Raw genomic sequence first — 70,549 nt, forward strand, 5'->3', positions numbered from 1 at the left:
TAGGAAAAACAGACTATAATAATAAATATATCACACTGATGTAATTATTATCGAAAATTAACCTTTGAATATAAAAATTAAAATTTGGTTAGCAAATTTCTGTAATGACTCCAAATATAAATGCGTTCAACCGTCCCGATAACAAAAGATCTTATTACAAACTTTACGTTCAAATCATTATATTGTAAGAAAAAAAAAATCATCAATACCGTAAAATTTAACTTGATTGAGGGAGTCATAGAAGCTAAATATGGCAATATAACGCTCAGGTTAGCTAACCTAACGGCTAGAGGTAAAATAACTGTGAACGCACTGTACTTGTCTTAAATAGTAAACAAATATGGAGTACAGAGAACCAGTTCCTACCAAGAGATAATTCATAGAGATGGGGATCATCGAACGAATGATTGACTGAACACAGAAATAATGGATTTTATTATTATATACCTAAAAAATGCATATAAGCGATCGGGATATTTCGTCAGGAGTGAAAATCGTTATTCCAATATAATAAAGTGTTCAGTACTATACGGAATGAGAATAATTACACTATCAAAATACTAAATAAAAAATACGTGTAAGCTTATCAAAAGTATTTAACCTATACCAAAGAATTACCAACCCAGTTATGAGTTGCTACTTTGTATTTTTAAAAAGCTCGTTTAGTGTATTATTACTTGTAAGCTGTCATTTTGTAATTGTATTAGTAAACATTCATTCTCAGAAATTACTACAATATATTCATCCTGATCATTATTAATAAAAAAAAGAAGAAGTAATTGAAAATCTTCTACATTTTTATTGTTCTAGGTTTCCTGTTATTCATAGCTATCAAACGTTCTTTGCGATATTTCATTACATCACAAGACCGTGAAATAGAGTTTTAAACAGCAATTTTTCGGAGTCGATTCCTTTTTCCGTTCCCATTTCTTGGGATGTGTATTGCGAGAAGCGCTGCACCTTTCGTAGGCCTACCCAAACCTTCTTAAAAAAATGAATATTTTTTAAATTACTATAAAAAGCAATTAAATGTTATAGTTTACCTGATATAGTCTAGAAAATTCCTACCGTAGTTTACAGAACAACTTATTGCAGACACAAAATATTTAGATTTAAAAACTACGTCTAAACCGACTTCAAAAACTAAATACCTAGTATAAGATAACGTCTTTAATATTAATAAAATAATATTTTTTTAACTGCTACCCATAGGCTTAAAGTCCTAACAGAATAAAAGTTCAGTTTTCATTCCCGATAATTCATTTTAAATGTATCTCTATAGCCAAACGTCAAAATATTATGTTTGTATGCTAAGTATGGAAGTTAGCTCTGTTACTTTTCAATTTTAGCAAAAATAATGTATTTAAAACAAAAAATATTAGCTTTTATTAGTGTAATTCATTGCGTGTGATTTCCTGAAATAGTTTTAAATGATGAAAACAAATGTAAAAAGTGTGTTTAACCGAAAATAAATGAATTTCATGTGTTTGTTTACTATTTAAAACAAGTAAGAAACTTAAAGAAGTTACTTAAAGGAAAAAAATAAGAATAGGATAGAAAAGGTAGGAAGGTAATAGAGTTAAAAAACATAATTCTTTGATAGGTTAGGTAGTTAGGTACATAATGTTATACAATCATGTTCGACTTAAAGGTCTTAGTTACCGTGTCTGAGATTAAAAAAAAGAATAAAAGTCAAGACATATTTCAAATGGCACTATTATTTAATATTTAATAAATTCAAAGAGAATAAATTTAAATACATATTATGTAGTTAAAATAATTAAGAGATAATAGTAATAAATACTGTAATTATAAAAGATATTGTTAGGGCTGGTTAGGCAACGCAAAGGTTAGCATGTTGTTAATATAATAATACTGTAATAAATTTCTACATGTTTTTACGCATCGGGATCATTGTCACAGCTGATCAATCAGCTGATTTGCATCCGCATCCGTTGGATACAGTAATGATTTTATTGGATATACATTTTTAGATGCCTGGAGAACATAGATATGTATGGAGAATCGCTTTCAAGAATTTTATTGATTCATTAAAACCAAGACCGATCCAAGGAAACAAAATAGGTTGGTGGTAAAAATGCAATAATGTTTGACTTTTGTAATAAATAAACAAGCATAATAACTTATCCTGTGTATTTTAAGGTAAAGATTATATTGGAAATAAATACTATGAAATACCAGCTGACCCTAGTAGAGGAAAAAGGAGAGCTACAAGGTGGTATGATCCAGCAAAGGGTTTGGATTTTCAGGATAAAATTCCTTCCGAGTGGGAAGCATGGCTTAGAATGAGAAGGTTGTTAATAATTATTGTCAGTGTTATATGAATAAGAAAAATAGACAAGCACATTTTTTTTTTAGAGGAAGCATAGCAAGCTATAGCATTAAATAACAATAAAAAATTAGTACTGCCACTCAATAAAGGTAGCAATTGTAAAGTCATTGGAATTTGTTATATATAATCTATATATATAAAAATGAATTGCTGTTAGTCTCGCTAAAACTCGAGAACGGCTGGACCGATTTGGCTAATTTTGGTCTTGAATTATTTGTGGAAGTCCAGAGAAGGTTTAAAAGGTGAATAAATAGGAAAATGCTGCTAAATTACATAAAAACAACAAATTTGTTTTTCCTTTGATGTGTCCATGCATAATTTCTATGAGAGAAATTTTTATTGACACATAGTTTGACAGTTCTGCTGTGAAACAATTTCATTACAACAGCAGGGTGCATATTTTATGAAGTAATTGTTATGATATATTATTGACAAATTGATATAAAAACATTATTTTATTTATTATATACAGAACAACGTCTGTCGGGTCAGCTAGTATTAAGTATATAAATTATTCAAAACTGAGGCCCATTTAGGTAGCAGCTATTGAGTAAACTGAACTGCAAAGCCTTTAAATAAACTTGTTATATCAATGGATGATGTGGTGTCACTTGAAGGTATGTTGACTTGATTGATCCATCATGCCAATGAAGTGTGACTGATTCAGGCTGGGGATTGACCCTTGAGGAATTGAGTGGAGTTAGATGACCTCTCTCACACAAGTTTACCATAGTTTTAAATCAGAATTAGAAGCATTTTTAATTTATTTTCAGCATAATACAATTTTCTTTACAAAAATAACAATACTATGTCATGTTAAATAGTATTGGTAAACAGTTAATAATTTTTCATACAATTTTTATCTAGTTTGAATAATTAGCAAGGATCCAACTGTAAGAGTTAGGAGTAGTTTGGCATTTGTTTTTCGCAATGTCTATCAATGATAAAAATGTAAAGAAGAAATTTAGTTGTTTCTCATATTCCATAGACATATAATTATTGTTTTGTTTAAATAAAAGCTTTATATAAACTAAGAAATGGTTTAAATTTTGCGATGATTTCTTGGCCTTAAGTTGTTTTTTATGGAATAAGCACATTACCTTAAGTGGCAGCCACATTAAAAAATGATTTGTCAGTTTTCCTTTGAAACTCCTGCTGACACACACATTTAATTTGGCATTGGCAGAACCTCTCAGTTTAATTCAGCATTCATAGGCCAAACACTACATAGCACACCACCATCATGTTGATGTCAAAATGATAAATTGCATTATATTATAATGGTTCAGGCAATGTTTGTTGGATACTAGTGACAATGTATTGAAGACAAAAAATATTTTATGTTAACAGGTTGAATTGCTATTAGAGCAGGGGTGCTCAAACTTGAACTGCTGGCGATCTACCTCAATATTTTTAGACAATCGACTCTGAGAGGCTGCAAGTATGTGTGATGCAGGGTTGTCGTACATACATGATACACCCTACCTACCTACCTAGGTAGGGTGTACCGTAGCATATATACATATTAGCTTTCTGCACAATATACATTATTTTAGTCAAGGTTTGGGTTAGGTTTAGTTAGGTTCTTCTCTACATCTTTTATTTCAGAAAATGCAGACTTGCACAAGTAAGTTGACCCAAACATTGCCGTCAGTTGAAGGGCGATTTGACTTATAATCGTATATTTATCTTCAGAATTAAAACATCAGAAATTTGTATCAGATGCTGTAGCTTTGAGATGTATATCTGATATAATCTGCACCAACTCATTTTCAACAGAACATGAGTTCATATTAAACTTGACTTGCTATTTCAGTAGCTAATTCCTCAATGTTTTTACATGAAAAAGGATAACTCATAAATGATGCTATATTTGATAATTTACTGCAATCATAAAAACGCATTTCGAATTGTCCCAAAATATTTGATAATTCAGCCTCATACGTATCATAATTCAATTGAGGAATCCATGCTTTCAAAGACGGAAAATGTTTCAGATCCTTTCTTTTCAGTTGATCTATCATAAGTTGCAATTTACTTTTGAATGCGTTAACTGCGCTAATCATCTTAATAATAGTTTTTCCTTTACCTTGAAGCTCCAAGTTAATGGTATTTAAGTGCATTGTGATGTCAGTCAAAAATGCCAGATCAGTCAGCCATTTTTCGTTTTTCAACATCTGAGTGTCATCACCTCTTTCGTCTAGAAAAGCTGTTTATTTCGGGCAATAATTCTTGAAACCTTTCTAGGAATTTTCCGCGAATCAACCACCTGACGTCCGTGTGAAGAACTAAATCAGTGTGTTCAGCTGACTCTCTATCTTCCAACTGCATCTTAAAGAGCCGCCGTTGCAGTATAATGCAATGGAATGAAAAAAATGAAGAGAAATCTTCATTACCTCGACACAATGTCACAAAACCGTTTTTGTTTCCAGTCATTGCTGGTGCTGCATCGGTTGTAATGCACACTAATTTATATATTGGTAGCTTGTAGTTTTTTACAAAATTGAAGAAAACGTCATATATATCTTCGCCACGGGTCTTCCCCTTCAGAGGAATGATTGTCAAAAATTCTTCCTTAGCCAACATGTCATTGAATGCCATCCGAATAAAAATACACAGCTGGGCAGTGTCTGTCATATCGGTGGATTCGTCATACTGTAAAGAAAAGTATGTACATTCCATGATATCATGTTTTAGTTTGTCTGCCATGTCCTGACTCATGCCTTCAATACGCCTTGTGACAGTAGGGCGAGATAACTGAAGTTCTCTAATTGCAGACATGATTTCTGTTTTATTTTTAAAATCTCCAAATAAAGTCTCACCCGGTTCAATAAATGTTTCCTTCACAACCGATCCATCTTCGAATGGTTTCTTGTGTTTCGCCAATAAATGAGCTATTTTAAATGACTCGATCGTAGCAGCTTTTGATTGTTTGGCTGGTCTTGTGAACATGGTTTGTTCTTTTTTCAAACAAGATATCAAATCACGTACTTTTCGTTTTCTTAATTTACTCTGAGGCGAAAAATCCTTTTCATAGTTTTTATGAACCGTTTTATGATGTCTCTCTAAGTTACCACGCTTAGGTATTGCAGCTGACGCACGACAAATAAGACAAATATTGAATTCAAATATTAATAAATCATATAATTCCAGGACTGAACCACCAACTGAGGAAGAAATAAGTAAAAATCTTGCAATAGCACAAATGAAGAAAGAAAATGCAGCAAAACTTGAAGCTAAGAGATTAGAAGAGTCTCCATTAGATTTGCCAGTGCCCATAGAGAGAGGCCCACAGCCATTTCCAAAATATAAAGATTTTCCAGCGGGTGACATAGAAGATATATACAAAAATAAATATTAGGAGTGAATTGTTTTAGATTTTAGTTTAATTACTGCTTTGTGAGATTTATGAAGTATATTTTAAGAGGTTACTACTTTTTTTTCATCTTTTCCAAATTAATTGATTTTTAATATTTTTATTATTTGAATATCATCATCAGCCAAAACACGTCCGCTGCCGAACAAAGGTCTCCCCCAAAGATCTCCACGACGATTGGTCGATCCAGCGCTTCCCTCATCCAAAGTGGAATACTTTGTGGAGATCTTGACGGAGGTCCATTATTATTTGTACTTTAATGATAATTTTTTGAATGATAAAAATAATTTTGCAACCTGAATTTGGCAAAACCTTGAATGGGTGGATTTAGGTATAGGTATTTATGGTCCTACTTACGCCTTTGCGATTGGGGGATGTTATTATATTATTTGCAAAGAACGCAGATTTGAAAGACTTAAACAAAATGGTGAAATGATGCGGAGGGTCTTTATTTACCTAATAATAAGATGTAGTGACACCAGATAGTGCTCATCATCATCATCAGCCGGAAGACGTCCATTGCTGGACAAAGGTCTCCTCCAAAGATTTCCACGACGATCAGTCCTGCGCTGCTCTCATCCAGACAGACACTGAGGAGGCTTCTTTGCACAGGATGCCGGCTAGATAATGGGTACCAACGGTGCCTATTTCTGCCATGAAGCAGGAATATGTAAGCATTACTGTGTTTCGGTCTGAGGGGCGCCGTAGCTAGTGAAATTACTGGGCAAATGAGGCTTAACATCTTATGGGCAGGGCGTATCAATTACCATCAGCTGAACTCCTGCACGTCTCGTCCCTTATTTTCATTAAAAAAATGTTTTTTTTGGATTTCAAACTCGACTTATCCAAGTAGTAGGTATAACAAGTTCCTGGTGTTAACATTATGATTACCACAGTTTCAAGAAAATTCGCCTATGTACATACCTACATAACATTATCAAGAAAATATTGAGAGGCAACAGTTTACATGTACAATGATTCTTCATAACCTAGGTCCTACCTAGGTTATAAATCTCAAATTATTTAATACTAGCTGACCCGACAGACACTGTCAATAGAAAAAAAATTATGCAAACAGTTGACTAACGGCCGTTCCCAATATTCAGTCTATCTCTTACTTGAGATAAAAATCTAACTATCGTTGACTTTTCTGTCCCAATACCTCACCTTATCCGTGCACGCTGTCTGTCAATGGGACGACGAGAAGCTATCCAGCGATATAAAGTTTGTATGGAAATTGCAATTCAATATAAGACATATTGGGACGCGTGAATTGAAGGATAAGAATGATTTATGGGGTATATTGAGAAGCTTTAGATTGTTGACGCTAATTACTGACATTAGAAGGTAGTAATTAATCTCTATCTGTAGATAGGAGCTATATTGGGAACGGCCGTTAATGGCCATCCGTGCAACTTCCCGCTGAAGGCTTAAATTTTATCGAATGCGTCGTTTTTATTATTGTATTTCGAGCTTAAAAAGATAGCTGTTCTATGCTAATAATTAGTAATTATTATATTAATAGATAATTAATTAGTTTGAGAAAGTTTAATAAAACACTATTTTTTTAAATTTCAAACTGCAAAAACTGCAATGACGAAGTTTTTTAAGCCTCATAAAGGATCTTTAAGATTGAAATGATCGAACTAGGAATTTCGGAGCAATTCGGGAAAAAAAACCTTTTTCGGTTTTCTTTCGTTCACGATATCTCTCGAACGTATCAACCGATTTTTGACCGGATTACCCCGCGATTGACGTGGTTTTTCAAGGTTAAGAGCTGATTAACTTTTGGAATACACTTTTAAAAAAAAAAATTCGTAATTTATTTGCTATTTCTCAAAATCGGTCCAAATTATATTCAAAATCTTAGTTTGGCAAAGCCCTTTCGAATGGCGCCAACCGCGATTAAATAGGTCAAACCGTTAAAAATAGAAAAGGAGGTTTACATACTTACACATACATACAGACATAGTGACACCCTCGCGAGAGTTGTCAGGGAAGCTTCCTAGGATCTTAGAACATCGAGATCTGATGAGAATTCGATTCTTGCAAAACGGGGTAAAGCCAATAACTTACTTGAAAATTTTCAAATTTCTTAGAGGGAAGTTAAAAATGATGTAAATATTCGGGAATAATGTTAATAATGAGTTAAAAACGGATTAATTTATTAATATGTGATATGCCATCCCAGACTATTCTGTAGTCCTCTATAAGATATACAGTTCCACTATAAATTATTATATCTCAAAGGACAGCGTTTTCGTTGAAAGCTGCCAGACGGCTTATTTTTTTCCGACACCTCCAACAGATATCATTAATGTATATAAATATGTATAGAAAAACTTGACAAACTATATACTAAAACCTTCCTCGAGAACCACGCTATCCATTGGTGAAAACAGCATGAAAATCGGTGCAGTAGTTTTTGGGTTTATTGGTTATTTTATTATTAACTAGCTTACCCGACAGACGTTGTTCTGTTCATAATAAAAAAAAACTCTTGCGGATGGAACTTTGGAAAATCTGCTGGCCTCTACTCAGTGAAAAGAATATTCCTACCAAATTTCAAGTCTTTAGCTCTAGTGGTTCCAGAGATATCGTGATGAGTGACTATATACGTGGAAATCTCTTATATATATATAGATCGAACATGGGAAATGGATTGTCTTGATTCATACCACAAACTTTCAAGGATTGGCCTTAAGATTTGAATGGTCAGGGCGAACGCGAGACGGATCGAAAATTAAAGATTTGCGGGCTAACTCGACATGCAAAATGTTCATTAAGTAGTTGCTACAGATCTGAAGAATTGCTATTATCATTGCTGCATTGATCTCTTGACATCGATCAAGTTATTTGTCCATGTTGCCCATGTAGTATATTTGTAAAAATGTAAGCTGTGCATCTTCGAGAGGTTGCAGTGATCCAATACGATGGTGAATCTGGGGTAGGCTGGGTAGGCTGTACAAATTCAAAAAGTTGTATTCAGAATAGGATGCGATTATTGGAAGTCAAAAACTATCACCCATTCTAAAAAGACATTTCCTTTCTATCACCAATTCGTCAGACCTGAGAAAAACGTGCGCAACAAACTCAGCGGCCTTTTTTTTCATCAAAAAATATGTTTACAAAGTATTATAGTACAATTAAACTTATTATTTAATAGCCTGAGGGCGATAGCTCCATTCCGTAACCTTTACCACACAAACGTTTTTAACAGTTTTTTGAATTATGTAATACATTTGTTTTGTACATTTTTTGGGATCTTGTAACAGCATATACATCGACCCATAAAACACTAACTCGGCTTATCCGAGTAGTAGGCATTATAAGTTTATGTCGGTTCCTGGTTAACATTATAGCTATGACCAATTATTCATCCCCTCAACTATTTTTAAATATAATATTGACCCACTTTTTACACAAATTATCTTGCCCCAAGTTAAGCATATATATAGCCTGTGTTATGGGTTACAAGACAATGATATATTTAATACAATATACTTACTTAAACATACATAAATTCATATAAACATACATAAATACATTTAAACTTCCATGACTCGGAAACAAACATCCATATTCATCATATAAATGCTTGCACCTACCGGGATTCGAACCCGGGACCTCTAGCTTAGTAGGTAGGATCGCTAACCACTCGGCTATACAGGTCGTCGTATAATAAGAGTAAAGTATTCTTTGGACTGGTTTAATTTACTAATACAAAACGATAAAATTTAATACAATATAAACACCTGCAATCATCTTATATGATGTTTTATGTCAATGTGAGATAAATCATATCTTTATTTGATACAGTTATATTTCAAGAACATTAGATGTTCTGGTAGTGGTATAGTGTAGTGGTTTCTATTTGAGTTTTAGAATAAGTATTTGTAGATTAATTTAGTTCAACTAGAAAACAACTTGCCATTGATAGTGTATACTTAGGTTCAGTTAAATCTGTTGTGGTGTACCTAATCTGTGTATCTTTAAATGTTTAGTTCTCTTTGGCGCTCAAAAATTATTTGTGTTACTTAGTTACTGATTCTTTCAGTTTTTTTATTACAACTTATGTGTTTTAAATATCCGTCAGTCAATAGGGAAAGAAACATGGAATTTTCCCAAAATCAAAAGATTAGCAAATTCTTCTAAACTATGAATGTTTCACATATTTTCTTAGGTCTCGTAGGTACGTTTAGATCTATCTTCAATATTAAATTCCGCAATTTTGAAATAATAAGCTTTAAGTTTTTTTCAAATCTATGAAAATCAACTCACAGTGTCTGTCGTTCATGTCATTAATGGTTGGAAAACGCATTTGCGATTGGGGGATGTTATTGTATTATTTGCAAAGAACGCAGATTTGAAAGGCTAAAACAAAATGGTGAAATGATGCGGAGGGTCTTTATTTACCTAATAATAAGATGTAGTGATACCAGATAGTGCTCATCATCATCATCAGCCGGAAGACGTCCACTGCTGGACAAAGGTCTCCTCCAAAGATTTCCACGACGATCAGTCCTGCGCTGCTCTCATCCAGACAGACACTGAGGAGGCTTCTTTGCACAGGATGCCGGCTAGATAATGGGTACCAACGGTGCCTATTTCTGCCATGAAGCAGTAATATGTAAGCATTACTGTGTTTCGGTCTGAGGGGCGCCGTAGCTAGTGAAATTACTGGGCAAATGAGGCTTAACATCTTATGGGCAGGGCGTATCAATTACCATCAGCTGAACTCCTGTACGTCTCGTCCCTTATTTTCATTAAAAAAAAACGTTTTTTTTAAGAATTACAAACCCGACTTATCCAAGTAGTAGGTATAACAAGTTCCTGGTGTTAACATTATGATTATTACAGTTTCAAGAAAATTCGCTTATATACCTACATAACATTATCAAGAAAATATTGAGAGGCAACGGTTTACATGTTTATGTCCTTGAATTTCCCCCAAGTGATTCTTCATTACCTAGATTTATAACCTAGGTAGGACACCTGGGGTATAAATCTCAAATTATTTAATACTAGCTGACCCGACACACACTGTCAATAGAATAAAAATTAGGAAAACAGTTGACTAACGGCCGTTCCCAATATTCAGTCTTTCTCTTACTTGAGATAAAAATTAACTATCGTTGACTTTTCTGTCCCAATAAACTTATCGGCGGTAACTTACCTTATCCGTGCACGCTGTCTGTCAATGGGACGACGTATAGCTAACCAGCGATATAAAGTTTGTATGGAAATTACAATTCACGGGTCCCAATAAAAGGCGATAATGATTTATGGGGTATATTGGGAAGCTTCAGATTATTAACAGCTAACTACTGACAGTAGAAGGTAGTAATTTATCTCTATCTGTGGATAGTAGGTATAATGGGAACGGCCATCCGTGCAACTTCCCGCTGAGCGCTTAATTTTATCAAATACGTCGTTTTTAAAATTTCGAGCTTAAAAAGAGAGCTGTTCTATGCTTTAATTAATTAGTTTGAGAATATTTAATAAAACACTATATTTTGAAATTTCAAACTGCAATGACACTGTTTTTTAATCCTCATAAAGGATCTTTAAGATTGAAATGATCGAACTAGGAATTTCGGAGCAATTCGGGAAAAAAAACCTTTTTCGGTTTTCTTTCGTTCACGATATCTCTCGAACGTATCAACCGATTTTTGACAGGATTACCCCGCGATTGACGTGGTTTTACAAGGTTAAGAGCTGATTAACTTTTGGAATACACTTAAAAAAAAATCGTAATTTATTTGAGATTTCTCAAAATCGGTCCAAATTATATTCAAAATCTTAGCTTGGCAAAGCCCTTTCGAATGGCGCCAACCGCGATAAAATGGGCCAAACCGTTAAAAATAGAAAAGGAGGTTTACATACTTACACATACATACAGACATAGTGACACCCTCGCGAGAGTTGTCAGGGAAGCTTTGTAGGACCTTAGACCGTCGAGATCTGATGAGAATTCGATTCTTGCAAAACGGGGTAAAACCAATAACTTACTTGAAAATTTTCAAATTTCTTAGAGGGAAGTTAAAAATGATGTAAATATTCGGGAATAATGTTAATAATTAGTTAAAAACGGATTAATTCATTAATATGTGATATGCCATCCCAGACTATTCTGTAGTCCTCTATAAGACATACATATACACAGTTCCACTATAAATTATTATATCTCAAAGGACAGCGTTTTCGTTGAAAGCTGCCAGACGGCTTATTTTTTTCCGACACCTCCAACAGATATCATTAATGTATATGAATATGTATAGAAAAACTTGACAAACTATATATTAAAACTTTCCTCGATAACCACGCTATACGTTGGTGGAAACAGCATGAAAATCGGTGCAGTAGTTTTTGGGTTTATTGTTAATTTTATTATTAACTAGCTTACCCGACAGACGTTCTGTTCATAATAAAATAAAACTCTTGCGGATGGAACTTTGGAAAATCCGTTCTTAGCTGGCCTCTACTCAGTGAAAAGAATATTCGTACCAAATTTCAAGTCTTTAGCTCTAGTGGTTCTAGGGATATCGTGATGAGTGACTATATACCTGGAAATCTCTTATATATATATATATATATATAGATTGAACATGGGAAATGGATTGTCTCGATTCATACCACAAACTTTCAAGGATTGGCCTTAAGATTTGAATGGTCAGGGCGAATGCGAGATGGATCGGAAATTAAAGATTTGCGGGCTAACTCGACATGCAAAATGTTCTTTAAGTAGTTGCTGCAGATCTTAAGAATTGCTATTATCATTGCTGCATTGATCTCTTGACATCGATCAAGTTATTTGTCCATGTTGCCCATGTAGTATATTTGTAAAAATGTAAGCTGTGCATCTTCGAGAGGTTGCAGTGATCCAATACGATGGTGAATCTGGGGTAGGCTGGGTAGGCTGTACAAATTCAAAAAGTTGTATTCAGAATAGGATGCGATTATTGGAAGTCAAAAACTATCACCCATTCTAAAAAGACATTTCCTTTCTATCACCAATTCGTCAGACCTGAGAAAAACGTGCGCAACAAACTCAGCGGCCTTTTTTTTCATCAAAAAATATGTTTACAAAGTATTATAGTACAATTAAACTTATTATTTAATAGCCTGAGGGCGATAGCTCCATTCCGTAACCTTTACCACACAAACGTTTTTAACAGTTTTTTGAATTATGTAATACATTTGTTTTGTACATTTTTTGGGATCTTGTAACAGCATATACATCGACCCATAAAACACTAACTCGGCTTATCCGAGTAGTAGGCATTATAAGTTTATGTCGGTTCCTGGTTAACATTATAGCTATGACCAATTATTCATTCCCTCAACTATTTTTAAATATAATATTATAATATAATATTGACCCATTTTTACACAAATTATCTTGCCCCAAGTTAAGCATATATATAGCCTGTGTTATGGGTTACAAGACAATGATATATTTAATACCTACAATATACTTACTTAAACATACATAAATACATTTAAACTTCCATGACTCGGAAACAAACATCCATATTCATCATATAAATCCTTGCATCTACCGGGATTCGAACCCGGGACCTCTAGCTCTATAATATAATGATCATATCTGAAATAGTTGGAGTAAAGTATTCGTTGGACCGGTTCAATTTAATAATACATAACGATAAAATTTAATACAATATAAACACCTGCAATCATCTTATATGATGTTTTATGTCAATGTGAGATAAATCATATCTTTATTTGATACAGTTATATTTCAAGAACATTAGATGTTCTGGTAGTGGTATAGTGTAGTGGTTTCTATTTGAGTTTTAGAATAAGTATTTGTAGATTAATTTAGTTCAACTAGAAAACAACTTGCCATTGATAGTGTATACTTAGGTTCAGTTAAATCTGTTGTGGTGTACCTAATCTGTGTATCTTTAAATGTTTAGTTCTCTTTGGCGCTCAAAAATTATTTGTGTTACTTAGTTACTGTTTCTTTCAGTTTTTTTATTACAACTTATGTGTTTTAAATATCCGTCAGTCAATAGGGAAAGAAACATGGAATTTTCCCAAAATCAAAAGATTAGCAAATTCTTCTAAACTATGAATGTTTCACATATTTTCTTAGGTCTCGTAGGTACGTTTAGATCTATCTTCAATATTAAATTCCGCAATTTTGAAATAATAAGCTTTAAGTTTTTTTCAAATCTATGAATATCAACTCACAGTGTCTGTCGTTCATGTCATTCATGGTTGGAAAACAATATAAACGAATTTAAATAATAAAGGAATGCTCAAAACGTTATGTTACTCATATTAAAGGTATACATGAGTAAGTGAATACCAGTGGGAGGCTCCTTTGCACAGGTTGCCGGCCACATTATGGGTACCACAATGGCGCCTATTTCTGCCGTGAAGCAGTGATGTGTAAGCATTACTGTGTTGCGGTCTGAAGGCCACCGTAGCTAGTGAAATTACTGGGTATTGAGACTTAATATCTTATGTCTCAAGGTGACGAGCGCAGTTGTAGTGCCGCCCAGAATTTTTGGGTTTTTCAAGAATCCTGATCGGCACTGCATTGTAATGGGCAGGGCCTGTTAATTACCATAAGCTGCTCGTAACGTCCCTTATTTTCATAAAAAAAGTGAATAATGCATAAGGGGAATCATCTAATTGATGCCTAAATGTGTGATATTTCTACGAAATATTTTTGATGTTATGAAATATTATTGACAAATTCATTAAAAACAGTATTTTATTTATTATGTACAGAACAACGTCTGTCGGCTCAGCTAGTAATTATAAATAAAATTTAAGTAATTACCTAAGCCTTCTCCAATTTAACAATTTCAATATTAAATAGTTCAACTTAGATAAGTTTTAAGCTATCACTTCTGTCGGGCGTCCCGAGACGCACCCGTCTTTTTATTTATATTCTTATCAACGTAAGACTCGTGTTAAATCTGGGGACCGACCCAACGGCCATTAGGAATCGAGCGGAGCTAGGTTACCTCTTAGATCATTTAACTATTTAAGACTATGACAGCTGTCAAAACGTAGATAAAAATTGAATTTAGAACTAACCTCTATTTTGAGCAATTCACGCACACTAACACATAGTGTCATATAAATCGCGAGTGTAAGACGTAGCTGGTCACGCACACTAAACTAATTTTTCTTGCCTGTTGTTATCGGTTGTCTAACAGTTATAGAAACTATTTTTTCTTGCCTGTTTATAAAAACAGGCACGATAACGTAACAGTTATAGAAACTAATTTTTCTGGCCTGTTTTTATCGGTTGTCTAACAGTTATAGAAACTAATTTTTCTTGTCTGTTTTATCGGTTGTCTAACAGTTATAGAAACTTATTTTTCTTGTCTGTTTTTATCAGTTATCTAACAGTTATAGTAACTAATTTTTCTTGCCTGTTTTTATCGGTTGTCTAACAGTTATAGAAACTAATTTTTCTTGCCTGATTTTATCGGTTGTCTAACAGTAATAGACTCTGTCTAGAATAGACGTATAAATTATCTAAAGGCTACCCTCTCTCGCACAAGTTCGCCATAGTTTTAATTCAGAATTAGAAGCATTAATTGATTACAAAACATAATACAATTTTCTTTTCAACCCCAAAGAATATATTATAGTAAAAAAACTAACAAAACTATGTCATGTTAAATAGTATTGATGTACAATTAATAAACTTTCCTACAATTTTATCTAGATTTAATGATTAGCATGGCTCCAACTGTAATAGTTGTAGGGGTATTTCGGCGATTTTTTTCGCACTGTAGGATAAAAAATAGAAATGTAAAAATTTCTTCTCATATTCTGCAAACATCTAATTATTTTCTGTAAAAATAAAAGCTTTAAATAAACCGTTTAGAGATGGTTTCAATTTTGGCGATTTCTATTGAGATAGCGGCCTTATGAAGATCACCCCAGTCCCTAGTAACCACAACAAAATAAGTATCTGAACTTTAGCATCCATGACGCAATCTTGAAATGAGCGTACTTTTCCACTGTCGAAGTGATCAATGAATTCCATCAATTCACTATTCTGTAATCAGTCCGCTATTGACTTTGCTTGTGGTAACATTATAGACCGCGTTGTGTTTATTTCAAAGAGTAAGTAAGGATAGATATTAACACACCTAATATTATGTATTCCTGGTATTAGATACCACTTCAAATGACCAAATACCACTTCAGTTATAGAAACTATTTTTTCTTGCCTGTTTTTATCGTAACAGTTATAGAAACTAATTTTTCTGGCCTGTTTTTATCGGTTGTCTAACAGTTATAGAAACTAATTTTTCTTGTCTGTTTTTATCGGTTGTCTAACAGTTATAGAAACTTATTTTTCTTGTCTGTTTTTATCGGTTGTCTAACAGTTATAGAAACTAATTTTTCTTGTCTGTTTTTATCGGTTGTCTAACAGTTATAGAAACTTATTTTTCTTGTCTGTTTTTATCAGTTATCTAACAGTTATAGTAACTAATTTTTCTTGCCTGTTTTTATCGGTTGTCTAACAGTTATATAAACTAATTTTTCTTGCCTGATTTTATCGGTTGTCTAACAGTAATAGACTCTGTCTAGAATAGACGTATAAATTATCTAAAGGCTACCTCTCTCGCACAAGTTCGCCATAGTTTTAATTCAGAATTAGAAGCATTAATTGATTACAAAACATAATACAATTTTCTTTTCAACCCCAAAGAATATATTATAGTAAAAAAACTAACAAAACTATGTCATGTTAAATAGTATTGATGTACAATTAATAAACTTTCCTACAATTTTATCTAGATTGAATGATTAGCATGGCTCCAACTGTAATAGTTGTAGGGGTATTTCGGTGATTTTTTTCGCACTGTAGGATAAAAAATAGAAATGTAAAAATTTCTTCTCATATTCTGCAAACATCTAATTATTTTCTGTAAAAATAAAAGCTTTAAATAAACCGTTTAGAGATGGTTTCAATTTTGGCGATTTCTATTGAGATAGCGGCCTTATGAAGATCACCCCAGTCCCTAGTAACCACAACAAAATAAGTATCTGAACTTTAGCATCCATGACGCAATCTTGAAATGAGCGTACTTTTCCACTGTCGAAGTGATCAATGAATTCCATCAATTCACTATTCTGTAATCAGTCCGCTATTGACTTTGCTTGTGGTAACATTATAGACCGCGTTGTGTTTATTTCAAAGAGTAAGTAAGGATATATATTTACATACCTAATATTATGTATTCCTGGTATTTCAAATGACATTTAAAAAAAACAAATACATTTCACAGTCAGTTTTCGGGTTTACAATTTTATTTTAATCTATATACTATATATTAATATTATAAAGCTGCAGTGTTTGTTTGTTTGTTTAAACGCGCTAATCTCTGGTACTACTGGTCCGATTTGAATGATTCTTTCAGTGTGTCATGTTTTTTTTCAAAATTAGGGATCCGTAATAAAATTGCTATTTTGTAACACAAGGTGTAATATCGAAAACCTATTTTTGCGTGCGCTGCAAAAACTATTGACAATAGAACAAAATGATGTACAGGCTATAATATAGGCAATATTTTATAACTTATAAAACTACCGCGTGAATTATACTTTATATGGCAAAACAACGTTTGCCGGGTCAGCTAGTAGTTTAATAAACTTGGTTTATGGCAATTTAAGCGTTTTTTTCCGTGAAGCAGTAATGTGGAAACATTACTGTGTTTCTAGTGAAATTACTGGGCAAATGAGACTTAACATCTTATGTCTCAAGCTGACGAGCGCAGTTGTAGTGCCGCTCAGAATTTTTGGGGTTTTTCAACAATCCTGAGCGGCACTGCATTGTAATAGGCAGGGCGTATCAATTACCATCAGCTGGACGTCCTGCTCGTCTCGTCTCTTATTTTCATAAAAAAAGAACTCTGCTAACATTGACTGACAATCAAGTCACAGATGTGATCACATCCACGTCTGCATAACCTGAACTAGGTATTCTTACATAGAGATAACAGACGGAGCTTTATCACCAAATGCTATTTAAAGAGTCTTATGCCACAGTGAAAATAAAAATGGCGCGGATATTTTCTCGAGTTATTAATAATGCAATGTCGCCACTGTATTCAAAACGATGCCAGAGTTAAAACAACAAACTAAAATGCAACCTACTCTGGTCACTACCAGTCGCGGTGTTTGTCATTAAACTCCTTCGAAACGGCTTGACCGATTCTCATGAAATTTTGAGTGCATATTGAGTAGGTCTGAGAATCGGACAACATCTATTTTTCATCACCCTAATTGTTAAGGGTGGTCCACCCCAAATTTTTGTTTTTATTTTTTTTTGACTTTTTTTTTAAATTTGTATGATAATCATACATCAGTCAGCATTAAAAAATACATTCAACATCAAATTTTCATCCATCTACGATCAACAGTTACTTTTGTATTTACGATTTTAATATCGGCAATAGGTTTGCTAGGTCAGTTAGTACATTATAAAATTTTTGTACAACGCGCAACCTAAACACAAAAATTACATGTGTATAATATACTTAAAATTACTTACACAAACAAATACAGCCAAGACAATAAGTGATCAAAAAACAACAATAATATAGTGTTTTCTTTCATTAACGCGGGTATTACACATTTAAATAAAACACTTTTAAAGGATTAACCCCCTGAAAACGAGATCTGGAAAGGTCTTGAAACGTCGGCTTGACTAAAATAAAAAAGTAACTTTTACGCAAACATCTACCCCCTTATTCATAATAGTCTGCTAACTTAAAGCTTTGCTAATTCGCACCCTGTCTTCTTCTATTGACCTAAGTCAGAATGAGAAAAAACACTCCTTAGCGGCTGTTTAAAGTTAGCGGACCATAAGGGGGCTAATGTAAAACCGTTACAATTACACGCGTTTTAATCCTTTAAAAGTGTTTTATTTAAACAATAATATAGTTAGGGCATAGTAGACATATGTATTGTCTAGTGTGGTTAGGGTTTGAAACAAAAAATATATTGAAATAATCACAAAAATAAAATTTTAAAGTTATGATTTTACTTAATGATAGTTATAAGTAAGACATTATAATTATGAGTCCTAGATAACTTTTCTACTAATTTTCTTCTTCGCTATTCATATAGTCGTATATTAGTCTGATCTGTGTGTGATAAAAATATAAAAGTCATCATAAAATAAAATCAACGACATGTTGTCAACAAGAAGATTATGGTCTAAAGTGAATGAGTTTATTTACTGTTCTGATAACAGATTTCTCGGAGTGATGAAGTAAGTATATCTTATAAGACTAAGTTCGGGTATTGTATCCCTACTTATATTATAAATGTGAATGTAAGTTTGTTTGTTACGCTTTTACGCCGGAGCTACTCAACCGATTTTTATGAAATTTGGTACAGCGATAGACTAGAACTTGGGAAAGTACATAGGCTACATTTTATTCCGGAAAAATCCATTATTCCTGCGGGATTTGTGAAAACCTTAAATTCACTTCGATGAGCTATTACTATACCAATAGTAGGTTTAGTTTGCCATAGCAATGTTTCTCGAATTAAGATTCATATAATATGTTGGGAACGGGAGCGAAAACGGGAACGGGAACCCGAACTGGCCGGACTGGAAATAGCACATAAGATAATCTTCAATTCGAAACTTTCTTAGTATTTTTTACAACCCTTTATCTACGCAGACGAAGTCGCGGGCATCGCCTAGTACTTAATATTTGTGCAAACTTTATTACCCAGTTTGAAATCAACAACAAACCTTCTAGAGAAATATTGTATTTTTGTAATTTATTAGCCCATATTTTTATAGAGATATATAGATAGCCTAGAAAAAATATTGCACTATTAGCTATCCGCCATTGTTGTTATTTATTAAATTCCTTTGGTCTAGATCGTTGTCAAGCTTTCAAACGAGATCAGCCTAGCGAAACTCTCTAAGAAAAAAGCGATTCACTCGATTGTATGAAACGTGCAGTCATTGGTAGATTGACAGATGGCGGCTATTTTCTAATATATAAAATTCTCGTGTCATGGTGTTAAACATTGAACTCCTCCGAAACGGCTTGAGCGATTCTCATGAAATTTTGAGTGCATATTGGGTAGGTCTGAGAATCGGACAGCATCTATTTTTCATTCACCTAAATGTTAAGGGTGGCTATTACATGAAATTTTTATTTTTTTGACATTTTTTTTTAAATTTGTTTGATTATGAGTCAGCATTAAAAATACATACAACTTCAAATTTTCACACATCTACGATCAACAGTTACATTTGTAGCGCGATTTTAATATCGGCAATACAAGGATTGCTGGGTCAGCTAGTAATCTTGTAAAAATCCAGCCGAAATCCACTGCGGTTTAAGCAACTGTTCGCTTTCAAACTCAGCCGGAATATACTTCATCGCTATATTGTAATTACTATTTCAAACTTATGTCAAATCTCACTGCACGTTTCATACTTAACTAAATTTAAATTTTTACTTCGGCAGCCCCGCCTCTTATTACGTAGTATTTACATCCTTTTTGAACGAGGCTTGCTTAACTGCTCAAAATACAGAACAAATCAGAAAAAGTGCTCAATCACATTCCTACACAAAGCATTGTGTTCAAAATAATTCCCTTACCGCCTGTGTTCTGAGGCTCCGTGTACAGGATGCCGGCTAGATTATGTTACCACAACAGCGCCTATTTCTGATGTGAAGCAGTAATTCGTAAGCATTATTGTGTTTCGGTCTGAAGAGCGCCATAGATAGTGAAAATACTGGAAATATAAGACTTAACATCTTTTGTCTCAAGGTGACCAGCGCAATTTTAGTGCCGCTCAGACGTTTTGTAATGGGCAGGGCATTACCAATTAGCATCACATGAACGTCCTACTCGTCTCGTCCCTGACTGTCATAAAAAAAGGCTTGGTCTATCAACTTTGAGATAGCTATACAAACATAACATATATACAAACGATAATTATAATACACAAATAAAATTTTAAAAACAACAAAATTTTATGAACGATGCGCGACTCGAACCCACGATCACCGGCGTTCCGTGCCGATGCTCTAACCAACTGAGCTAACCGTTCGAATGTCGTATCGTTATAAAGCTTGTATGCTTTGTTCAACTCTCAGGTTGTGGCTTCATCTACAGGATCTACTTTACAGTTGATAACGAGAGTTGAACAAAGCATACAGGATTTTATAGCGAGCATCGTTCATAAAATTTTGTAGTTTTACAAATTTTATTTGTGTATTAATCCTAGAAGTGAGGGTTATCACTTTAAAAACATAACAAATTGATAATTATAATGTAACAATTACCTAATTTAATTATTAATCTCAAACATTTTTTTGTGAATAAATAACTACCGAATATGTTTCCAGGATGTCATCACAGAGACAACATTCATCGAAAGAGATCTTCGCTTTAGAAGACAAACATGGCTGCCGGAACTACGCACCACTTCCTGTTGCATTGTCACGTGGTCGAGGTAATTTTAATAATAACTAGCTGATACTCGCGACTTCGTCCGCGTACACACATGACTAATAACGTAGTGCTTATAAAGATCTTTATTTCTTAAGACTTTATTAACTTTATATTAAATGAAGGTATCGCGATATTTTATCAATTAACATAAAAACAATCTGATAGATAGATAAAAATTATAAGTAACCTAACAACTATGGTTAGCTAAAATAAATTTTGTTTTTTACCTACGAAGAAAGATATAAAAATTCTAATAAGTTATTCATTTTAAACTATTATATTAATTTGATTTCTAAACGATGGGGGACACATCAAAGAATAAAATTAATATCGTCGTTTTTATTTAATTCCTAGCATTTTCATATTTATTAACCTTTTAAACCTTCTCTGGACTTCCACAAATAATTCAAGGCCAAAATTAGCCAAATCGGTCCAGCCGTTCTCGAGTTTTAGCGAGACTAACGAACAGCAATTCATTTATATAGATAGACTAGTGGACCCAACAGACGTTATCCTGTACACTTGTTTTAAATTTGAAAAATCGATCCAGCCGTTAGGAGCAGTTCACTAACATACACATGAGCAGGAGAATTATATTATATGGGCGGAATTGAGAATCTAAACCAATCTCAAATTCACTGAAACAAACAAAAAAGTCATCAAAATCAGTCCAGCCGTTTAGGAGGTAGTTTAATTGTGAATCTAAACCATTTTCGAACCCACCTGAAGACACACACCAATCTCAAATTCACTGGAACACACAAAAATATCATCAAAATCGGTCCAGCCGTTTAGGAGGTAGTTCAATTGTGAATCTAAGCCATTCTCGAATCCACCTGAATACACACAGAAAGTTTCATTAGAATCGGTCCAGCCGTTTAGGAGGAGTTCAGTGACATACACACGCACACAAGAATTATATATATAATAAAGATTATCCAATGATATTTATCAAAACATTTATTATAAGCTATATATATTTGTTACTGTTACTCATTTTAAACCACTTGAAGAGTTAAGTGAGAATTTTAATAGATAGGTAGGTTTCACAATTTCTTCAAAATAACTGAGAATTTTCAGTTTTTACTTAGTTGAGATTTTGCATGTAACACCGGAAGACGGTGAGTCCAAAAATCATGTTTTGACTGTACGAAAAATCTATCTTATGTCGAAATAAATAAGCTTAGGATTCGAGTTAGTAAGTTATGGGAGTCGAAACCCGGTTGATTTTTTGTTTATGAAAATAAGGGACGAGACGAGCTGGACGTTTAGCTGGTGGTAATTGATACGCCCATTAGATACAGTACAGTGCAGCCCAGGATTCTTGAAAAACCCAAAAAATTCTGAGCGGCACTACAACTGCGCTTATCACCTTGAGACAAAAGATGATTAGCCACACTGGCCCAGTAATTTCACTAGCTACGGCGCCCTTCAGACCGAAACACAGTAATACTTACACATAACCGCTTCGCGTCAGAAATAGGCGCCGTTATGGTATCCATAATCTAGCCGGCATCCTGTGCAAAGGAGCCTCCCCCTGGTAAACTAAACTTGACACGCTCCAATAAATTCGCAAAGTTTCCCCTAAATCTTCATTTTTAGAGACATATTTCTATGGAAAAAAGCAATTTCATTTGCTAGTTATTGAACATTTTTCAATGAAATTTCGTCTACATGTTCCTAAATGGCAACATCGCGTTGACGTTTTTGGTTTACTCGTAATCCGACATAGGCACAACAATGTTCAAATACATTTTTTGTGAGAATCGAGAATATTTTTTGACATTTACAGACTAAAATTGTGATATTATTACCTTGACCGAAAAACTGATGACAGAAATGATGTCATTGAACAGTTCTTAAAATAAAAATGTGTAGATACAACAATAATGAGAATAATAATCTTCTATAAATATGTTTTTATCTCTATTTACATACCGTGCTAATAAATAATTTACGTCTTATCTTATTATGTATAACAGTTAATGTAATTTATAACAGTAACGCAACGAAACGATATAACTGAAATGAATTAATGAGTTATTATTTTACAACTTTATGACGTTGGTCAAGGAGGAAAGCTGGAGAGATGACAGCAAGACAAGCCGTCATGAACAAGGCAACATACAATACATAATCCCCCTTAGCAATGAATAGCAAAGAGGATGTAAATATTACATAATAAGTACCTAGTATGAAACGTACTGCACGTTTCAGTGAGACTTGACGTAAGTTTGAAATAGTAGTAATAATAATAATAATAGTAAGTATAGGGATTGGCGACGAAATATAATTCGGCTAAGTTTGAAAGCAACCAGTTGCTTAAAACGTAGTGGATTTCAGTTATCTCCGTTTTTACAAGATTATAGCCGTCATCGTTACATACGTACAATCGAGTGAATCGCTTTTTTCTGAGAGAATTTCGCTAGGCTGATGAAAATTATTACTCCAAGTTTAAATTACTTCTCCCTGTGATGTAAGTCTAGGTATTCACTAGTTATTCTTATTCTTTGCAGTAAAAAATGAGTCGGAAAGGAGATATTCCCAAAAAACTGCTTTTAGGCGCCAATTTTTCCAATATGGCGGCGCGAGCGGCTTTAACGATGTGGCAAAGTTGAAATTCGAAAAGAGCACATAAATATCTATAACCCTCGCGGACTTTTCTGTAGACCTATATAAGATACACAATTCCAAGATAGATACATTATTTTGTAATATCTCAAAGGGCTTAAGTAATGTTTTCGTTGAAAGGTCCCAGAAGGCTAATCTTATTCCGACACCTCCAACAAATATCGTTGATGTACTCAAAAACTTAAAACATTATATCCTTCAGAAATTATATCTATAAATAAATAAATTATATCCTTTTTTTGAGAGTATAGTGAACAGACAGACAGACGCGGCGGAGAATTTTGTTTTATAATATGTAGTGATATTGACCCATTGATCATTGCAATAGGTTGATGTTATTATTTATATAGGTTCAATCAGACTGCGATAACCTTTGCTAATAATATATTTATATGACGTAAAATGTTTTGTTATTTGCGTGAAACAGAAAGTTATTAAACTATGTATTTTCATTCATTTTATCTACACCCATGCTTTAAATCCTCTATTAAAGATTCTGAAATAGTTAGCTTATTGTCAACATTAAAACACCCAATGTTCTAATAACCATTACATCATCCAAAAGAGTGTTGTTATGTTGTACTGAATTTCTTAGCAACACTCCTATGTTTTTTTATCCCTTCATGCGCAAAGAGTTTCAACAGACAGCCACATTCTAATTGCTCGATGCGTGGTATCTGTATAAATTTCAAAAAAAGAACATTTTCGTTTACGCGCGTTCCACACTACCAGAACGTCGCGCGCCGTAAAAAAAAGTAGGTTATTCGAATCCCCGCCATTTTTCTTTGATATTTTTATTGTTTTGTTTACAAAAAATGAGCGATTCATTTTAAACTCTGCAAAAGAACATTATATTCGAGTGAATTTTAATTATTGCACTATACAAAATGTAAATTACTACTAAAATAAATAATTGTTTCATTAATACTTTATTTGTATATAATCAGTAATGAATTATATTAGGTTACTACTAGGACGGGTGTTTTAATGTTCGCAGCTAACTGTTCCAGAATCTTTTAGAGGATTCATATTATGGGTGTAGATAAAGTGTTGTATGCAACTGTTGATAATTAGGTATTAAAACACGCATGTGATACTAAATCCACATTCATGTTTTAATACCCCTTATTACACAACAGTTGCATAAATAATATTACAAAGTCAAATGCAAATGTTTAAAGTATTAAGTAAAGTAAAAAGTACCTACGGCGGGGTCATAGAATATGTTATTTTATGACAATAAGGCACAGGACGAGCAGGACGTACAGCAGATTGTAATTGATACGTCCTGCCTATTATAATGCAGTTCCGCTCAGGATTCTTGAAAAACCCAAAAATTCTGAGTGGCCCGTCGCTTTGAGACATAAGTTTCCCTAGTAATTAGTTCACTAGCTACGGCGCCCTTCATTCCGAATCACAATAATGCTCACACATTACTGCTTCACGGCAGAAATAGGCACCTTTGTAATATATCTAGCCGTAATATAGTCTAGCCGGCATCCTCTGCAAAGGAGCGTCCCACTGGTCTTCTAGTTCTGGGACGGTCTGGGCTGGTTGGAGTTAGAAATCGAACGGACATGCACAGTGGCGCAATCAAGAGTCTAATAAATGCATAAACAGCCCATATCTCCGTTAGAGATGTGCTTCTCTCTCGCACGTTTTGTACGTCTATGGAGCTATATATAAATAAAAAAAGCGCGTACTCCTTCACTAAATGCCGGCAACGCTCCTGCGATTCCTCTGGCAAAAGATTATGGGCGGCGGTAATCATTTAACACCAGGTGACCCGTACGTTCGTTTGTCCTCCTATTAAATAAAAAAAAATAAGCTAATGAACGGATTTTAATGGGGATTCTTTCATGGAGTGCAGTTTGGTCCAACTTGAGAGATAGGATAGTTTTAATTCGATTTGGGACCCATAATTATTTTTATTTCTAATATTTGTTTTGTATGGACATATTTTCTATGAGATAATTTATTGATGCACGGCTTGACAGTTCTGCAGTGAAACAATTTCATTAAAACAACAGGGAGCATATTTTACGAAATAATTCTTGATGTTATGAAATATAATTGCCAAATTCATAACAAACAGTATTTTATTTATTATGATTATGAACAGAGCAATGTCTGTTGGGACAGCAAGTAATTTGTATGAACCTTTGTGAAATCATGTACATAAATAGTTTTTTTAGTGATTGACGTTCACGAACAATCTGTTGATTTTATGATTTTTGTAGATCTGTGGCTATGTAGCGAAACTCTCTAAGAAAAAAGCGATTCACTCGATTGTATGAAACTTGCAGTGATTGATAGATTGACAGATGACAGCTATAATCTTGTAAAAAACGGAGATAGCCGAAACCCACTACGGTTTAAGCAATTGTTCGCTTTCAAACTTAGCTGGATTATAATTCGTCGCCAATCGCCATGCTAGCAACTTAAGTCAATCAAATCACTGCAAGTTTCATACTAAACCTAATTTCGATTTCCCGCCTCTTATTACGTAGTATTTACAGCCCCTTTGATGGTCATTTCGTGTAGATTTTTTCGTTATTTTTGTAGTATGGGTTGCCAATACGTTCTACATAATTTTTACCTACAAGTACAAAACTATATTGAGTTGCAACTGCGATAGGTACTTACTACTTAGGTCCGTATCTTGTGCAAATGTTGACAAATGCTCCACTTGGCTTACAAGATTTTAGTTCTGCCAGAAAACCAATACAATAAAAATGATAACTCAACATATCTTTATGGTGTAGTAAATCTAAGAACGTTTCATTAGTCTGAGCAGGTAGATATCAGTAAGTAATCAATTACATTATGATTAGGTACCTCCATCTATTTATTTAGCATTTAGAAACAGTCTCAAATACCTCTGTTGGTGACAATGAAATTCAAATTACTTTTATTCAATAAAATTGTTATTTTTTAAAGTGATAATTATAATAATCTTCTGGGTTTAATTGCACAAATTAAATTTGAAAACAAAATTTATGAACGATGCGTGACTCGAACCTCTCGCGTTCCGTGCGTGCGCTCTTACTACTGAGCCAACGTCACTTAACGTTTCGTTCTCAGATTGGTGTTTCATGTACAGGACTTCAGGTAACGTAAGGTACTTCACAGTTGATAACATGCTCAACCCCAATATGTGCATATTAGGAAACATATTGCACAAACGTACGTCATTCGAAAGGTTGATTCAGTGGTAAAAGTCTGCTACGGACCGCGAGAGGTCGCGGGTTCAAGTCACGCATCATTCATAAATTTTGTTTTTAAATTTAATTAGTGCAATCTTTATTCATGTAGGTTTTCAGTTACGAGCTAAAAACCTTTGAATCGAAGACCACTCCCACCTTAAATTCAATAGCCATTCTTTAAAATAGGTAGTTTTTGACGTTCAATAAGTGATTTTAAATCCTATTTTGAATATATATTTGAATTTGAATATGAATAAGCACTAATACAATTTAAGTTAGTAGGTAGGTACTATTTCATAAGTTTTTGGCTGTATGTGTACAGTTATCGCGCGAGTTGAATGCAGTCGGGGCCTGAGGTAAAGAGCGGAAGCATCTCCCCCCTCTTTTTATTTTTAACATAGGTACTCGTAAGTATAACTCATAAGAATTTTTCTTGCATCCCTTCGACTATGGACTCTTACAATCTATGTATTGTAATTACCTACTAAATAATTCGTAAAACGATGAGATTGTAAATAGAGTGGCATTGTGTTTCAAAGTTCAAAACGTTTCCGAAGTGTTGGTAAATTGTTTAAGCTTTGACATTCATAAGTGTAATTTTTTGACTTTTTGAATTGAATAAATCAGTGATTTGATTAATTCTAGGTAACTATAGCATTTCAAGTACCTTTTTATCCTTACTTGTCTTAATTAGTAAACAAAGACGACCTTGAACGAAATGTACATATTTTCGGACAGTCAGACATTTTACATTTGTCTTCGTTATTTATAACTATTTCAGAAACGCACACGCAATAAATTACACAAATAAAAGCTATTACTTAATTTTTAAAATACATTATTTTTGCTAAAATTGAAAAAAATACAGAGAAAACTGTCACAGATAACACATATCAGCATAAGATTTTGACGTTTGGCTATAGAGATGGTACATCTAGAATAGTCGAGAATGTCATACCTTTGTATGTCATTAGCGCCCGATTTCAATAACCTATCTATCCTTAGTTTAACTTACTAGAGGTAGAGAAATTTATCCTTTAACGCTTACTTACATTTCAATAACCTATCGACATAAAGCATTGGACTAATATAACTATGGATAGATACGATCATGGCATTAAACAGTGACAGCACTGTATCCATAACTAGAGATACGTTATTGAAAACGGCGATAGTGGCCCCATAAAACATCATCTGTATTTTTTTTTGTTTAGGTAAACAATTTTGCCATTATTTCTGGCAAATTTTCTGAAACTCTCTATACCTAGCAGTATGGTGGCACCTGTATTTATAGAAAGTTAACTGAAATATGAAATTATCGTGAACTTTCAGGTGCATTTGTATGGGATGTTGAGGGAAAGAAATATTTTGATTTCTTGAGCGCTTACTCGGCTGTGAACCAGGGACATTGTCACCCCAGAATTATCGAGGTTTTAAAAAAGCAGGCAGACGTACTGACTCTAGTATCTAGGTAAGTATTGATTATCGACTTCAGACAACTATTATTTTTCTTTTAAATTTAGTATAATAATGTACATTTCGAGTCAAGAATGGGCCTCGGTCCCCCTTTTTTTATATGGAATAGGAGGACAAACGAGCGTACGAGTCACCTGTTGTTAAGTGATCACCGCCGCCCTCAAACTCTTGCAACACCAGAGGAATCACATGAGCATTGCCGGCCTTTAAGGAAGGTGTACGCGCTTTTTTTGAAGGTACCCATGTCGTATCGTCTCGGAAATGCCGCACAAGGAAGTTCATTCCACAGCTTTGTACGAGGAAGAAAGCTCCTTGAAAACCGCACTGTGGAGGACCGCCACACATCCAGATGGTGAGGATGATATCCTAACTTGTAGCGTGTCGTGCGAAGGTGGAATTCGGCGGCAGGAATCAGGTTAAACAGCTCTTCGGAACACTCCCCGTGATAAATGTGGTAGAAGACACATAATGAAGCGACTTCTCTACGCAACGCCAAGTGATCCAGCCGTTCACAGAGCACTCCCCACAATTCGAGCTGCTCTGTGTTGCACGCGGTCAAATGGATCGAGCTGATACTGGGGTGCGCCAGACCAGAGATGACAGCAATACTCCATGTGTGGCCGGACCAGCGCTTTGTAGAGCGCTAGTATGTGGGCCGGCTTGAAGTATTGCCGTGCTCTATTAATGACGCCCAGTTTCTTTGAAGCCAATTTGGCTTTGCCCTCCAGATGACCACGAAATTGGCAATTTCACATATTATGTTCCGTAATTTATATATTACTAGTGGACCAAATAGACGCTGTCTTGTACACACGTCTTATTTCTGAAAAATCGATCAAGCAGTATAAGAGGTGTTCACCAGGGGCGTGCATTTGATTTAGCAAGGTAGGCACTGTAGATCTAACTAGTCGTAGTTCAACTTTATTATTCCGACAGTACGATATAAGTTGTATGAAACGCTGCTTGGTTCGTATATGCAATCTGTAGACTTCCTACCATAGTACTTTTACTTTGTAAATTAATGTAATTTTATTCGATGAAAAAAAAAACCAGCTGAGTTTGTTGTGCCCATTCTTCTCAGGTCTGAGGCATTCATTTTGGAATGGGTAGTAGTTTTTTGACTTTCAATAAGTGATGTCACATCCTATTTTGAATGAAAATATTTGAATTTGAAAAAAATAGGTAGTAAATTAACTTTAACACTAGTGATATATTTATTTAGGTTCATAACGAAGTAGGCACTGCCTAATTGCCTATATGATATGCACGCCCCAGGTGTTCACTAACATACACATGGGTAGGAGAATTATATAATATTAGAGACTGAATTGAGAATCTAAACCATTCTCAATCATTTGAGAATGGTTTAGATTTAGATTGAATTTTTTGTGTGTTCTAGTTCATACTAGAACACACAAAAAATTCATCATAATCAGTCCAGCCGTTTATGGGTAGTTCAATTGTGAATATAAACCATTCTCAAGTCCAACCGTTTAGAATTAATACGGTCAAAAACACACGCACAGAAGAAATATATAATAAAGAAAGACAATGCAGGACTTTGTTAGAGTTCCGTAGCCAAATGGAAAAAAACGGAACCCTTACAGATTTGTCATATCTGTTCGTCCGTATGTCACAGCCACTTTTCTCCAAAATTATAAGAACTATACTGTTGAAACTTGGTAAGTAGATGTATTCTGTGAACCGCATTAAGATTTCCACACAAAAATAGAAAAAGAAAACAATATATTTTGGGATTTCCCCATACTTACTAGAACTGAAACTCAATTTTTTTTTCCATCAAACCAATACGTGTGGTGTCTATGGAAAGGTCTCCAAAAATGATATCGAGGTTTTTAATATAATTTTTTTCTATACTAAATTGCGCGAGAGACACTTCCAAAGTGGTACATTGTGTCCCCCCTGTAACTTCTAAAATGAAAGGATGATAAAACTAAAGAAAAAGTAGTTTTTTTAATACGTCATAAATCGTTACAACGAACTACAAGAACTTTAATATTATGTTACTTACTGCTACGGAACCCTTCATGCACGAGACCGACTCGCACTTGGCCACTTTTTTTTAACTGTCATCAAAGGCAGGAGCCTAATAGCTCATGTTAGATTCAAAATTTTATTTACGCGTGATCCTAGTTTTTAACCGACTTCAAAAAACTTTTTTGTTAATTAAAAAAAAAACTTTAATTTGAACATCAATGATAACATAACTTTGGCTTTGACAGTTAATTGTATTTCTTACGGGGTATTTTGTAACACGTTGTATACCTACATTTATGTATAGAACGTCATTGAGTATATGATTAACGGCCGTTTTCAATAACGTATCTCTAGTAACGGATTGCTGTCACCGTCATCCATAGTTATGTCCAATATAGTTAGAGTCCAATGCTGTATGTCGATAGGTTATTGATATGTATGTAAGCATAAAAGGATAGATTTGTCTACCTCTAGTAAGTTAAACTAAGGATAGATAGGTTATTGAAAACCGCCTTTAATTAGTTACCTGTCAACTAATTAAAACTTATTTTTTTACGTGTGGTTTCAGAGCATTCTACTCGGATAAGCTAGGTGAGTTCGAACAGTTTATGACGACGTTGTTCGGTTTCGACCGTCTCCTGCCGATGAATACAGGCGTGGAGGGAGGAGAGAGTGCATGTAAGATTGCCAGAAAGTGGGGGTATGACGTCAAGAAAATACCAAAGGATCAAGCAAAGGTAACTTGTATTTCAGCGTTGAATTGGTTTATATAAGTATAACTAACGGCTAGATAATGGTACCACGACGGCGCCTGATTCTGCCGTGAAGCAGCAATGTGTAAGCATTACTGTGTTTCGGTCTGAAGGGTGCCGTAGCTAGTAAAATTACTGGGCAAATGAGACTTACAGCTCGTCTCATCCCTTATTTTCATTAAAAAAAAGGTATCACTCATGCATATGTATATTATTCTTGTTAGTTTTCTTTTTAACTTTAGTTTGGTCATAATGGGAGGGTAGGTTTAAAAAATAAAAACGATCACTTTTATGATATTATTATATATTCTCGTTCATCTGATAAAATGTTAATGAAACCTCTTTAGTAAATTATGCTATTGACCCACAGATAATATTTGCTGAAGGAAATTTTTGGGGCAGGACATTATCTGCCGTGTCGTCATCATCAGATCCCACGTGTTACGAAGGTTTTGGTCCGTACATGCCTTGCTTCAGCCTTGTGCCTTACAACAATATTCCCGCATTAGAGGTAAGAAATGCAGGAGTTAACAATCAGAGGATGATTGATAAACTCATATAATACGATCTATTTAGGTAAACGTTATCATTTCAGAAAGCACTGCAAGACCCAACGGTAGCTGCATTCATGGTAGAACCAATACAGGGTGAAGCTGGTGTAATCATTCCAGACGATGGTTACTTGAAGAAAGTTCGAGAACTCTGCACGAAGTACAACGTGCTGTGGATTGCGGATGAAGTCCAAACTGGCCTGGGTGAGCATAGTTAACTATTAGACCATTTAAAAGTATAAAGTATTTTTTTTTAATGGTCTAATTCATAGTGACTTATCGGATGCTTATAATATAATTAATAATATACCTACGATTGTTAAAAAAGGGTATTTATAATCGAATATTTTTAACAGAAGTGAGGACAAGCGAGCGTCCGGGTCATCTGATGCTAAGTGATCACCGCCACCCACATTCTCTTGCACCTGAGAAAAGTGTATGCGCATTTCTCTAGAGTTTCCATGTCGTACCGTCTTGGCAACACCGCATAAGGAAGTTTATTCTACAGCTTAATTGTACGTAGACAAAGTTCCTTGAAAACCGCACTGTGGAGAAACCCAACACGTCCAGATTATTGTATTAGTCTAAAGAGAGGACGCTAGCAGCGTTATTCTATACAAACGTAGTCCCCTTTTTTCTCCCTGGATGATGATTCTAGAGCAGTGAAAAATCAAGGTATGCTAAAGGTATCTTATTTCGACATAAGAAAATATGACTCTTCAAACATCGTAAAAATGCAATTTTTATACCGCCCTGTTCAGACGAATTCGAAACAATTTTGAAAGTTTTTTAAGATAAAAAGAAACGCTCATTATCTCTTGGATAAAGTTGACGTGATTTATAGAAGCTGGGACCCTTCTATGAGCCTATTTAAGGCATGTGTTTGTTTCTATTACAGGTCGTACGGGTAAATTATTGGCCGTGGAATGGGAAGGCGTGAAGCCTGACATACTGATACTGGGCAAGGCACTCAGCGGCGGAGTTATGCCAGTGTCTGCTGTGATGGCAAATAATAATGTTATGGACGTAAGTTACTTTTCCAAAAAAATTCTCCTTTGCAGCGCTATGGGATTTACAAGAGTTTTCAACGAGAGATAACAGTTGGTAGTGTTCACGCCAGTTAACTAATATTCATAATCCTAATTCATCTTCCCTCTCTTTCCCGCAAGCGCACTTTAATATGTATCGACTTCATCCTACTACCTACTGCATCAGATTAAAGTGATTCGCATGAGACTGAAGATACACGAACCGTCTACGCGTCGTTGGGTTAAGTGTATTATTTATTCAACGCTACTAAGCCTTTGCTAGTTACCTTCCGTCCGTCGTTATATACGCAGGTGTATTGAGTGAACCGCCGAACACACCGCTGACCACTGGCTCAACGCAAACCGTAATCAACTCGATCATCGAGTGCGTTGATCATCAACGGCGTGGTTAACTCTTTATATAATATATGAGATTATAGTAGTAGTGATTCGAGTAATACATAGGTACTTATAGTATTGCTAAGTGCTGTGATCAGCTCCCGGACAACAGACGATTAAGAATTCATCTGCGCACGAGCATGCCATCGGCGACCCCTGTGACAATTCGAGGTTAGTGCGCTTGTCCTGAAAGCTGCGTAATGAGTTGAAAGTGTTAAGCTAAGCCATAGACAAACCAGTTGCTGTTGAGGTCTTCCAAAAGTAGATTTTTATCATAAAAAGCGAACAACTTCATACTAATATTGCAAAATTGTATGTTACTTACAGGTTATTACGCCAGGCACACACGGTTCAACCTACGGCGGCAATCCTTTAGCGTGTGCGGTGTCTACTGAAGCTATTAAAGTATGTATTTTTATTATGCAAGCTGTTCGCGGGGTTACTTATTGGTGGGTTATAATTAGGCTTAATGATTGTGATTAGAATACTCCAAAGCCCGCTCAACATTTAAACGAGAATGTCACGAGAAAAAAACGAGATACGCAAATGTGGAACCGATTAAAATAATCTTTGTAGGTTCTCGCCTTGTTCTCCGAATATTGTCGGTTTTTTGACTCGAGGCAAAAGAGCTGAGAACGCGAGAACTTCTATGGACTCCACACTCGCATGTTTCTCAGTGTCGGTAGCGAGAGACTCGTTGATTATAACAGTTTTGCGTGGCATTTACTGAGCACCAATATGAGCCGGATTTGGACGACCGAACTGGAATTGGCATTACTAGAATATTATTAGAACCGATTTTGGGGAATATAAGTTTAAAAGACTATGAAAATAAACTAAAAATTAAATCCTTGATGGAATTTCCCATTCATGAATAAAAAATCAAAAAAATAAGCTTGTCGCAGCAATTACATCTGCGTCGATCGTCATCGAGCTTGAGAACTGTATTGGGGACATTGCGAGTGTGTGCCCAAAGAAGCTCTCGCCAAGAATGTCACTGAGATTCTTGCAGGCGAGGATCTCGCAGGAATGTAGAGCGGGCTTAATGATTACTCAAGAGCTGATCGTATGGATGACCCGTCACAATAAAGATTGTGTACATTATTATGTTTCGTACGATGAATATAGCAAATATATGTTTATATTATGCTACTACACTTTTTCATAGAGGATCATCGTATTTATAAGTATTAACTAGGCTAAGAGAATCCGATCCGTATCCGTAAAAACACGGTCCGTAGAAGTATTTCTATGGCAGTTTACGCACTAGATCCGGCTTCCCTCATCCGATTTCTTTCCGTCAACCGTAGTAATAGTGGTCCGACTATTTCGAACCATGTTTTCACGGACACGAATCGGATTCGGATCGAACGTAGTCCGAAAGAGCTCTTAGAGTATTTACTACAAGTTATATATTAATATATTACGAACAGATACGCAGGCAGAAAAGTTGTATAAAAATCTATTTTGAATGATTTTTCATTCGTCAGTTTATATTTTTGATTAATCTATATTTTTTTTATTGCTAAAATAGCATTTGTTATAACTTATCCTAGTATAAAGCATTTTGTAAAGGGAGATTGTAATACACTCTCGTAGATTTCATTAACATTTCACCCCGCGTGAACAATTTACTATTTAAAATAATTCTGCTTATGCATTTCCTTACCATTTGAGTTCTTCAAGTAAGAATATATTTAAAAAAAAATCTATATTTGTTGATGAAAAAGAGAGAGAAATGAGAAATAAATATTTTTAAGGTACTATTAGAAGAGAAGTTAGTAGAGAATGCAGCTAAATTGGAGTCTGTGTTCAGAGCCGAGTTGGAGAAAATTCCCAAGAATATGATCACATGTATTCGTGGTAGAGGACTTATGTTCGCTATCGATGTGCACGAAAGTAAGTACGAACATTATAGGAGAAAGTAAAATATCTTTCCATATTGTTTAGGTTGTATTATCAGAGTCAAATTAGTTATTACTACTGGTTCTGGTTGAGATTTGAGTGCGAGAGCGTATATACATTATACATATTACATTGTAAGTAGGAAACTGTAAATGGTAAATAGATGTACGAGTATATTTTTTCTAACCTATTTATGTCATGTAATACTGTTTGTTTTCCTAATTAAAATAAAATAAGTGGAGTAGCCGATTTGCTGTAAGCCCTGAGGTAATCGTGGAAAGCCATTTGAAACTACGTGATATTTCTACACCATATATGCTAATTACTGGCCTTTCGGCATCTTCCTGCTTTCAACAATTACGGAGTGCATCATGAAATGACAGCTCTTGCATATAACACCCAAAGGATCGACAATTAATTACTAATGTGTGACAGAATGTCTCTGACGGACGTGGAAGCTCATCTAAGCAATGGCAAAAGTCTGAAAATAGCAAAGACTAATCAAGACAGGCATAAAGCGCTTCTGTCGAAATTTCCACCCCGGGAAATTTTGCATGATGTCTGCTATCTCTTAAACTATTTCTTCTGCAATTAATTAAACGTTGGATGTATTAAACCTCCATCATCATGCTCACTATTAGTAGATATTGCCGCCATACACTATTCATGTAGGGTTTTTTCGGGATATCGTCGACCTGTTTCAGAAGTAACTTGCCCCTTTTGTTATATCAAGCACGCTCTATGGAAACACTCCTCTTAGTGCCGTGGTCACGTGGAAAGAAAAACCAAATTGGCGAAGAAACTGGGGGTCACCAACAGAGCCAAACAATTCTTCTTTAACCTAATAATGTTCTGCAACGTTACTCTCATCTCTTGTCTGTTGCACCACAGTATCATCACAGCAGCTTGAACTATTTGACCGCGTGTATCGAAGATGCTTTAATTGCCAGGGATCCAGCGTTTTGAGTCGTTCATTTTCGTAGAAATATTGCATTGACGTGTGACTTCCGAGTGTTTCGAAGAGCTGTTTGACCTGATTTACCGCCAGTTTCAAAAAGCGTCCTTATAGTTAATGTTTCATTAAATATAATACCTTCACTTTCTTTTATCATTTTGACAGTCAATGATAGCATGTGATATAATGAAACATTAACTTAATATATGCTTTCTACAACTGGCTGTGTACTAACTATAATAATATGTGCAGAGTTTGGTTTTCAACGGACAACAAACTTTAGATTAACTTCCTTTCGGTTTTTCTAGGTACTTGCGATAAGAGAATGTTCACCTTCCTAAAAGGCGTACAATCTGCAATTAATATATTTATAAAGTGCTTCTTAACACTGCTTTTGATGACAATAATAACATTCGAAGGCTTCGCTTCATCGTCTTATTTGCTCATTAATTTGTAAACGAAAAAATCGCCTGCAGGTATTCCCGCATACGATGTATGTTCAAGGCTAAAGGAAGCAGGTCTACTGGCGAAGACTACACATGGACAGACCATCCGACTCGCCCCTCCACTCGTGATATCAGAACAACAACTGATAGACGGCACCAGGATCATTCAACAAGTTCTCCAACAATTTAAGAAATAGTTTTCGTGAGACACTAACGATACTCGTGGACTTGGTATTTGGCGATCATGATATATGAAGAAAAATCTTAGATAATTTTTACATCTAGATAGGGCTTCTTGCTGCTAGACAACCGATGAATACAGGCCAGGTTTATTACTTAAGTGTGCGTGACAAGCTTCGTCTTACACTCGCCATTTGTATGTCACTTTGTGTTAGTGTGCGTGCATTGCTGAAAATAAAAGTTAACTGTCAACCCAAATTATTTTCGACGTTTTCACTCCTGTCACAGTCTATCTAGACGTAAATATAATCTAAGAGAGAAATATTATATTAACCATTGACTACGCAGTAAACTTAATTAAAGTTTAGTTAAGAAATTGATGTTAACCGTGGCCCGCGGAGGTAGCCGAGGTACACATGGACCTGCCGGTGAATATAGCCTAAACGCCGCTAAACAGCTTAAACAGTGCTTGGATTACACACGTGCCTTTGAAACTATTAACACTCCTCTTTTAATTGCGAAAATGACCTATTATGGATGTGATGCCAAAACAAACAAATGTTTCACTAGATATTTATCGGATTAATTACAATAAGTTTAAATGAAAAGAAAATGCTTCTTAGTACTTCTATCTTTTCTCCTGTAAACCAGGGGTACCACAGGGATCGATTTTAGGGTCTACTATTAATTCAAACCTATTGTTATTTTATTTGTATGAAAACTTTCGCCGATTACTTACCGATGTTATGTTCCTTAAATAGATATGTGTATTACTAACAGATTTTTTTTATATTATAAAATTGTATTATTTTCATAGCGAATGTTTATGGTAGCAGTAGTCTTGAGGGATTGGATATCTATTTTCATTAATAAATATTTAATTCTCGAAGTCAGGCTTCTACGATGTCTAGAGATTACCCGACATAATGCTGACTAGACACCATTTTGGTTCTTTTAATATCCATATTGTTTGTATTTTGAACTAAATAAATCTTTTAATAATAATAATTATTATATAAACACATGGTCGGAATTGAACCATCAGACGCGGTTTGGTAGCAGACCATATTCGATGTCCGATTGTCCATCGCACGAAATTATTATTATTGCGTTCCGGACCGTACCAAGTACGACGGTGGACCAATTAGTGTGTGTGGTGGACCAGTGAGAGGCTCCTTTACACAGGAAGCCGGCTAGATTATGGGTACCACAACGGCGTCTATTTCTGCCGTGAAGCAGTAATGTGTAAACATTACTGTGTTTCGGTCTGAAGGGCGCCGTAGCTAGTGAAATTACTGGGCAAACGAGACTAACATCTTATGTCTCAAGGTGACGAGCGCAATTGTAGTGCCGCTCAGATTTTTTGGGTTTTTCAAGAATCCTGAGCGGCACTGCATTGTAATGGGTAGGGCGTATCACTTACCATCAGCTGAACGTCCTGCTCGTCTCGTCCCTTATTTTCATTAAAAAAAAATTGGTGTGTGGCACCCACCCGACCGATTCGATTGTCCGGCTGTACCAAATCCGACTATGTGTTTAGTTAGTCTTTCACTGTTAACTAACGAAAAAGTCACTCAGTTTCCACATTAATCCTTTGCGTCTACTGATACCTGATTTTTTTTATAACAGTAAGGTACGAGACGAGCAGGACGTTCAGCTGATGGTTATTGATACGCCTTGCCCATTCCAATGCATTGCCTTTCAGGATTCCTGAAAGACCCAAAAACTCTGAGCGGCACTATAACTGCGCTCGTCACCTTGAGATATACGATGTTAAGTTTCATTTGCTCAGTAATTTCACTAGCTACGGCGCCCTACAAACCGAAATACAATAATGTTTACACATTACTGCTTCACGGCAGAAATGGGAAGAAAAAGGAGCCTCCCAATGATAATGAATTCGCTAAGTAGCAACCTATAATGTTTTGTTACTAAAATTCGTATATTTCTCACTTTCACTTACTATGTGTATAATATAACCCAATTATAAAATTATATCAATAAAGTCTGATATTATAAATGTATTATTAATTCCCTTTTTCTGTTAAACATAAAAATGAGTAGTATTACCGAACATGCCTGTTTGCTCGCACTTGTGGGGGTTATGATGCCTCTTCACAATCAGCGATTACACGGGAGTACAATCATGTGGAGGGCTTATTCGCTTCTATCATCGTCTGTAATGGTCATAGTGATCGCGGCGATCGGTGACTCGTCGGTTTTTCGGTCACTCATCAGAGGGAATTCGCGTCTAGTTGAGTGCGCGTGCCCACACGATCGCCGGTCATTCATTCACTGGAGAACACTAGATAGTGAGCGAAGCCGTACGTACTTCGCCTCATCGCGGCGTTGTTTTTTTTTTCTTCCTTTTGTTTATATAGAGCGAGTACGATACAATGACTCCTGGGTGGTCAAATGAAGAAACATTTAAATTAACTATCAGAACTACCCAGAAATATGGAATCCCAAACATAAATTTTGTATACTGAAATAAAATTTATTGTAGCAGCAGCTATAAACTCCACGTCCATCTTGAAGGACTGTTGCTGCATAAGTGATCACGAACGATCGTGTGGATCGTCGATGCTCAACGATTAACTAGCTGATGAGAGACGATCAATACAAGTAACGTTCATCGCCGATAGTGGAGAGCAGGCATTAGATATTAGAAGTCGAAGTGAAGCGATGCAACATAAAAAAACATGGTTCACGGAACTATTGTTATGGTTACAATTTGAATTTGAATTTCAGAGGCATTACAGGCAGAGTTCTTCATAGGGCTGCCCTTATGAACAACCTAGTAGGTCAACTTCTGCTTTTATTGGGTATGTGACGGCAAACATACCTAGGCAGGCTTGGGAAGCAGAAAATTAGTAGTCACATAATATTTTGTTGTTTTCGCACTTAACGGTGAGCCTTGTCAACAAAGAACAATGGCGAACCTCCATACAAATTTTTGTTAACTTCTTCTTGAGCGTATTAGTATGAAAAATATGTAATAATATAGAGCTTGTATTGCTGACTTGATTGACGCTAAGAATAAGACTGTAGCAAGTCTACAAATAAATATATTTCAGTTTGAAGTTTTTGAGGTTAGCACTGACCAAATAGCATCTTATGATTAGCACTGACCAAATAGCATCTTATGAAATGAAACAAAATATACACAGTATTTTTACATGTATAATAATCTATAGAGTTTATAGAAGCCACCAGGCGATTTGGAACACAAAAACCTATTTAATAAATCATGTGAGGAATGATGTATTGAAATATTCTTGTCTTAGTATTTTGTAATCTCTTTTGAAATATCCATTGCATTGGGTGGTGGAAGTGCCACCACCCATCTGCAAATGGTAACACAACGACTGATTGGCTTGAGCTGATGTCAACTGGTGTTCACCTTATAACAGTGATTCTGGCATAAATGCTCTATAGCCATACTTTTCTAATAAACTGATACTATCTCTGAATCCCCTATCTAATATAAAAGCGTCACCATTTCTTAAATACAACCTTAGAGCAGAATTCTCATGATAAAATAAATTATTCATAATGACATCATGTCAAAAAATTAACACGGAAAATAACCAGGAAATACACAAAAGAACGCGCACCAACTATGAACTAACAAACACAAATGACATGACAGTGACAAGACATTAAGAGATAATATTATTTTTCTTGGTGGTCTCCAGCATAGTGAGTGGTAGTTTATATGCGTTCGTGCAATTTTTATTGTATTTTTGAAGGCTTATCATATAGGAAATCAAAGCATTAGTATGCAAGACAGACAAAGTAATTTTAAGTAAGTAACAGGATAGAAATAATAAGTAACTCTACTTGGTCTAAAGTCCAAGCCAAAATAGATAAATACTGACATTTCAATTACAGTCAAATGCTCATTAGAGTAATAGTATTCTGTGGTCAAATGGCTGCTTCTTAAGAAAAAGACATTTGAGATCCTTTTTTTAATTGAGTTTTTTCCCTGACTTAACCAGGATTAAATAGAAGTCTGAAAAATCTTATGAATTTATAATATGTAAATTCGTAATAGTGACGTTTTAATACGCTAAATATTTAACTCAACAATTATTTCGCCATTGTTATTTGTGGTGGCCTGAATTGCTGTTGATTGATTGCGGTTTTTCCCTTTTTTATGGAAAAGGAGGACAAACGTGCGTACCTGGTGTTAAGTGATTACCGCGGCCCACAATCTCTTGCAACACCAGAGGAATCACAGGAGCGTTGCCGGCCTTTAAGGAAGGTGTACGCGCTTTGTTCGAAGATACCCACGTCGTATCGTCCCGGAATAATCGTAAAAGGAAGCTCATTCCACAGCTTTGTAGTACGAGGAAGAAAGCTCCTTGAAAACCGCACTGTGGAGGACCGCCACACATCCAGATGGTGTGGTGCGAAGGTGCAATTCGGCGGCAGGAACCAGGTGAAACAGCTCTTCGGAACACTCCCCATGATAAATGCGGTAGAGGACACACAAAGAAGCGATGTCTCTACGCAACGCCAAGCGCTTCTTATGAAAGTAAGTTTGTGGAGCCCTTAATTGCAGTTATGGCGGTTTCTTTAAACAAATAGTCGATAAATAAAACCAACATTCAATAAATTGGCGTTTATTTGTAAATATAATGTACAGGGCGTCACAACACGTTACGAATCACAGTTGGTTGAGGTAAATATAACTGTATATTATAGGTAATAATAGAATAATTTGAACACTAATAGATTACACATCCAATTTCTCGGTACTAGATAACTATTGAAATAACATTTAAGCGATTAAAACACGATTAAGGAATTCTTATATACTACTAACTGACCCGACAGACGTTGTTCTGTAGGTACATAATAAATAAAATACTGTTTTCTATGAATTGGTCAATAACATTTCATAACATCAAGATTTCAAAGAAGAACTGTCAAACCGTGCGTCAGTAAATTCTCTCGTAGAAAATAATGTCCTATAAAAATAATTATGGGTCCCAAACACGGACGAGTAAAAAAGGACCTCGCGCCGTGATATTAGCAAGTGAAGCACCGTTATGCTAGTGTGTGTGCGGTTACGGGGGATACTAGTTACACAATTTTTTCTCCCTTAAATAATCATATATGGCCACAAATACTTATATAGTATTTTTTGTACACTTTTTCACAACTCACGACGGCATTTTTTAAATATTTTATTCAGACGCAAACTGATCTGTCACAGACGATGACAATTCTCATAATCGGCCTGTAGTAATGTAAGTATGTGCGCGGGGGCTATGTACGTTAATCGGCTTGTTTTGGTGCTACACTGTTATGTATGACACGGAGTCTTTATTTTTTTAATAGTCCGTGGTCCCAAATCCAAATAAAAACTATCCTATCCCTCAAGTTGGACTAAGCTGCACCCCATAAATATTTGGACGGCGTTTGAATTTCAAGTTGCAAAAATATATATTTTTATAACACTTATAATTAGAATAAATATTAGCAGCGTATAACTCCTTATAATAATACAATTAATTGTGCATTGAAGGTGATGTAACAACTATGAAGAGGAATAATATATCTTTAATGTAATGTCTATAATACTACTGGCATTTATTGTAATTTGTTCTTTGTTACAATGGCTTAAAGTGCATCATCGAGTACGCCGAGTTGCGCTCGTATGGTGTCCGACAATTTTGCTATCAATATGCTTTCGTCTAGAGTCATCTTTGGACTTTCCAATAAGCCTGAAACGAAATTGCGATAAATTCAAACATTAGTCAGAAGAAGTAATACATAATAGACTTAAGGGTAAATGTACACTTTTATAATAAAGTCCCAACCACTGTTCAGGCTTTATCTATAAATAAATATTAATGTTTCATTAAAAATAGCTTTGTCGTAAATGCTACTACTTTGATACAGCTGAATCGGACAGCCTGGGACTGGATTATGATTATTTTATAGCAATAACAATGACAGACTATATAATAATTGTATATTTTATTAAAAAGAGCGCAAAAAAGAATGCTTGGAGAGTTTCTTCTCTTCTCTCTCAGAGCGCCATTTGTTGCCGAAGAGGCATATAAATACTAATATATGACATCCATAATAGTATTTTTTGAACATCGAACATGCCAATCAGTTTCACAATGAGATATTAACTCTCCGAGGTGGTAGTAAATGGTAACATGTATCTATGCATGTCATTTATAAGACTATTTTTTAACCTAAACATTGAATATGCCAATAATTCCATAATGAGAGATTGACTCTCGGAGGTAAATGGCAAAATTTATACACATATATATATTATATAACAAAACATTGAATATGAGAGGTTAACTGTCCGAGGTGGTAGGAAATGGTAAAATGTATCTATATGACATCCATAAGATTATTTTTTTAACCAAAACATTGAATATGCCAATCGTTCTCATAATGAGACTCTCCCATGTAGTAATGGTACGATTACATACCTATTTATATTATAGAAAAAACTGAGCTATTTTTATAAGATGAACTTATACTGGGTAGGTACAGTTTTAGATAAAGAAGTCAACCCTAATGCCGTCAGAAGAGTTAAGAGTCACGCGATAGAAAGAGAGGCAACTTCTACGTGATTAAAAATGTAGGTTAGAAGCGCTGTGCGATCTGAATTACACCTTATTGTATGATCACAAGAGTCCCTATTTCTTTAATTGATCTTGCGGAGTGAGGCTTCCATACTTGCACTATTATATATATTCTTTGCCTAAACATTTAATATGCCAATGTCATAATGAGAAATTAACTCTTAATGGTAAAATGTATCTATAGGACATCAATAAGGGTATATATTAACCTAAACATTGAATATATGATTTGATTTAAAATAGAATGTGTATGCTACCTGCTTTGATACAATCCCAGCACTCCTGTATCTGGTAGCTGAGGCCGGCACTGTTATGGAAGTGGAACCGGAACTTGCCTTTGGGCAGGGTCCATTCGGTGATGTTGGCTGCAGATATATGGAGTACGGTAGGACACCAGAAGTACTCCATCTAGAATATAAGATATACATCTTCTGTATACACCACACGTGTTGTTTATGACAATTAGGGATAAGACGAGCAGGACGTTCGGCTGATGGTAATTGACACGTCCTGTCCATTACAATGCTGTGCCGCTCAGGATTCTTGAAAAACTCAAAAATTCTGAGCAGCAGTATAATTGCGCTCGTCACCTTGAGACAAAATATGTTAATTTTTATTACAATGCAGTGCCGCACAGGGCGTATCACTCGCCATCAGGTGAACGTGTTGCTCGTCTCATCACTTTTTAACGTAAATAAAACTGATTGCACTACGGGAGTGCCGGCGAAGTGAAAACTTGAACATTAACGTTATGCATTTTTGAATATTTTGGAATGGTTACGGAATAATTTCGCACGAATTACTTTATTTATCAGTATAAAAGTACTAGCATTTATGTGGTTAAATACAATATTTATTCATTGCGTTATCGTAGTCAAAAATTACAATTTATATTACTTACATAAAAAATTAACTTTTCTCCATAATAAACTGCAAAATATTTCACGGTTGAGATTCGATCGCTCCACCTCGCGGTGTTTCGTCATCGCAATCACAATGATTCAACCACTGGTCCAACGACCGTATGATCATTAAGTTGAAATAGCCGAACTATAAATAGCTAACTATTTACCACTTCTAAAAGTGTCTTACGAATTTTCGATCAGGCCACGTGTCCTGACGCGAGTTTAACATTTTATACCCATCCCAAGAAAAGTGCACTTACCGCAATCGTGCCCTTAGTGCCAGTTATTTCGGCTCGGTTGGTCAGCGTGGCTCTGGTATGTCCTGAGATGGTCGCGGTCCTTCCATCCTTGTACTTAAGCGCACACGAAACTGACTCATCAACACCGGTTTTACTTATGTGGCCCGTACACATAATGTCTGTCGGCGCTTCTTTGTAAACAAACTGTAGGAATTGTAACATATAGACACCCAGGTCCAATACCGCGCCGCCGCCTAAGTCTTTCATTCTGGAAGTTATTTCACACGTCAGTAACATAAACGTTAGATTAAACAAATGAGAAGATGTAAGGTGAATCCCTAAACTTATAAAAGCTACAATTTTTCGAATTTATACTTCTTAAGGCGCGTTATGAAAAAACTATGAGAGTTAAATTTTAAGAAGCGCGCGCATCACTGTAACACAAAAGAAACAGGGTGAAGTGAGTTTCTAAAATTATCTGAAGATTGCGGCATTCGTGATTTTTTTTTTTTGTTTCTGGCAAAGGGTTTAAGCTCGTACAGCCGTATTCGTTATTTAGTAGTTAATTGTCAAAGCGATCGTTGCAAGATTTTTACAATATTGTTCTTTCTTCAAACAAGGAATAAGTAATTTTAAGGATTTTTGCTTTGTTAGGCCAAAGAAGTATAACTTCTTGCGTGCATACATAAGTACACACACACTTTTTCTATTGACTTTAAATTTTGTACTTATTGTATTAGATTATTTGGCGCTATGGAGATAATTCGATTTTATATAACTTGACATTTTTTGTATTATTTTATTGTTGTTGTTTTTACCTTTAATTTAAAATCTAATTTTGTTCTTTGAATTGTATTTCTGAGACTAGCTTGTAAACGCTTTGGATAAAAGTATAAGTTTACATGTTTATAAAATAAATATCTGGACGACCGAGCCTTGCTCGGATTTTTAAGAATGTGCAAAACTTGAAAAAAAAAATACTATAGGACATCTGGATTCGAACCAGGGTCTTCTGCTTTCCAGATCACCCAATGTCCCATCTGAGCTATTATAGTCTTGTGTATATAATATATATATAAAACTAGGATAAATTACATTTTTTAATATTGAAACCTAGCTAGGTCGAATTCTCGCCCCCGAAACTACCTGTATACTAAATTTTATTAAAATCGTTGGAGCCGTTTCCGAGATTCAGAATATATATACAAGAATTGCTCATTTAAAGATATGAGATAAATAAACTAACATAACAAAAAAATAACAAAACATACCACCATAGAAAACCGGGGTGGCCAAAGTGTCAGTAAAACCTTTTTTTCCTATAGATGCGAGACCTAAGCCTCAGCTATGGTTTTTCACCCCCATAAACTTTATTAATTTAAACGAACAATTTTATTGAAATCGTTAGAGCCCATTCCGAGGTTGATATTAAATTTAATTTAAACTGTTCTATCAATAGAAGTAAGCCATATGTTAAAGCTTAGGATGTAACTGATATTTGTACGAAAATAAGTTACAAGGCTCAGATTAAGAATTGGGCTCCGCTGCGCTCCAACTAGATACCGCAGGCGTAGTCGCAAAGTGCGGCAACTAATAAAACTAATACTCGAGTCTCGAACTATGTGTGACGTTGACGTGCCACATGTTCTGTTAAACTTTGCTAATAATTGAAACTAAAAAGCCGGGTTGCGTCGCAAAACTTTCTAAAAATAATACTACAAGAAATAAGAAAGACACTAGGATCATTTATCAGTAAGTATTTAGTATTTTTCATTTTTTACAACACAGTCGTAGGAGTTGAATCACGATCTACAAAATGGCGTCTTTATTATAACTATGGATAGATAAGATCTTGTCATTAACGGCTGTTCCCAATATACTATCTACAGATAGAGATAAATTACCACCTTCTTCTGTCAGTAATTAGCTGTCAATAATCTGAAGCTGTCCCAATATACCCGATAATTCATTCTCATCGCCTTATATTGGGACGCGTGAATTGCAATTACCATACAAACTTCGATCGCTGGTAAGCTATACGTCGTCCCATTGACAGACAGCGTGTACGGATAAGGTGAGTTATAGTCGATAAGTTTATTGGGACAGAAAAGTCAACGATAGCTACGATTTTTATGTCAAGTAAGAGATACACCTGAATATTGGGAACGGCCGTAAATGGTGACAGCAATGTATCCGTAACTAGAGATACGTTATTGAAAACGGCCGTATCTATCCATAGTTAATCAATGAAGGCATTACCAGCAAATTTAGTGATGTTCAAATATAATATCCACATTTTTTTTCATAAATATAAGAGACAAACCCCGATCTACAGAGACAGAACCTTGTCATATTAAAGTCCGCGTCACGCCAGCTGCAGGCTGTCGTTAGAATACAAACATGGCGTCACTAATATGGCGGACTGTTCCCGTTTCAACGCGCGGGTAGGTATTCTAAGTGGAATCATGATCCCATAAAGACATTATTCTGTAGAAAACGATATGATGAATTTAATTTGAACAATTGTTATATTTATCTAACGCAAAAGTATTATTGATTGATTTTTTTACTAGAATTGAGAAGAATTAGTTCATGCACAACGTTATACAGATACAGAAAGTATTTACAACAGAATAGATTTAGTATAAAACTAACAAAGCGAGAAAATGAGCATCCATAGATGAAATACCTATTCTGAAATGTGATATACTTACTTAATATACAGTGTGGTTTTTTGTCAGGAACCTTATCAGGAACAGCGTCCAATAATACAGGATGTAATTTTTTTCGATTAATGATTCGGGTCGATTTCCGTCAAAAGTTCAAGAAATTAAAAAAAAAACTAAATATGCAGTTATTGGTTTCTTATAAATCGAGGGCATGACTCTTTCACGACTTTCCTCTAAGTCTCGTAGTTTCCGACGTGCTCATTACTGCCCTTCTCAAAAAACCACCCTGTATATTATATCCCTACTAATATTATAAATGTGAATGTAAGTTTGTTTGTTACGCTTTCACGCCTAAATCACTCAACCGATTTTGATGAAATTTAATATAGAGATAGACTAGAGCTTGGAAAAGGACGTAGGCTACCTTTAATTGCGAAAAAATAAATGGAGGGGTTGAAACAGAGGATGGAATTCGACAATTTTTGGAGATAAAACTATGAAACATTGTATTTAGGCACTTGATAAGTAGTAATTAATTAATATTTGTTAGGGCATTTATGAAACTTTGACCTACATGGGGATGAAATAGGATATTAAAATTCGTAGGGAATTAAAGAGACTGTCTACAATGACAAGGGATATCCGCTGTATCATAGAAGAGCGGTTTGTATGTGTATTATTTGCAAAATATCCAACAAAATGAAAATGCTGCCCAAAGTAACTATTCTACGTGAACGAAGTCGCGAGTAAAAACAAGTACATGCAATATATAGTACAGTTTCACATATTTTGTGTTTTATTTTCATCTTACAAAATTTATGGAATATAATATTTAAATAGATTAGGTATCTATTAGAATATTACCCTAAGCCCTTACCCCAAATCTAATACGAATCCAATATCATACAAATGCTTCAGTAAATTTGAGTTTGTACAGATTTTTACATAAAAAAAAGTTGATTTAAACTAATTACAATATAATATCCATATGCGTGTAGGTGAAATAATTTTCACGGTATGTTAATTTTTATTGTACTTAGCAATAATAGGAACATAGTTAAAATAACTTAATCTCGAGAAATTAAATATCTTCAAACACGTCATGAAAGGGATCCAACACCTCACTAAATATGTTATTCATGTTTCCCAAAGTCAAAAATGTGTTAAATTAATTAAAAGATTTTGTACACGTTGTTGATAACAAAATCTTCGAAAACCAACGGTTTCGAGGTCAAAGCTGAACCCTTAAATCCTTTATACGTCTAGATAGACTATGACAGCTGTGAAAAAAAAAATTTGTTTTTAGAATTAATCTCTATTTTGAGCAATGCACGCACACTAACACAAAGTATCATACAAATCGCGTGTGTAAGACATAGCTTGTCTTACACACGCGATTTGTATGTACACTAAAGTATAAAACCTGGCCTGTTATCATCGGTTAACAAACAACAAGAGACTATCTAGACGTATAAATTCTCTAAGAGTGAACTACTTTACTGGCCGTTTTCAATAACCTATCTATCCTTAGTTTAACTTACTACAACTAACTAACTACTAACAAATCTATCCTTTTACGTTTACTTACATTTCAATAACCTATTGACAGATAGCATTGGACTATAACTATACTGGACATAACTATGGATAGATAAGATCTTGTCATTAAACGGTGACAGCAATGTATCCGTAACTAGAGATACATTATTGAAAACGTCCGTAAGTCACTGTATCTGTCTATCTACATATACAGGGTGTCCCAAAACTCAACGATAACCTGGTACCGGGCGAGAGGCCAAGGTATACCAGTTATGAAAAAAATAAGAAAAAAAATCTATGTCACTAAGTCTATGTCAGTAAGTCGATGACAGACATTTTTCGAAAATGTTAAAAATTTTACACCCTTTGTCGCATTTTTAGGTACTGTGATCGCAATTTTCACAATTTTACAGTGATTTTTTTAATAATGTTATCTCAAGTAACAGTCCTATTAATGGTAACCACAAATGAAAGTAATAATCATTGTTAACTAAGTAAAATAAATTAAATTTTGACGAGTTATGGTTTATAAAATTTATGTAAGTCAACTTTGACACTCTACGTTGGAAAAAAAATGTACTACACTACCTATGGCAAGTTTTTTTAAAAGATGGCCCATTTAGTCTAGATTTCAAAATAGTACAACACTTGCCACTTTTCTTGCCAATAAAACTGCTATTTCGTATTTTTTGCGAAAGGAACTCACGGAAAATTTAATCAAAATAAAACGGTAAATTATCGTAACACTTTATTATCCTAAAATTAAAGCAGATGCTCAAATTGTTTCCCTCCAGCACGAATACAAGCTCTGCATCGCCTCAGAAATGACCTGTTCACCAGTCTTGCAAATCTCCTCGCATTGATTTCTTCTGATGCTGCATCAATTTTTGGCGCAATTCTGTTACATTTTGAATTGGTTTTGAGTAGACCTTTTCTTTTATGCATCCCCAACAACCATCCAGCAACCAACAAGCAACCATCTTGTTGATACCACATTTCTCTGTAGATGTTGAGTGGTACATATTCTAGCAATGTCGGCAAATCATTTTGAAGAAAATGCAAGTAGGTGGCGCCATCTTAATTTTCAGTGAATTCAAATGGTCCAATTATTTGACCATTTAATATTCCTGTCCACATGTTGACTTTAAATTGGTATTGGGATCGATCCTCACGCATCAAATGCGGGTTTTCCGTATGCCAACTATGAAGGTTATGTAAGTTTAAATAACTATCTCTTTTAAATGTCGATTAGTCAGTCCACAAAACTTTATTTAGAAAATCCGGATCTTCACGAATTTTCGCTAACATGGTTCTGCAGAAATCAACTCTGGGTGCGTGATCACGTGGTAACAAGCTCTGCACACGTTGTACATGGTAAGGATGAAAATCGTATCGTTTTAAAATTCGATGTGCGGTACTCTTCGCCACACCCGTTGCAATTTCAATCGCACGTACTGAGGTACTGGGGTCATTTTCAACTTCAGCGTCGTAGTTTCCTTGAGGTCTCCCACCAGATGTACGAGCACTGGGTAATCGTCCTTCCAAGTATGATGCGTGCACATTTAGGAAGACACGATAATCTGGGTGCCGCTCCACATTCGGGTACCTCTCCCGATACAGTCGAGCTGCCGCAGAGGCATTACAATGGCACTCACCGTAGATAAGATGCATATTTGCATACTCTTGCGGTGTGTACAAATGCGGCATGTTGTTCACACACAGTTTGCACAGCACAAAGTCCAAAAACAAAGCCAGAGTCGTCAAGTACGGATAGAGTATCAAGTCCAGGGTAACACAAACCAAAGTCGATAGTACAAAAGTTACACGATTACGAGAGAAGCGCAGTAAACGAAGAAACGATTCGTACTAAATGTTATTGTTTAAATTTTATTATGAACGACTGATGAGTCGTTGTGAGTGAGACGGATAGTGACGTCTCGTTTTGACAAATACCATAACTACTATCCATTTGTTTTTATCATTTTTGTTCATTACAAACAATGGAGACTTCGTACTTTTCAAACAAAAGAATATCAGTTTTTTTTTTACTGAGGGATCCCTACACATAGCATACGAAATAGCAGTTTTATTGGCAAGAAAAGTGGCAAGTGTTGTACTATTTTGAAATTTAGACTAAATGGGCCATCTTTTAAAAACTTGCCATAGGTAGTGTAGTACATTTTTTTGCCAACGTAGAGTGTCAAAGTTGACTGACATAAATTTTAAAAACCATAACTCGTCAAAATTTAATTTATTTTACTTAGTTAACAATGATTATTACTTTCATTTGTGGTTACCATTAATAGGACTGTTATTTGAGATAACATTATTAAAAAAATCACTGGAAAATTGTGAAAATTGCGATCACAGTACCTAAAAATGCGACAAAGGGTGTCAAATTTTTAACATTTTCGAAAAATGTCTACCATCGCTTGACTAAGTGACATAGATTTTTTTTCTTATTTTTTTCATAACTGGTATACCTTGGCCTCTCGCCCCGTACCAGGTTATCGTTGAGTTTTGGGACACCCTGTATAAGTAATCACAATAAAATAAAATAATTGAACAAGAAAACCTTGATGAAGTACCCGAGAATGCGAGTTCAAAGGATTCAACCAGGAAACACCTTCATTTCATTGTCATTCGTATTTCGGCCTCATCAATCTCAAGTACCGATAAAATTTCCTGATTAAATCTGACCAAGTTGGGTTAATGGTATGCGAAAATTGAGCAGGTATGAATGAATATCTTACAAGTTCCGTTCAATATCATTAATCTCCACTCCAAACTGTATATTTACATGATATATGTCCCCTAGCCCACCAGCTGATATATGTTTGTCCAAAGCATCGTAAGCGGGGAAGAACCGCGACCACATCCCTTCTAGAAGGAACACTTTTTTTTCTCGCGCTAACTCCACGAGAGATTTCGTCTGTTTGTATGTCATGCCCATCGGTTTCTCGCATAGAACGTGCTTACCATTCTCGAGCATCAATTTTGTTATATCGTAGTGTTGGAGATTGAGTACGCTGACGAATACAATATCTGAAAGACATATTACCGTCATTAACAAATCTAAAAGCTAATTAACATAATAAATAAAATAAAATAAAATAAATAAGCCTTTTATTCCCATACTAAATTACATAATTATACATAATTAAGTTAAGCTAAATTTAAAAATTAATACAAACTTATACTTAATTATTGTAAGTAAACTTAACTTAAGCCTAATATTATAAGAACTTAAAAAGATAATAGTTTTATGTTACTATTTTTTTTTTATTTCTTAATAATAAATGTTTAATTAGTAGTATGGGCCCCTCTTTGGGTGAAGGCCTCCTCCATTTTTTTTCACAATATTCGGTGTTTGCCCAATATTAGCCAGTCTTTTCCAGCGTATTCACATCATCAGCATAACAATATTATATTAATCTGTATGTTGCAGGTATATTGTCAAAGCCGTGATATTATAATTTAAAGGTAGATTGTCAATAGACTTCATTTCTTACAATTTAACGGTCAGGTTTTATTGATAATGATAGGTCCCAAAAACAAATTAACGTTTTCAATCACAACGCACGAAGCGAGCGTAGCGTGCCGCGGCAGCAGCCAACGAGTGCCAGAACCGAATCAGCCCTTATTCACTCTTTAATTTCAGATGGAAAATTGCATACACGCTCCAACGTTTACTATTATTGTTTTGCAATAAAACTCCGAATGAAAAAAAAAATTACCATTGCGCTCGACGTCTCACACTGCTAACTTCACAAGTAATAAGTATACCTTTTAGAGGAAGTTTTAGGTACAGTGCCACCAAGTGCTGGAATGATATACCACCACCGTTTCGCAGCTTAAAGACTGTTGGAACTTTCCGGAAAAAGGTTAAAAACTTTATTCTTATGTCTGTTTAATTAAAAACGTATATGCTCATAAATTGTGTGCATAAGTCTGACTTTATTAGATATATTTATTAATAATACATAATGGGATCGAACTTTTAGTTTGTATTGTTCCCAATATTTTTAAAACTGCAATTATTTTAATATTTATGTACCTAATTTCTGAACAGTAGTACCAAATTTCATCTTTTAAAAGTAAATAAGTTAATGGAACCTTTAATAAAACAAAAAATATTTAACAATAGTAGTTACTCAATGGGTCACCAAGGGGCTGCTGAAAATCAGCGCTGTGTTGGTATTATACCAACGTAGCATGACGCTGAGTCAGCTCCTTTTAATAACAATAACTGCTACACAGTACTTTTAAATTAAGATAATTCCTATAATATTATACATATACTTGTTTTTTTTACTATAGTGTACCCGTGACATTACAATATCATTAAAACCAAGCCGGTAATTCTAAGAAATGAAGTCTATTGACAATCTACCGTTTTATGATAATATCACTAGTGAAATTATTGTAATATCACGACTTTGACAACATACCTATTACATCTATTACGTCGGTTACAATGACGTCACAAATCTGCGATGCCACCGCATGCAAGTATTGCCTATATCTTTCTGTGTTCTGTGCCTCCAACCCTGCACTGAATTCGCTCCTTACAATGTAAACAATATGTTATGTTTTTAAAGTGATAACCCTCACTTCTAGGATTAATACCCGGCACAGAACGTCGGAGGTCGTGGGTTCTAATCCCGCATCGTTCATAAAATTTTGTTTTTTCAAATTTTATTTGTGTATTAATCCTAGAAGTGAGGGTTATCACTTTAAAAACATAACATATTGTTTAGATTCACAAGAGCGACATCTCAACTCAATTTCCTAATATGCAAATATTGGGGTTGAGCAGGTTATCAACGGTAAAGTAGATCCTGTAGATGAAGCCACAAACTGAGAGTTGAACAAAGCAAACAGAATTTTATAGCGAGGCGGTACTCGAACGGTTAGCTCAGTTGGTTAGTGCACCGGCACGGAACGCCGGAGGTCGTGGGTTCGAATCCCGCATCGTTCATAAAATTTTGTTTTTAGAAATTTTATTTGTGTCCTTACAATGTACCAAATATTTACATACAAGCTGTCAGCGTTTTCTGGCTTACGCAATTAGGATGCGTCGTCACAACGCAGTCTTGTAGTCTGATCAGTTTATAAACTGAATCTGGTTTAACACCAGTAGGTACCTCATAATTGTAGTTTTCATATATCAGGATTACCAAAAGTTCACAAAATCATTATTCATCGGTAATTTTTTTACAGTAAGGGACGAGACGAGCAGGACATTCAGCTGATGGTAATTGATACGCCCTGCCCATTAAATTGCAGTGCCACTCAGGCTTCTTGAAAAACCCAAAAATTCTGAGCGGCACTACAACCCCGCTCGTCACCTTGAGACATAAGACGTTAAGTCTCATTTGCCCATTAACTTTACTAGCTACGGCGCCCTTCAGGCCGAAACACAATAATGCTTACACATTACTGCTTCATGGCAGAAATAGGCGCCGTTGTGGTACCGTGTGGTATAATCTAGCCGGCAACCTATGCAAAGGAGCCTCCCACTGGTAAAATCGTATCGTATGTGTTGTTTTATGTCCTAACCCTCCATGCTATTACCAATACCAGTGAGAAGCTCCTTTGCACAAGATTGCTGGCTAGATTATTGGTTCTACAACGGCGCCTTTTTCTGCCGTGAAACAGTAATGTGTATGGATTTTAGTTTCGGTCTGGTAAGGGCGCCGTAGCTTAAAAATTAAATTAAATAACTGGGCAAATTAGACTTAATATCTTATGACTCAAGATGACTGCATTCTAACGAGCAGGACGTATAAATTACCATCAGCTGAACATACTGCTCGTCTAGTCTACTAACCACTACCTCGAAGGATAGCAGTCAGTGCTACACCGGAGATGAGAGATGAGATTTCTTGTCTCGCACAGCCACTTTGTGGATTCAATTACCGGCTGCGGTTTTCCCGAAGAGATACGACTTAGGGACCTTTAAGAAAAAAGCATACCTTTTACGGCCTTTAGGCCGGCAACGCATTTCTTGACACCTGTTGTTGTTAATGTCAAAGGGCGGTTGCCTCACCTCTCCCCATCCCGTGAGTCTCTTGCCCGTTTGCCCCTCTTATATACAAAAAAAAGATTACTTACCATAACTATATCTAGGTAAGGAGCACATTTATGGAAATTCGTTTATAATAAGAAATCAGATTTATGCTAAACCTTGAGCTCACCAACAGAATTGTCGTGCGCAAGTAATTCATAACCTTCATACTCTGTCGCGATATTGTGAAGCGACGCTAATCTGTGGACACGATCGGGGTCTTTACCGGCGATGGCAACCGCTCTGTGCTGATCGCTAGGAAGCGTACCCATAGCTGTTAGGAAGTCGTGGGTTATCATACCCACGCCTGCGATACCCCATTTTAATTCAAGAGCCATCTGCAAAGTAAAAAAAAAGTGTGTGTGTACTTATGTATGCACGCAAGAAGTTATACTTCTTTGGCCTAACAAAGCAAAAATCATTAAAATGATTTATTCCTCGTGCTATTCTACGTTTTAAGGAAGAACAATTTTGTAAAAATCTTGCAAGATGGCTTTGACAATTAATTATTACATAATGAATACGGCTGTATGGGCTTGAACCCTTTGCCTGTCCTAATAATGGACGAAGAAACCAAAAAAAAAACAACGAATGACGTAAACGTCAGAAAATTTTAGGAACCAACTTCAACCTGTTACTTTTGTGTTATAGTGATGCGTGCGCATCTAAAAATTTGACATCATTTTTTCATAATGCGCCTAAAGAAGTATAACTTCAATAAACTTTATTCAATTAGGCTTAACTATGCTCTTTTGAATCGCCATTACAAATATTACTTTTAAATTACTGAATTTACCATAATATGTTTGTGAAAAGTTGAGCTCGTGAGAAGAACATACAACAAACTCAACGGTGACTCTTTTCAATGAAATAGAGTATTTTACAATATACACAACAAATTAGTTTGTAAGGTGCTGCATCAAAGTAACATAGAATTAACTGCATAAATATAACTTATCGTATATTGTACCTTCAGAGCTTGAATTCATTGCTTAAAAATAATTATCATCATTCCTTCAATCAGTAAAAAAAAACACATTTAAAAATGATACTTATACTACGTTAATGAAGACTGTTGATAGATTAATGGTTATTAAATTTCATAAAATTCTCTTCAATCAGTTCTAAGTCCATGCTAGTCTGTTTAACTCAACTTAAAAAAAAAAAGTAAAAACTCGAAGAGAAGCATAAAAAATATCTCAAAGTTCATTCGTTAATAAATATAATTAATACTTCTAAATAATAATGACATTTTTTTCTGTTTGTAGATAATTTATACGTCTAGATAGTCTCTTGCTGTTAGACAGCCGATAAAAACAGGTCAGGAATATTAGTTTAGTGTGCGTGACAAGCTACGTCTTACACTCGCGATTTATATGACACTTTGTGTTAGTGTGCGGGAATCGCTCAATATAGAGGACATTTTCACAGCTGTCATAGTCTATCTAGAAGTATAAGTGATCTATGTTTATTTGTATGTTAAAATTACGTAACCAAGAGAGCAGCATGTTCTGATAACTAACAATATAATTTGTTTGAATAACCCAAGCTGTGTTATTTATAAACGCAATGTAAATTAGGTACTCAAAGTTTCAAATTACTTCTCAGTTGTAGTACCCATGATCTAGCCCCAATGGTAAATGGAGAAGTAGAAAGAAAGAAGAAAAAAAAATTGACGTCATTATACATTCTGATAATAGTTCTTAAAGTTATACTAATCTAATTATGATCTAATGACGCCAATGGGCCCCCAACTTAGCACAGTTGTGGTTTCGAAAGAATCCACAACGCTGGTCTTCCGTGGAAAGAGAGAGCGCTACTAACGCACAGTTCTGTGACACAAAGGTGTACAAGCTATTAATTCTCTATGAGCACAAAGCACAAAAAATAGTGAAACTCGGATCTAAAATTCAAACTAAAGCAATATTTTTTTTTCCGGAACAATACAATTAAACTTGCCATTGCCACACAAAACAAACTATTTTTTTAAATGAATTTAGTTGACGTCACAAAAACGTGAAAGTAACAACTTTACCTACTAAGACAATTCACATCACACTCGGTAACCGACTATTTCAAATATGGATCAAGCGCTGTTTGAAAGAATTTGCTACGGGCCCGCGCTTGCTTAATCCGGCACTGATTTCGAAGTTACGCCCTTAATCAATTTAATTTTTTAAAAAAACGTCAAAGAAACATCTTAGCAAAACAGTCCATCGGCTGCACCTATTTTTGTTTATGTGTTTGTTTCAAGTCAAAAATGAAATCCGACGAAGTACGTCCAGTTTTTTGTATTTATTTTATGATCCACCAATGTTACATCCCAAAGACCAGTCTTTCCATTATTCATATTTCCAGTGTATAAAAAACAATGTATTTACTTTATTCCACTCTATCACAAACAAAACAGAATTAACGCTAGCTACGAATGATAGGTACCGTGAACGCTAACAAATAATGCATTAATTTCCCTCCCCGTAGGCGAACGCGGGTGATGTTATCCATTTCTCGTGGTAAACATGTTAAGTGTTTTATCTAACAAAACTGTTAAGCCACGCCTTAATCTGTTTATATACATGTTTTTGTATTAAGGCGAGGCATTCTCAACACTTTAGGCAACTTTAGATAGGTACACATCGACGCGGGCATGGCTGAGACACGAACCGAGCGATGCGGGTCAACGACCCCCACCCCGGAAGGACTGCGTAATATTTTTTAAAACTCACAGTTGCGCAAGCTGTGTGAAATGCTGTGATATTTTTATGCATTTTTTACAATTGCAATAACTTAGATAAAGAAATGAAGATAAACATGTCAAAAAACTGCAACCGTAGTATTTTTAGAAGTATATTAAGTAGATTTTCAAAAATATTAGTTTTTACCACTGTAGCGCCTTAAGGAACATGAAAACACGGGGCAGTTGACAACAGTCGGATAACAGCGCAGTCGTCAATAACTAAAATGTGGACTGTATATTACGTTTTCTCAAACGAACATAAATAAGTAGTTACAGCATGAACAAAATTATCACTCTACCGTCAATTGAAAAAGTATGTTTAATATTTATTTCCACCAATTATACACAATTGATTACGTACCAATATGACGACACCACACGAAGAGGACTTAGTACTGACTATAGACTCCACAAATTAATGTGTAATGACGAGAAATCTGATACATCTATCAACATTAATAAGCGCAATTTAAAACTAATTTTTAATACAACGCTGCATACTAATGTTTACATGGTTGTTTTATCACAAGTAAAAAATAATAATACATATCTTATCGCCTATTGAAGATAGTGGCAGATTTGAATAATGATGACAAAAGAAGTTTGAAGGACACTTTTAATCAATTAAAAAAACAGAGAGAAGTACCAATCACAATTGAGATTAAAAAAGGCTATTGTGTGGTTTAAATAAAACACTTTTAAAGGATTAAATCGCGTGTAATTGTAACGGTTTTACATTAGATGTTTGAGTAAAAGTTACATTTTTATTTTAGTGAACCCGACGTTTCAAGACATTTGCTGTACACAGACTAATACCACCTCCGAGGAAATAAATGGCGCTAAACTTCATAATGACAACTATGACAAATACTATCTTTGACTCACTTCATCTGCAGTCCCCCTGAAAACGAGATCTGGAAAGGTCTTGAAATGTCGGGTTAACTAAAATAAAAATGTAACTTTTACGCAAACATCTTATGTAAAACCGTTACAATTACACGCGTTTTAATCCTTTAAAAGTGTTTTATTTAAATGTGTAACACTCACGTTAATCAAAGAAAATACTATTGTGTGGTTTTATGAAAAATTTTTTAAAGTATATTTTGCATTATCATCATCATCATCAGCCGCAAGACGCCCACTGCTGAACAAAGGTTTCCCCCAAAGATCTCCATGACGATCGGTCCTGCCCCGGAATCTTGACCAGATCCCCGTCCATCTTGTGGGCCGCCTAATTTTGCTTTACACAACCATAGAACGCCCACACTTATGGGGGTTCGAAACTACGCTCTTCGTCGTGATCCAGAGCTTAAATTTGGCGCCAAACTCAGCCTACCTGACTTGAAAGCAGTAGTTGATTCAACTTCACCCCAATTTCGCAGCAGGCTATAATGCGACATGCGATAGATGACCTATATAATTTGAGGCAATGAAATAATAATTTATTGAGTTTTTTTAAAGTAAATTTTTGAGGCCGGTACTGAAATGCATACTATTTGATAATTGTTAACAGTAACTGCCGCCCATACGTTATTGCAACAACAGAAGAATCGCAGGAGTGTTACCATTACAAAATCATAATATTATAATATACTCAAAATCCCTATTTTAGGGTTAACGCGCTTTAAAGGCACCAATGTTGTATCGACCTGGACACAACACACTGGAAACTCAACATCTTGCAGTTTGGATTGATTGAATTGTTTCTAGATCGTTCTTAATTAACAGATGTTTCGTCTCATAATATAGTCGAACATATGCTACAATTTGATTGGTTTATTAGCTTGATTGATTGTGTAATTAACTTTAATATTGCCGTCTATTAGAAGATCAGTCTGTTATTGTTTATAAGCCAAGCACAAGATCAATCATGACGTATGTTGATGACATTAAATGATATGACATATTATGTTTGCAATACTAAACCATCCTCCTCCTCGCGTCATATTCCTCATTGCTAAGGGCCGTGATTTCTCTGAGGATACAAATTTTTAACAATAGTTCGCCATCGAGTTCGAGTGGCTAGCGATCCTACCTACTATGCTAGATGTCCCGGGTTCAAATCCCGGTAGGTGCAAGCATTTATATGATGAATATTGATGTTTGTTTCCGAGTCATGGATGTTTATATGTATTTATATATGTTTAGTAAGTATATTGTATTAAATATATCGTTGTCTTGCAACTCATAACAGAGGCTATATGCTTAATTTTGGGCAAGATAATTTGTGTAAAAGTGTGTCAATATTATTATTATTATCTGTGTCTGTCTTTGGCTACCTGCAGTGCTTCATGAAGTCCGGTGTCCAAAGATGTACGGATTTGGTCAGACCATCTTATAGGGCTGCGACTGCTGAGGCGTCGTCCGTCTACCCCACTAACTAACTAGTAAACCACAGACCCCCAACAACAATTTGATGTGGCGTCATAGAATGTACTGAAGTCAAAAGAGGGACCATGCTGCCAGAGGCCATATTGCCCATATGTGCAGAATTTAATCACCATATGATTAATATTGGTTGACTAATGCAATATCAATACCTAACAAGAATGAAGGGGATTTAAAATAGATTGAAACATCAATGGCGTGGCTTTACCCGTGATAGCCTTTTCACCCCAATACCAAACCCAAGATGAAACAGCCGATCTTCTGGGCACTCTGTTTGCCTCCAACTCTACTACTTAATGACGATGGAAAGATACCACTGACATGTCAGAGTTCTACGCCTGAGAGCTCTGTTTAGATGTTAACTCGTGCGGGCTATATCTTCTGTCATGCTTAGAACATGTGCCCTTGAGTTGACGCTTGTGCTAACTCAAAAGGCGTAGTCTCAGACTACAGTCATGGAAGTCGGCCCTTGTCCATCCAACCTATTGCTATTACGCCCCTGTTCACCATAATTGTTGAAAGCATAATTAGATCCCAGCTGTTGTTCTTCTAATGCATATACAGGGTTATTGGCAATTTAAGGTAATTAGGTATTAGGAGGTGATAGGGGAGACAATTTGTGATCATTCTAACCTCCCTATGCAGGAGAAGTGAACCATTTTTCAGTTATCATACTTTTATAGGTTTATTTCAAAATAAATCAAAAATGTTAGGCATTTTGTATACATTGCTTAGTTATGTTTCTGTAACCACATTTCTCTTGTAGAGTGTTAGGGAAACCTGTTATTCCTGATTCCCATAAATCCAAATTTCATCTTCGCACAACATGCCACTAACTTATATATATAATCATTGGAAATAAAATATATATATAACATTATAATACAAAAGCAACAGGTTGCTATTTCTAATTCACATCTTGAATGTTGGGTTGTTATGTTGTTTTTAATTAATTCAAATGTCTTTATTAAATTAATTGGTTTCCCCTTTCATATGAAATCCTCTTAACCCTAAGGAGATACAATAATTATAACTATATTTATTTCAAAAAATTGTTTAAGGTCACATGTTTAGTAATATTATTAGTGATGGCTGAATCTTTTAATTCCAAGTACTGGGCAAATACTTTATTTATTAATCCCAATTGTAGATAAATAATATATAATTATTTGAGCACTACTATATTCACTATCATTCTAATTTAACGTAAGTACTTTTATTTTTTGGCGAAATTCAATTTGTTTAAGTTTCTGTTATTTTCCATGTTACTGTAAATGCCTTTTACCTCAGACCATTTGTATATTTAAGATGTACCTAACCTATAGATTTTGGAAAAAAAATTGATTTACTTATTATTTTTAATCTAGTCTAGATTATGTTAAATTATTAAAAGCAAGTTAATAATCCGAAGAATATTCGATTAAAAAAATATATATATTTGTGGAAAAATAATTTATAACTTTAAATAGTGTATCCTTGTAAATAGTGCTGCCTTATAATTTTTTTCACTTAGCATGCAGCTGACTACATAAATAGTTTAAATATTATAATACCAACTTGAACATGTAATAATATAAAAATTACTTACCATAAATTTCAGAACAATTAAACTCGGAAGAATAAATTTATTCAGTTCAGTTTTTATGTTACAATCAACTTACATATTAATTTGTAATTAATTTTATTTAATAATAGTATAATGATATCTAAACACATTCACACCCAACATAAGACAATAAGTCAATAATTTAAATCACGAGACTTCCAACTTCCAAGCTCCTATCATTCCAAAATCAAACAATATTACAGCTGACTTACAGATGATTGACACTTGACAGTAAAGCCTTGTATTATAGTTTTTTTATCTGTGCTCGTTCGAAATCGTGAAATTCGTAAGACAGTCTTTAAAATTTGAAGTTGAAATGAAAGATGATTTTTCTGAAAGATAAACTTTTTAATGTAAGATAATTGTAATGGTTGTTAAATTGGAGTGTTAAATTTTTTATGTAAGTAATATAAATTGTTATTTTTGTGTACGGTAGCGCAATAAATGAATATTGTATTTAAAAGCATAAATGCTAGTACTTTAATACTGATAAATAAAGCAATTCGTGCAAAATAATTCCCTAACCATTCCAAAATTTTCAAAATGCACAACGTTAATATTCGAGTGCAACCCGTTATTTTTTTTAATTCACCTTTAATACATTCTTCTTTATGCAATTTTATATCTCCTGAAAACCCGAGTCCTACTTCGTATAAATATCTTCATTTCCTTGTTTTACCCGAGAATTACAATATTTTGAAAACTCATCATCACCCTACAAATATTCTTCAATTGGCCCTGGACCTACGCTAGGTTTTTGGTTATACCACAAATTTATTATACTGTAGTTTATTTGAGCGAATCAAAGTGAAGCTGAGTGGAGGTCCCGCCGGGTGACTCCAATTGATTTCTGTGTTAAATTGATTCTCAGCCATCTCTGGACCGAGCTTAAAAATTTTCGAACTCATAGAAAGCTTTTGAAATTTTCTAGGTTGAGACAGAATTTTGCATTTCGACTTGATTCAATTATTATATTTTTTTGCAGATTTCTCATATGCAATGTTATTGATATTGCTCATTGTTAAGTATGGTCAGATGTATGTTCAGGCAAAAATCCAGACTGATTCGACTGCCAGGTTCTTAGTTATTGAATTTGCAAATCAGCACAAGTTTCTCATGTGACTAAGGCGCTAATTCCTCATGTTTAAATATGGCGCCAAATTCCAAATGATTATTTGTATTATTTTTATTGCTTTTGTTTGGATTAATTTTGTTTTGTTTTTTTACACATGCTTAGTTTACCTCGCTTCGCTCAAATATACGCCACAGCGAAGCGGTATGACGAGCGACTGCGGCATCATAGTTAAGTTTATGGGTTATAAATTATAATATCAGTGTACCTCAACCTCACAAGCCGTAGATTAGAAGATAATCACTCTAACGTACTACAAGTCACAACCACAGTACCTTTGTATAGACTAGTAAGCTGAAATGTAATGGCCCTCACCTAAACGCCACAGCCCACAAATGACAAAACAATTAAAATAATACAATTTAAAATATAAATTCTCTACAATATTCATATTATATATTTTTGTTATTTTGTTTAATATAGCTATATTGTTTGTTTAATATAGCTATATTGTTTGTTTAATATAAATTATGATTTAGACCGACGTACCTAACTAGTAAAAAGATTATATTAGCCTAGCTCAGGTGTATTTTGCACTTACGAGTTTTCAGAAGCAGTGAGAATGGGTGAAAAGTGAAAAGAATTAATAATATTTATAAAGTTTATTAAAGGCCTATTATATGCAAGAAAACTGATGATGATTAAAGTCAATGACTAATTTTAGTGAAAAGTACTAATATTATGAAAAGTATATGATTTTACATTATCTAATATCTACGTCGAAATGTTGTTACGATCATACTCAAAAACAAGAAATAGCTTACTTCTCTGTTCAAAACAATGTGTACCTGTAAAATCATACAATGCCGTTTACAGTCGTTTTTTCAGTGATGAAATTTTGGATCACAATAAAAATATAATAAATGGTACTATATTGATAGAGAATGGATATAATGTTCAAGAGCTGCCTGTGGTTATAAGAAAAATTAAAGATCTGCCTGAATTAGATTCGTCATTAATTAAAAAAGCACCCGAAGGTTCCAGTGAATCGATAAATTACCATTTGATACAAGAAGAGTTCAAACAATGTATGAATCTACGAGATATATTCACACTTATTAACAAATGCACCAAGATTACTCCTAATATTGCTCTTGGAGCAATTGAAAGAATCTATGAATTGGAGAAAAACCCACTTACATTACCAATTGATACTCAAAATGATCACATAAATTATGCAAAAGATGCCATATTAGAGAAACTGTTAAAAGTTGTAATGAAGACTGAAGAAACACAGACAATAATAAATATTCTTAAGACAAGTTCAACATTGATTGAACCATATAAATTCAAATTTTGTGATGAACTTCTACTACGGGTAATTGATAGTAAGCTCTCAGTAGAACAATTATGTGAGTTTGCTAAATTCCTCACAGAAAATAGTAAAGAGCCAAAGTATCATGAAATGATTGATAAATTGTGGGTTGGGTTTAAAGAAAAGGAAGATCAGATTAATGAGACAAATATTGTTGATATATTTAAAGCGCTGTCTGGTTTTAAAGTGAGCAAAAAAATTATAACTCTGCTGGTGGAACACAAACTGGCAGAGTTGTGGCCTCAAATTAACACTGATTCTATGCAAGTTATTATGGACGTAATAATTACTGAAAAATACTTTTCATTTCAAACACTAGCAATATTGGCGAACTGGTTTTATGCAAACATACATGCCTTTAATGAAGAGACAATGCTGGAAATTCTAACCAAATTTATGAAGCTTGATTATTATAATGAACAAGTTGAGAGAGCCTTAGAGAAATATTTACGGTTCAAAAGAGAGAAAATTCAATCATATGTTTTTATAGTAAGTGTGTTAAATTATTGTATGCAGTTTCAATTGCGTAACACCATTATACTTGATATATGCTATGAATATTATATGAATAATATATCAACTATACCACCTAGTTTTTTAAAGTCCATGATATATCCATTTGGTTTTCTGTATTATAATCAGCTTGAGGAATTTAGAAAAGTAACTGAGGAAGTTCTTATTGAAAAATTCAAGAGGATCTCAATAGATGATTTATGTTCTATTGTATTGTCGTTTATTTACATGGGACATTACTCAAAGGAACTAATTTCCAAACTCTTTCATCCAGAAGTTGTAACCCAAGTGAATAATCCAAATATATTACGTAAACTATATTTAATAGATACATGTTTGTCAGTAGAATGTGATAATGAATCTGGTCCGTTTTTACCTAAAGATCAATGGCTTCAGCCTGTATCGCAAGATAAAAGGGTTAGTCATATTATAAGTAAAATTAAAGAGCATATAGTTGGAGTTGTTGGAAGTGAGGATAATCTGTCTACAGGAGTTCTTATCCCAAACTATTGTTCTGATGAAACTTATCTAATTGATATAATGCTACATCCTGTTGGTTTAGGTAGTAGTACGTTTAATTGGAAAATGAGACTAAGAAAAAATGAGAACACAGCAATTTTAATTCACCTTCCCAATCATTATTGCTCCGACAATCATCTTATTGGCCAACAAATGTTAAGGAGGCGACATTTGACCTTACTCGGTTTCAAAGTTATAAGTATAGATTACTCAACTATATGCCAATTGTTCATGTCAAATAGGATTTCAGAATTAAAACAGTACATAGAAGAAAATATTACATTCAAACAATCTTCAGTATAAGTTTTTAAGTTCTTAGTGTAGTAGGATATTTTATTGTATATATGTAAAGTTCAAAGATAGAAAGTTGATAGTTCTAAGTCTAGTGCCAATGGTATATTAGTAAAAAAAAGTATAACTTTTACATTTTTACCTAGAAGGTAAGAAGTAATTTATATTTTTTGATATATTTTACAGTGTTTGAATAAATCATTCAATTCTTGAATTATACGCCTTCTTATTTTGGCCCGATAAGTAGGGTAAACAAGAAAATTATCGGTGTTTCATCAGATGTTTAATATTTAAATTCCGGCTAAGAAAATTGAAAATTTTCAAGGAATTTATTGGTTCACCCTGTTTTCAATCAATTCAAACTTAAAGATCCTTTATGCCTCCTAAGCCGCGTGAAAATCGTTTCATTCATTTAAACTTTTATGTTACGCGCTCTCTAATTGTTGAAAATCGCTCATTTTACGCGCGAGCGCGTATGTATGCTTATTATTTTACATGTAGTAAGAGAATGCTTATAGTTACGGTGATTTCAGTAAACTTATCTGAAAGCTAGTGAAAGAATGTATTATAACAAGTGCATATAAATTATTTGTTTTGTAGCTTTATTTTATTTTACACAGACCTTTCTTTCGACAAAAGTTGAAGATCAGTTATATTTTGGAATAAACGAGGATTTTCAAGGAAAACAAACGTTTTGTTTGTAATCAACTTTATTTGTTCTTTCTTTTCACCAAAATAAAATTTACATTACTTCATACACGGACTATTAAAAAAAGAAGGACTCCGCGCCGTGATAGTGAAGCACCTTTATGCTAGTGTGTGTGCGGTTACGGGTTTTCCAGTTACACAAGGTGACACGGAGTCCTTTTTTTACTCGTCCGTGGCTTCATAGTAATAATTTGAGATATTCCTGCAGGACAACATCCATGAAATTGACGATGAACAGAGATTGCACGCGTTAGTGACCGTACATTCCTGAGTCTAACCCTTTAGTGAATAGATGTTATGAATAATATGAATAGGAATTGAAATAAAAAGAATAAAAGTTCATTCATGACAACCTGTATAACCGAGTGGTTAGCGATCCTACCTACTAAGCTAGAGGTCCCGGGTTCGAATCCCGGTAGGTGCAAGCATTTATATGATGAATATAGATGGTTTCCGAGTCACGGTTGTTTAAATGTATTTATGTATGTTTATATGAATATAAGTATGTAAGTAAGTATATTGTATTAAATATATCGTTGGCTTGTAACCCATAACACAGGCTATATATGCTTAACTTGGGGCAAGATAATTTGTGTAAAAAGTGTGTCAATATTATTATTTTGATAGATTCTTTGTGAATCTCTTTTCTATGCGGGCGGTACATCTCAGTGCTAGTACATTGACAAATCCACGCGGCGGAGTAGCCAATGGCAAGACGTATATTTGCTGACGGTATCGAGTTCGATATCTGTTGCTCTAACGAATGCTATTTTTACAGAAAAACTTTCACATACTGAAGAGATAGTTGCTTTTTCATTAGGAACTCGTACAGACTGTTGCCAATTTACGACTTAGAAGAATATAGGGGAGTTATATTATACAATGCTTACTTGTTTCTGATTATTGGTTGTAAATATTTAATGATTATAAAATTTTAAATAAAACAAAGTCAAATATTTTTATTCAAGTATTATTTATATTTTATTTTTATATTTTTATTTAAGTGGTAGTGGGCAGGGCACATAGTTGGACGGACAGATGGCCGGTGGGGCAGAAACGTCCTCGAATGGCAACCACGTACAGGAAGACGCAGTGTTGGACAAAATGGACCGACGATCTGGTTAAAATAGCCGGAATACGTTAGATGAGGGCATCGCAGGACTGATCGTCGTAGAGATTTTGGGGGAGGCCTTTGTCCAGCAGTGGACGTCTTCCGGTTGATGATGGTGAAGTATTTATCGGTAGGGTATATATTAAAACACTGTTAAGTCGTCAGTTAAATGTTTAACACTACTGGTTCATAAAGCTCTTTCGGTGAGAAGAATCGGCGAGAAACTCAACGATTGCTCATTCGAAACCATTATATAAAATAATAAATACATGTATTTTATTGTTTAATTTAATGTTATGTTGAAGTAAATGTTAAAACAATTAAAAGCTAAATAATAGTTAAAACGCAACTTAATTATATAACATGGAAAAAGAGTTATTAAGGGTATTTTTTCTATTGGAATCCGTGATATTATAAATTATACCGATATACTTTATGAGCTTTTCAACGTAAATTTACAGAAATTACATAAATTTATCGATTAAAAATTAAATAGCAAGATTATCAAGAACCCCTGTTACAATTTAATTTAAACTCACTTGAGAATAGAAGACTGTTTTAGGACGCAGTGTATGAAGAATATATTATAGTACGAGGGCTGCACTAAAAGTATCAAATATGTCATATTCAAATCTTTTAATTGAAAACTCCTTGGTTTAAAAAATCGAATACTATTTATTTATTTAAAAAAAAGATTCTCGGTCTTGTCACAAGGTCTTTTCAAACTTGTTTAGTCGTTGAGAAAATGGGATTGACTCGAGAAAATTCTAGCGCGATGATTTATTATGACTTTCGAAGTGTTTTAACACAAAAAAAGTGTGTTGACCGGATGATTTCTGCATTTGGTGATGAAGCCCCATCCAAAACCACAATTTATCGCTGGTTTGCTGAATTTCAACGTGGACGTGTCCAGCTCAGTGATGATCCCCGTCAAGGTCGTCCAAAAACTGCAGTCACCAAAGAAAACGTTGATGCTGTGCGTAAGCTGATTGAGGAAGATCGACATGTGACATACTGCGAAATTCAGGCAACTTTAGACATAGGCATGAGTCAAATACAAATAATCTTGCATGAACAATTAGGTGTAAAAAAGTTGTTTTCCCGATGGATACCACATTTGCTTTGAGAAGAGCAAAAAGCGGATCGCGTTACTTGGTGCGTCAGAACTCTCGAAAGATTCCACGCAGGATCCTCAAATGCTGTATACAACATCGTATCAGGTGACGAATCCTGGATATACGCGTACGAACCCGAAACATAAAACCAGTCCCGAGTTTGGGTGTTCGAAAATGAGTTAAAGCCAACAAAAATTGTTCGTTCACGGAGTGTTGCAAAAAAAATGGTGTCCACGTTTGTCTCCAAAACCGGCCATGTTGCGACTATTCTTCTTGAGGGACAAATAACGGTTAATGCAGAATGGTAAGCTAGCATTTGTTTGCCACAGATCGTTTCTGAACTCCGTAAAGAGAACTGCAACCGCCGCATCAACCTCCATCACAACAATGCGAGTTCTCACATCGCGCACAGAACCAAAGAGTTTTTAGAGCAAGAAAACATTGAATTATTAGACCATCCGCCGTACAGCCCCGACCTAAGCCCTTATGATTTCTATACTTTCCCTAAAATAAAGAATAAATTGCGTGGTCAGAGATATTCATCACCTGAAGAAGCTGTGGACGCCTACAAAACAGCCATTTTGGAGACCCCAACTTCCGAATAGAAATGGTTGCTTCAATGATTGGTTCCATCGTATGGAAAAATGTGTCAAATTTCACATTTAGGGGGATGAAAAATAGATATTGTCCGATTCTCAGACCTACCCAATTTGCACTCCAAATTTCATGAGAATCGGTCAAGCCGTTTCGGAGGAGTTCAAAGTTTAACACCATGACACGAGAATTTTATATATTAGAAAGATACTGAACGATAGGAAATTTAATCTACTTTTTATTGAATACTAATACTTTGGTTAATATGAAGCAAAGTATTGAGTAAGGTAGGAATTTCACGACATAATTTCGAAGATTTTTATTTTTTATATATTTGTCAAGATCTTTTATGTATCAGTTTTCTGTTCAAAAATAACCTTCAATAAAATAGAACTGACATAAGCTTCTCAGTAATGTTATAATAGATACATGTACATCATTGAACAAAAATTGTAAAAAAAATTGTTGAAAATTATTTGCGCCGACAGAAACCGATCGAGAGAAGAAGTGCGAGATTGCTTGTGTAATACAATATAATTTGTATCGTACGATAATTTTCAAAGTAAGTAAAGTAAACATATTTCAAACTAAATGAACTAACAGAAAAAAATAGACATAGGAGGCTACAAAGTCGTTATTCGATTTGAATGGATGAATTTCAAGTCTAATTGATATAAACAAATACTACATATCCATGCTTTTATAATTATATAACATGATGTCTTATATAATAAAATTGTGTTATAAGAATACCGACTTACCGAATATTGGGTATAAATTCAAAAACAATCAAAAATTCAGCGCAAGCACGCAAATAAATTACCTACTGCAGTTTGAAATCTCAAAATATAGTGTTTTTTTAAACATTCATCAGAATTTAGAGCTCGCATGGAACAGCTATCTTTTTTAGATCGGATAGTTCATAAGCATAGAACAGCTAGGTATCTTTCTGAGCTCGAAAAGTTCAAAAACGGTGCATTAGATAAAATTTAAATGCTTACTTAGCGGGAAGTTGAACGATTGGCCAACTGTTTTCCTAATTTTTTTTATTGTTATAATGACTTGTTATTTTATATAATTAATTACTACGTACAATATCTTTTGTACGGTAGGATATCTTTTTAACGGTAGGAAAAGTTACCTAATACGATGTATGCATGTAACTTATATTTAGTTCAAATATTATTTTTATTCCTTAGGTATTTATTGATAATGATCTTAAATAGTTTTTTCTTATTATTTTTTTGCTTAATAATAAGTGCAATAAATACGCGCGAAATATAAAACATTGAAACGCAGTGCTATTGGTTCAAGAGTAGTGTGATGTCGATATTTAGATAAACATAATGACTGGTATGGTTCCTAGATATTATTTTCGGTGGCTAGCGATAGTTTTAAGTTTTATGTCGGTTCTCTATTATTCAAAGATATATTATTATATTCAATGACTGAAAGTGGATTTGTTAAAGTGCATACAGTTAATCTTCCAAAAATAGGCGCGTTTATGATGCTATTTCATGACTTTATTTGTGTTTCAAACCCAGATTTTTATTCTACTGAATATAAATGAGTTAAAGCTATATGTGATAATAAATATACTTTTTAAGTTTTTTAAATTCATATTTTCTCACACGAATTTGTAAAACTAATCATAAGCTATAAAATATGCAGATAATAGAATTTAATTGGATATCAAATGTTTGGTCTGTTATTAAAGATCTCAA

General features: G+C 34.6%; 4 protein-coding genes across 11 annotated transcripts; 3 read left to right on the plus strand and 1 right to left on the minus strand.

The window, feature by feature from the left end:
• Positions 1–1,681: 1,681 nt before the first annotated feature.
• LOC126977325 (NADH dehydrogenase [ubiquinone] 1 alpha subcomplex assembly factor 2) lies at positions 1,682–5,784 on the plus strand. Its single transcript, XM_050826100.1, has 4 exons — positions 1,682–1,849; positions 1,995–2,085; positions 2,164–2,314; positions 5,507–5,784. Exons 2-4 carry the CDS (start codon positions 1,995–1,997, stop codon positions 5,712–5,714), a joined length of 450 nt encoding a protein of 149 aa, XP_050682057.1. The 5' UTR covers positions 1,682–1,849; the 3' UTR covers positions 5,715–5,784.
• A 3,879-nt stretch (positions 5,785–9,663) lies between these two features.
• On the plus strand, positions 9,664–37,528 carry LOC126977269 (ornithine aminotransferase, mitochondrial). Of its 4 annotated transcripts, none has more exons than XM_050826018.1 (11): positions 9,664–9,680; positions 18,864–19,008; positions 21,119–21,225; positions 28,394–28,532; positions 31,104–31,272; positions 31,658–31,798; positions 31,883–32,042; positions 32,737–32,864; positions 33,593–33,670; positions 35,026–35,164; positions 36,602–37,528. In XM_050826018.1, the coding sequence occupies exons 2-11, from the start codon at positions 18,929–18,931 to the stop codon at positions 36,766–36,768; spliced, it is 1,308 nt and encodes a 435-aa protein (XP_050681975.1). In that variant the 5' UTR covers positions 9,664–9,680; positions 18,864–18,928; the 3' UTR covers positions 36,769–37,528. The 4 variants fall into 4 exon arrangements, with proteins under 4 accessions (XP_050681975.1, XP_050681976.1, XP_050681978.1 ...); XM_050826019.1 differs by lacking the exon at positions 9,664–9,680 and adding an exon at positions 13,600–13,616; XM_050826021.1 differs by lacking the exons at positions 9,664–9,680; positions 18,864–19,008 and adding an exon at positions 15,572–15,848.
• A 3,835-nt stretch (positions 37,529–41,363) lies between these two features.
• On the minus strand, positions 41,364–61,677 carry LOC126977291 (trans-1,2-dihydrobenzene-1,2-diol dehydrogenase-like). Of its 5 annotated transcripts, none has more exons than XM_050826058.1 (6): positions 61,510–61,677; positions 54,927–55,134; positions 51,480–51,771; positions 44,540–44,786; positions 43,632–43,782; positions 41,364–42,486 (listed from the first exon to the last, which is right to left on the minus strand). In XM_050826058.1, the coding sequence occupies exons 1-6, from the start codon at positions 61,510–61,512 to the stop codon at positions 42,383–42,385; spliced, it is 1,005 nt and encodes a 334-aa protein (XP_050682015.1). In that variant the 5' UTR covers positions 61,513–61,677; the 3' UTR covers positions 41,364–42,382. The 5 variants fall into 5 exon arrangements, with proteins under 5 accessions (XP_050682015.1, XP_050682016.1, XP_050682017.1 ...); XM_050826059.1 differs by lacking the exon at positions 61,510–61,677 and adding an exon at positions 57,895–58,031; XM_050826060.1 differs by lacking the exon at positions 61,510–61,677 and having other exon boundaries at positions 51,706–51,771; positions 54,927–54,990.
• A 1,341-nt stretch (positions 61,678–63,018) lies between these two features.
• LOC126977281 (uncharacterized) lies at positions 63,019–66,810 on the plus strand. The gene is made up of 2 exons (XM_050826041.1): positions 63,019–64,463; positions 66,784–66,810. Exons 1-2 carry the CDS (start codon positions 63,384–63,386, stop codon positions 66,808–66,810), a joined length of 1,107 nt encoding a protein of 368 aa, XP_050681998.1. The 5' UTR covers positions 63,019–63,383.
• Positions 66,811–70,549: the final 3,739 nt, after the last annotated feature.

Source organism: Leptidea sinapis, chromosome 44 (genome assembly GCF_905404315.1).
Source record: "Leptidea sinapis chromosome 44, ilLepSina1.1, whole genome shotgun sequence".
NCBI classification, from domain to species: domain Eukaryota; kingdom Metazoa; phylum Arthropoda; class Insecta; order Lepidoptera; family Pieridae; genus Leptidea; species Leptidea sinapis.

Bases quoted from the DNA above. Each gene is read 5' to 3' on its own strand.
- LOC126977269 (XM_050826018.1), top strand. From the start codon at position 18,929: ATGTTGTCAACAAGAAGATTATGGTCTAAAGTGAATGAGTTTATTTAC. The intron at 28,533-31,103 runs GTAAGTATTGAT...GTGTGGTTTCAG, and splicing joins GTACTGACTCTAGTATCTAG to AGCATTCTACTCGGATAAGC. The intron at 31,273-31,657 runs GTAACTTGTATT...ATTGACCCACAG, and splicing joins TACCAAAGGATCAAGCAAAG to ATAATATTTGCTGAAGGAAA.
- LOC126977325 (XM_050826100.1), top strand. From the start codon at position 1,995: ATGCCTGGAGAACATAGATATGTATGGAGAATCGCTTTCAAGAATTTT. The intron at 2,086-2,163 runs GTTGGTGGTAAA...GTGTATTTTAAG, and splicing joins GATCCAAGGAAACAAAATAG to GTAAAGATTATATTGGAAAT. The intron at 2,315-5,506 runs GTTGTTAATAAT...ATATAATTCCAG, and splicing joins GCATGGCTTAGAATGAGAAG to GACTGAACCACCAACTGAGG.
- LOC126977281 (XM_050826041.1), top strand. From the start codon at position 63,384: ATGTTGTTACGATCATACTCAAAAACAAGAAATAGCTTACTTCTCTGT. The intron at 64,464-66,783 runs GTAAGTGTGTTA...CTATTTTTACAG, and splicing joins TTCAATCATATGTTTTTATA to AAAAACTTTCACATACTGAA.
- LOC126977291 (XM_050826058.1), bottom strand. The intron at 43,783-44,539 runs GTAAGTGCACTT...CTTATATTCTAG, and splicing joins GCACTAAGGGCACGATTGCG to ATGGAGTACTTCTGGTGTCC. The intron at 42,487-43,631 runs GTAGCATACACA...ATTTCGTTTCAG, and splicing joins CTGGGATTGTATCAAAGCAG to GCTTATTGGAAAGTCCAAAG.